Source organism: Nicotiana sylvestris, chromosome 7 (assembly GCF_000393655.2).
Source record: "Nicotiana sylvestris chromosome 7, ASM39365v2, whole genome shotgun sequence".
Lineage (NCBI taxonomy): Eukaryota > Viridiplantae > Streptophyta > Magnoliopsida > Solanales > Solanaceae > Nicotiana > Nicotiana sylvestris.
This window is the reverse complement of record NC_091063.1, coordinates 69,882,568-69,954,656: the sequence shown is the minus strand read 5'-3', so window position 1 is coordinate 69,954,656 and position 72,089 is coordinate 69,882,568. Positions and strand designations below refer to the sequence as shown.

The window sequence follows — 72,089 nt, the reverse complement described above, 5'->3', positions numbered from 1 at the left end:
AAAACATGAGATGGATCGCTAATATACTTCTGGAGCATATAAACATGAAATATCGATGCACACTCGACAAGCTGGGTGGCAAAGCAAGCTCATAAGTCACCTCCCCAATCCTTCGAAGCACCTCAAAAGGCCCAATGACCCGAGGACTCAATTTACCCTTCTTCCCAATCTCATAACTCCCTTCATGGGTGAAACCTTTAGTAGAACCTTCTCCCCAGCCATGTAAGACACATCACGAACCTTCCTGTCAGCATAACTCTTCTGTCTCGATTGCGCTATACGAAGTCGCTCCTGAATCACTCTCACCTTGTCCAAAGCATCTTGCACTAAGCGTGTACCCAAAAGCCTGGCCTCGCCCCGCTCAAACCATCCTACTGGAGATCTAAACTGTCTCCCATACAAAGCCTCATATGGAGCCACCTGAATACTCGACTAATAATTGTTGTTATATGCAAACTCTGCGAGCAGTAGAAACTGATCCCATGAACTCCCAAAATCAATGACACAAGCACACAACATGTCCTCCAATATTTGAATAGTGCGCTCGGACTGCCTGTCCGTCTGAGGGTGAAAAGTTGTGCTCAACTCAACCTGAGTACCCAACTCTCTCTGCACAGTTCTCCAAAACTACAAAGTGAACTGAGTACCTCTATCTGAAATGATGGAAATTGGCACTCCATGCAGGAGAACAATCTCTCGGATATAAATCCGAACTAACTGCTCTGAAGAACAGATAGTACACGCAGGAATGAAGTGCACGGACTTGGTCAGCCGATCCACAATCACCCAAATAGCATCGAACTTCCTCAAAGTCCGTGGGAGTCTAACAACAAAATCCATGGTGATCCGCTCCCACTTCATCTCTGGAATATCTAACCGCTAAAGCAAGTCTCTAACCGCTAAAGCAAGCTATCCGGTCTCTGATGCTCATATTTCATATGCTGACAATTGAGACACCGAGCTACAAATCCCATAATATCCTTCTTTATTATCCTCCACCAATAGTGCTGTCTCAAATCCTGATACATCTTCGCGGCACCCGGATGGATAGAATACCGCGAGCTATGAGCCTCCTCTAGAATCAACTCCCAAAGCCCATCTACATTGGCCACACATATCCATCCCTGCATCATCAATACCCCATCATCACTCATAGTCACATCTCTGGCATCGTCGTGCTGAACTTTGTCCTTGAGGACAAGCAAATGAGGATCATCATAGTGGCATTCTCTGATGCGATCAAACAAGAAAGACCGAGAAACCACACAAGCTAAGACTCGATTAGGCTCCGAAATATCCAACCTCACAAACCGATTGGCCAAGTCCTGAACGTCAATTATAAGAGGTCTCTCCCCAATAGGAATATACGCCAAACTGCCCATACTCGCTGCCTTCCTACTCAAGGCGTCGACCACTACATTGGCCTTCCCCAGATGGTACAGGATGGTGATATCATAATCCTTTAGCAGCTCCAACCATCTCCGCTGCCTCAAATTGAGATCCTTCTGCTTGAACAAATATTGGAGGCTACAATGATCAGTAAACACCTCACAAGACATACCATAGAGATAATGCCTCCAAATCTTCAACACGTGGACAATGACAGCCAACTCCAAATCATGAATAGGGTAGTTCTTCTCATGGGGCTTCAATTGACAAGAAGCATAAGCAATCATTCTACCTTCCTACATCAACACACACCCAATACCAACTCTAGAAGCATCGCAATATACTATATATGAACCTGAAGCAAATGGTAAAACTAACACTGGAGTAGTGGTCAAGGTAGTCTTGAGCTTCTGAAAGCATGCCTCACACTCATCTGACTACCTGAATGGAGCACCCTTTTGGGTCAATTTGGTCAAGGATGATGCAATAGATGAAAATCCCTAAATGAACCGATGGTAATAACCTACCAAACCAAGAAAGTTGTGAATATCTGTGGCTAAGGACGGTCTGGGCCAACTCTAGACTGCCTCTATCTTATTTGGATCGACCTGAATACCCTTGTTGGACACCATGTGCCCCAAGAAAGCCACTGAACTGAGCCAAAACTCACACTTGGAGAACTTTGCATAAAGTTTCTCCTCCCTCAACCGCTGCAACATAACTCTCAAATGCTCAGCGTGTTCCTCCTGACTACGCGAGTACACCAGAATATCATCGATGAAAATAATCACAAACGAGTCGAGATAAGGCCGAAACATGATGTTCATCAAATGTATGAACGCTGCTAGGGCATTGGTCAGCCCAAAAGACATCACAAGGAACTCATAATGACCATATCGGGTCCTAAAAGTCGTCTTAAGAATATCCGAGTCCCTCATCTTCAACTGGTGATATCCTGACCAGAGGTTAATCTTGGAGAACACTCTCACTCCCTGAATCTGGTCAAATAAATCATCAATACGAGGTAAAGGATACTTGTTCTTGATTGTAACTTTGTTCAACTGCTTGTAATCAATGCACATCCTCATCGTGTCATCCTTCTTTTTCAAAAATAGAACAGGCGCACCCCAAGGCAACATACTAGGCCGAATAAACCCCTTACCAAAGAGTTCCTAAAGCTGCTCCTTCAACTCTTTCAATTCCGCCGGTGCCATATAATACGGTGGAATGGGTTGAGTGCCCGGCACCAAATCAATACCAAAGTTTATCCTTGTCCGGTGGCATGACTGGCAGGTCTACAAGAAACACAACCGAAAAGTCTCTCACTACTGGAACAGAATTAACGGTAGGAGTCTCTGCACTAGCATCCCTCACAAAGGCTAAGTATGAAAGACAACCTTTCCCAACCATCCGCTGGGCCTTCAAAAATGATATCACCCTACTGGGGACAAAATTAGTCGAACCTCGCTACTCAATCCGTGGCATACACCCGCATAGCCAACGTCACAGTCTTAGCATGATAGTCCAATATAGCACGACACAAAGATAGCTAATCCATGCCTAATATCACATCAAAGTCCACCATACACAGCAACAAAAGGTCCACTCGGGTCTCCATACCCCTAATAGTCACCACACACGATCGGTATACATGGTCCACAATAATAGTATCGCCTACTAGAGTAGATACACAAACAGATAAAATAAGAGACTCGCAAGGCATATCCAAAATAACGAGAAAAATATGATGACACATATGAAAAAGTGGAACTAGGATCAAATAACACAAATGCATCTCTGTGGCAAACTAAGACAATACTTATAATCACAGCATCTGAAGCAATAACATCTGGTCTTGTTGGGAGTGCATAGAAATGAGCCTGACCACCACCGGATCGACCTCCCTCTCTGGGGCGACCCCTAGCTGACTGACCCCCACCCCTAGCTACCTGAGCAGGTGGTGAAGTAACTGGTGCTAAAGTCGAGGGATGACTCTTCTGCTGAGATGGACTCACAAGAAGACGAGGACACTGCCTCCTTATATACCCAAACTCTCCACACTTATAACAACTCCCTGGTAGGGAGGAGAGGGACTGAAGGGAACTCCTAGCACCGGGATGACTAACAGAAGAACTTGGTATGGAAGAGCCCTAAACTAATGGAGCACGGGATGAACTCTGGGCTGGAAGGGCACTAAGTGATGAATGGCTCTGATGAGAACTGTGATAACCATGGCCTGATGATGCCCCATGATGAACTGGGCAAGCTGATTGAGCATGTCTTAATGGATGGCCTATGCCGTGCTAAAATTGGCCTCTCGAAGGAGCGCTACCAAAACTACCAGATCCCCGAGACCTTTTGGCCTCCTTCTCATCTCGCTCCTGGCGATGAACTGACGCAATCTCTCGAGCAATATCAACAACCTACTCATAAGTAGCACCTGACACCCTCTCTCTGGTCATGACAATACGAAGCTAATATGTGAGGCCATCCACGAACCTCTTGATCCTCTCTCTATCCATAGGAACCCATCAAACAGTATAACGATATAGCTCTAAAAATCTCATCTCATACTGCGTCACAATTATATCATACTGATACAACTGCTCGAACTACCTGTGCATCTCTTCTCTACGGGATTGTGGCACATACTTCTCCAAGAAGAGAGCGGAGAACTGCTGCCAGGTAAGGGGAGCTGCATCAACAGGCCTACGCCTCTCATAAGCCTCCCATCAAGTAAAGGCAGCTCCTCAAAATTGGAAAGTAGTGAACGAGACCCCACTGGTCTCCAAAATACCCCCAGTCTGAAGCACCCTCTGACACTTGTCCAAGAAAGCCTGGGCATCCTCGCCCTATGCACCACTGAAAGTCGGAGGCTGAAGTCTAGCAAACCTCTCCAATCGACGTTGTTCGTCGTCAGGCATAATTGGTACCACATAATCTTGAGCAGGCGCAACCGGATGGGCTGGAGTTGCCCCCCATATCTGAAGTCCCTACACAACCTGCTCGGTTGTGTGAGCGGCAGGAGTCTGGGTGCCTCCCCCGGCTTGAGAAGTAGCTGCAACCATAGTAACTGAGACTGCCTGAGCTAGGCCAGTGCACACTGATAGAATCTGGGCCAGGGCCTCCTAAAGGCCTGGAATAACAATTGACATAGCCTGTTCCTGAGATGGTCCTGCTGAAGCGTCCGCAATTGGACCTGATCATGAATTGGGGTGGTTGGTGGATCTGCAGGTGCTTCCCTAGCTGCTGTGCGGGCTACACCTTGCCCCTACCACGGCCTCGACCGTGACCTCAGCCTTTGGTGGCCCCAACTGGTGGTACTGATGGTTGTTCGTCCTGGCCGGTAGCACATCTCCTCACCATCTGTCAGAGAATAGAATAACAGAAGTTTAGTACTAGAATAAAAAGATTCACATGACAGGAATTTCAAGAATGTGAAGCTTTTCCTAAAGGTGTTGAAGCCTCCCGAGGATAAGTACAGACGTCTTTGTACCGATCCGCGAGACTCTACTAAACTGGCTCATGACCTGTGAGACCTATGTAACCTACGCTCTGATACTAACTTGTCACGACCCCAAAATCACCCCGGTCATGATGGCGCCTATCACAGTACTAGGCCAGCCGAATCAACACTAACAACATAAAGGTCTTTTGTAAATTCATTTTTCTAATCAAATATAGTCTCAAGCCTTTCATTTTAATATAACAAAATAAGCAGAAAAAAAGTACACAAATACATCCACATTGCCCGATCCTGGTGTCACTAGTCATGAGCCACTAAAATACAACCCAATATTGTCTACTTAATACAAGATAAGATTGAAATTTAAAATACTAAGGATAGGAAGGATAAAGGAAGGGTTGTGGACGCCATGCAGCTACCTTGCAATCTCCAAAAAATACTCTAAAGACAAATATGATCTCTTACTTGGAGACTATGGCACCTGGATCTGCACACAAGTTGCAGGGAGTAACGTGAGTACGCCAATTCAGTAAGTGATCAAAGTAAATAAAGGCTAAGTGCAGTGACAACCATTTAAAATCATATACATACTCGAACACAGAATCTCAATAGAACATCAAAGTCAAATTTGTGGTTCAATTTTCGAACCTCTCATAAAAACTCAAATTTCAATGAACGTTATTTAAAGCATTTGTTCCACATTTTTCAACAGAGGCTTAGTATAAAAGAAGAGTGAACAACAGTAATTTCATAAACAAACCCTTCGGGCAAAGTATCACTCATATATATATAGCCCCTCGAGCAAGCCTCTCAGTTACTCGTGACTCAACTATCATCAAACACCAGTCACACTCAGCACTCCCACTCGATAGACATCTCATGATAATAATCACTGTGGTGTGCAGCTCGATCCATAAGTATATATAGTCGATTGCGCTCACTGGGGGTGTGCAGACTCCGGAGGGGCTCCTACAACCCAAACGCTATATCGCTGTGGCATGCAGCTCGATCCAATATATCGCTGCAGTGTGCAGCCCGATCCATGTACATATAAATATCGCTGCAGCTTGCAGCCCGATCCATAAATATATATAATCCTCACCATCATGTCCTTGGCCTCTTTCAGTCATTAACCTCACCGCCACTCGGGCATTTCAGTGAAAATCAAGGAACTCAGCCCAAATAGTTTTTATATATTAAAAGTAGAGTAATGAAACTGAATCAAACAATAAGCATGTAAAAATCATGACTGAGGATATGCTTTCAAATCAAAACAATGTGAGGATAGTAGTAAAATACCCATGAGAGTCCAAACAGTTTCGCACAAGGCCCCAAACATGGCATTCAGCCCAACTTAACAGATTCATTTCTAAAACACGTAGATATCATATACAGTTTGTCAAAATATGCAACTCTACATTTGTCACGGAACGGACCAAGTCACAATCCCTACCGGTGCACGCCCACACGCCTATCACCTAGCATGTGCGTCACCTTATTTATCCAAATAATACGAAATTTCGGGGTTTCATACCCTCATGTCTAGATTTAAAATCATTACTTACCTCGAACCGGTCGAAAATCTACTCTGCAATGCCCTTGCCTCTTAACTTGGCCTCAAATTGTCCCGAATCTATCCAAAATTAGATCATAACATCAATACAAGCCAAAGGGACAAAGCCCACACGAAAATTATTAAATTAAACTCAAAATCTTGAAATTGACCAAACCCGACCCCCGGATCCACATCTCGGAATCCGATAAAAATTACATCACAAGAATCCCTATCCTCCAGCGAGTCTATACATACCAAGATCATCAAAATCGGACCTCAAATGGCCCTTCAAATCTCCAATTTCAAGCCCTAATTTCCCAATTTTTCACCCCTAATCTCTTCAATTTCCATGTTTAATCAACTGAAATTCACCATAGATATGAGTATTAAGTTCAAAAATCTAACCTCAACAAGAATCCCCTTGATTTCCTTTTCAAAATCCTCCAAGATCTTCAATCCCGACTTCAAAAATGGTGGAATGGGCTAAAATTTCGCGAAGGGGAACTTATATACTTTCTGCCCATCGATTTCCACATTTGCGGACAAAATTTCGCACCTACGGGCGACTTCAGTGCCCAAAAATCCACACATGCGGAATTCGCTTAACTCCTTAGAAACCGCACATGCAGTCCCGCACATGCGGTCCAGCCTTCCACTCTTGCGACCAATGTCGCTTATGTGGTTTTCTTTCCGCTTATGTGGCTCGCATTTGCGGTCCCCATCCGCATGTGCGGTTATGACTGAAAATAGCAGCTGAAGCTGCTAAATTGCAAATTCCAATCTTTCCGACAACCTTCCGAATTCATCCAGAGGCCCCCAGGACCTCAACCAAAAATACGACCAAGTCATATACCACCAATCAAACTTATTCCAACCTTCGGAACACACAAAATAACATCGAAACACCAAATCACCCTCAGATTCAAGCCTAAGGATTTCCAAACTTCCGAAATCCGCAACCGATCCAAAAACCTATCAAACCTCATCCAAATAACCTGAAGTTTTGCACACACATCACAAATGACACAACGGACCTACTCCAATTTCTGGAATCCCATTCCGACTCTAATATCACGATTTCCATTGTCGACCGGAAAATGCCATATTTTCAATTTTGTCAATTCAAGCCTCAATCTACCATGGACCTCCAATTTACATTCCGAACACGTTCCTAAGTCCAAAATCACCTAACGAAGCTATACAAACCATCAGAATTCACATCCGAGAACTTCTACACATAAGTCTATATCCGGTTGACTTTTCCAACTTAAGCTTTCAAATAAGAGATTGTGTCTCATTTTACTCCATGACCATTCCGAACACAAAACAACCAATACGATATGATGAAATACAGTTGAACAACACATAAAGAAGCAGAAATGGGGAGAACGGGACTATAACTCATGAAACGATCGGTCGGGTCGTTACATGGTTATGCTTTGGTACCGACACGGTTTCAAAGAGGTTAGATTATACAATTTTTTTTCTTATTATCAAATGCATACAATTTTTGGATTTTCAATTGAAACTACATAATAATTGTACTTGTTATGTGTATAGGAGGAAGACACCTTATTCTTTAAAAGATAACCAGCTCAAGCCATGGTATGATCTTGGAGTGGAGAAAGTTGGTAAAATGAGTGGTTTTATACTTTGGCACATCCCGGGCAAGTCCTCAACAATAGGGTACACACATACCCTGGCAAAATTTAATGATTAGCTATAGTATTGTGTTATTTTAGAATTCTGTAGTTTTTTTGTTTGAAAATTGTTGTTAAATTGTATGAAGCATTGAGAAATGATGAAATCTATTTTTTGCAGCATATTGATGTTATTTTATACTATTTGAGGAAGAGAGAAAAGTATAGCCCTCAAAACAAAACACGATTAACAACCACTAACTGTATGTTCAAGACTAGAATAGAACAAATTTATGAGAAGCATATTAGTGCTCCTGCCAATAAGAAACTTACTGTTGTCATACCCCAGGATGTCGTATCAGAATACATATTGGGTTACAGGTTACTTGCAAATGTATCATGGGATAAAGTTAATTTTGTGATTATGACCATAAATATTGTGGAGAAATTTCATTGGTTGTTGGATGTGTTTGAAATTACCGATAGGGTTCTATATGTTTATGATTTTATGGTCTCTTCACGAAATCACAACCTTGTTGAATTTGTTGTCGACAAGTTTGTTGTTATGATCCCCCTCTACTTGTCATGCATCGGCTTCTATGGCAAGCTTCCAGACATAAACTACAAGAACACAAAGGCTTACATTGAAAAAGGTGTTACTGACCCTCTTAACATTCAATGGTTGGTCGGTGAGATATCCTAGCAAAAAGAGGGATCACCGTATAAAAAAACTGATTTTCCTTCTATCTTATTAACAGATTGTATTTTACATTGAATGCTAATTCTTTTCTCCTATTATTTTTTGCAGTGACTGTGATGTATATGTGGCATCATTTGCAGAATATGTTAGCATTGGAGAGCTAGCAATTTTAAAGGAAGACCTTTCTGATATTGATCAACACCATAGATGCTATAGAGCACTACTTTGGGATTATTTTAGGAAAAAGCAAGAGCTTGGTGCAATTAGTGAAAGTGAGGGAACCAACAGATTTGCAAGAAGAAAAGATGCACCAGCTGTGAACGAGAGAACACAAGTTTGGAAAAAGAAGAATTAGTTGCCTTTTCAGTTGAAAAATTATAATTAAAGTATTTGGTTGTAGTTGGATTGTAGTAAAGTTGTAGACAAAATGTTAACTAAGAAAAAGTCAGCTGTAATTTATTTGTAGCATATTTGTGCTACAGTTGTTTTACCTTTTGTTTTGTTGTTTTGTCCAGAATTTTACTACTTAGAATAGAAAACATATGTGGTTTTTTTTGGTTGAAAGTTGTTAGTACTTGATCTCGATATTGTTACTATATAAATTCTTTATAGTTTAATTACAATTATGTCTACAACTACTATACAAAAATACATACTCCATTTAATTTTAAGCAGTGTTGTTAGGAAAGACTTAAAAGTAATAAATAAACTCAGAATTTGAACAAAACAACTACAAACCAATTACAGTAAGAATTGAAATCTTTTTATCAAATATTTCATTATAGGAGACAGTCTTTATTCAAATTAGCAACATAATTACACCACAATTATAATTCTCTAGAACAAAACAAATACAATTTCATATGTCTTAAAGGACAGATTATCATCAACAATACTGAGGAAAAAAAATCTTATGACTATATCAATTTTTATTTCCTTTTGGGAGTATTCCTATAAGATCTTTTGTTATGCCCTTCTAGTCCGTAGTTGCCACATGAAACCTTGTACTTTTTTGCACTTAATTCATCATATGATTTGTATCTTTGTTTTTTAGGTCTCTCTGCTATCTTTTCCCAGTAGGTGGCATTATATTGTGGCACATTCCATTTATTTTTATCAGGCAGCAGGTCTACTGGTATTTCATAAGTCTGCAAAAGTCTCTCCCTCGTGTAATAAGGAGAACAATAGTTTTCATAAGACTCGTTCCTCTGCCTCAAAGCCGCCAAAGCATGTGCACAAGGATGTTTATCAAACTGAAATTGTCTACAACTACATCTCTTGTTTTGAAGGCAAACAATGAATCGCTTCACACTATCTATCACAGTATGGATGTGATATGTGGAAGCCCTCACCTACAATTTCATAACAAACACACAACAAGTTGTCAACAATAGATACAAAAACAAAATAACTATAATTATACAACAACTTTTCTATAATTAACAGTATATATTTAGTTTGGTGGAATCAATGATATGATATTATTGGATATAACTTACTCTCATCTTCTGCAATAATGTCCTGTTGTCCTCAACTCTTTGTTATATTTTTTTCCAAGGTATGTAAACGTACCCTTTGCATTCAATAACTTTTCATTAGTCTAACGTTCAAGAGGAATCCTCATGTACTCTAATAGTTCTACTACAGGCAGCTCTCTTGCATCTTTTGTTACCGCATTCAATGACTCTACAATATTTGATGCCATCGTCCACGTTCTATTCACCGTAGCATGTACCAGAGACCATCTATGATAGCCAATATCATATAGGTATGATTTAACATGCGTGTCAATCTCTTCAATCTTTGACATTCTTTTATTAAATTCTTCCAGCTTGTATGATCGTGACGTGGAAAAGTACAATTTGCTTAATGTTAGATGACCCTTCTTGAACTTTAACCTTACATTTGTCCAAATATGCCACGTGCAAACATAATTGGCATGCCGGTATAAACAGTAGATATTGCCTTCAGATACTCTCATTCCGGTCTGAAACAATACACATATTTGTTTTTTCACCATATGCATGTTTGAATTGCTCAAAAAACCACCCCCATAATGCATCATTTTCTGAATCAACAATTGCGTATGCCAGTGGTAATATGCTACCTATCACACAGGTGGCAAAAAGAAATTCAACTTCTGTAATAAAACTTGAGAGTATAAAAAATACATACTGAAAAACAACTTTATAACAATATTTCTACAATTAATCTACAATACCTGTTGCATCCATTGTGCTAGTTGCTAGCACGATTCCCCTAATTCAAGAAGGTGTCATCAACTACTACAACTGGCTTACAATACTCGCAACCCTTGATGGACGTACTAAGTGCAACAAATGCGTACAAGAAACAATTATCTTCAGTCTTCTGCAATTTCACTACTGACCCCGAATAAGTCTTCTTTAGAATATACAAATAACTCGGCAATCGGCTATAGGAATCAGCAGGATGACCTCTCAAAAGTTCCAAAGTCTTTTGTAATCATGTGTAATGTAATCATATGTAAGGACCCCTCGAGGGTCGTTGTAAGCGAACACTTATATAAATACGATGATATTTTCTTGATTTCTTCCTTCGACACTTGTTGTATCTCTTTATATTTTTGGCAGCTTCAAGTGCATGATCATGTTTCGTCGCCTATGTTACTGTCCTTGAGCATTCTTCTCGACCTTGGGCTGATGAAACGGCTTCGCGTGCGGTCTTTTGTGATTTCTCGAATCGGACCCGAATTAGGCCAATGACCTTGGGCCGCCGGGACCCTTTCCCTGCGTGAGAGCATGGGTAACATCTCCGGGCCTCATAATGGCCTTCGAGGAGAGATCTGCTTGAGGACTCATGATCTTGGGATGTCGGTGACCTTTTGGAGGCAATCTCCGAATGGAGGCCTAGCCGTGCTTTCATAGTGGTCGCTGATTTCATTGTGTTGGTGGGTCATACCCTTAACAGCTGCTTTATTCGGAGCACGGCAAAGACTGGGCACGGCGATAGATGAGATGTGTGCTTCATAATCATGTAGGAGCTTTTATCAGGGCGAGACGGTCCCGCATTCTTGAGGAGAGTGCATCATCCGAGCCTAGTGTTCCTGGAGTCCTTGATTCTAGAGTAGCGGTTCCTTTAGGCCAGCAAGGGTTGGGCCATCAGGAAGGTGCTTGGTTGTCAAGTAGGTTTATCGGCTTCACCTCGCGGTAAGTTTCAGCAAGATTCCTTTGTATCTCGGGTCTTCCCTTTCTTATAGGGTTTTTCCTCCATAAGGCTCCAATAGACCCAGACTTTGAGTTGTTCCATCAAGGGGCTATACTTTGGAGGGACCTGGAGGAGGGTAGGCCTCTTGGACTTCTTGGTGAGGGGAAATAAGGGTCGAGTCGGTGCACTGGCGGTTCGGAAAATATCGGAGACCGTATTACATAAATCTTTCGGTAAGGCATGAGTCTTCTTGCGGTAAGCGTTTTGTCTTTTTGATCTTAGGAGCAAAGCCGTTCGAGCTAGGAATACCTGAAGTATCAAATGTAAGCTTCGAGCTTCGATCTGAGTGGACATGATTGTGAAGCTGTAGCTTGATTCCTCAAAAGTTATGATTGAGAACAACTGGTGCCCAGATTGGTATAGTACTAAGCTAGTCTGAAGATGATGAAGGAGTGGCGACTTGTCACCGATGATCGATCCGGGTTGGGATAAGCCTTCAAGGGATGCGCTCGTTGTTGATCCTCGGGGCAGGCACTTTAAAGAGACCCATTCCATGGGTTCTGTCCTTTTAGCAGGATTCGTTCGAGCGAAGGTGGTCAGGCGTGATACCTGGTTTGGTCATTGTCGATGCCACAAAGAGCGAGGCTGGGGCCGATAGGCCGTAACCCTTTAGGGGTAGAGTGTAGATTTTTCCACTTTGTATTTTGTTGTATGTAGAGCATGTTTGTAGATGGGAAGCGACCTTTCGCACATATATAAAATGAGAGAAATCTTGAAGTTTTACCTTTTTTGTATCTCTTCCCGTATCGCCTTTGATTCGGCGGGTTGGCTTCCGTGCTTTGGCGGGATCCACGTGGATTCAGAACCAATCAGGCAGGCCTGGGGGATTTTAAGCGCAATCCTTCGCGAGCAGGTGTTGGGGCCCCTATGTGTTGCCCAACTATTTTAGGCTCGATCTCTGAGTCAGGTCTTTATTTGAGCTTGCTTGCCCTTCGATCTTTTGTGCCTGTGTGGGCGGATGGTGATTGTTCTCACTTTTTGCCCTTGGGTATTTTGCTGTTTCTGCTGTTTTGGATCAAGTCTCCGAGTCGCGTTGCGATTCGAGTTTTAACTGGACTTTAAGTTCTTTCCTGCCTACATTGGCGGACAATGGTGGCCTTCATTTTTCGCCCTTGGGTGCCTTGTTATTTCGACTATTTCGGGTCCAGTCTCCGAGTCGTATTGCGATTCGAGCTTTAGTTTGACCTTTAAGTTCTTTCTCGCCTTCGTGGGCAGTCGACGACGGCCTTTTGTGCTTTAGGTTGAAGTGACCTTACAGGCACGTGGCTTGGAGGCTTAATCGGCCGGCGACAGTGGCATTTTATGTCGTGCACTTAGGCATATTGTAGTTTACTTATTTTGGGTCCAGTCTCCAAGTCACGTTGCGGCTCGAGTTCTAATTGACCTTTAAGCTCTTTCTGCCCATATGGGTGGGTGATGGTGACCTCTTGCCCTTCGGGTCGAAGTGACCTCATAAGCGCGTGGCTTGGAGGCTTACTCGGCCGGTGACAGTGGCATTTTATGTCGTGCCCTTAGGCATATTATAGCTTATTCATTTGGGGTCCAGTCTCCGAGTTGAATTGCGACTCGAGCTTTAATTGACCCTCAAATACCTTTGATTTTTAGACCGGCGATAGCGCCTCTTATGCTGTTTCGGTCGTTTAGACCTTTTAATATGTAGCCCAGAGGCTTGCATAGTTAACCTTTTTGGATCCAGTCTCTGAATCGGGGTTATAATTCGAGCTCATTTTAATCCTCAAGTTGTCAATTTTTTAGCTGGTGACAATTGCTATTATGTTGTTTGGTCATAGAAACCTTTTAATATGTGGCCCAGAGGCTTACTTAGTTAACATTTTGGATCCGGTCTCCGAATCGGGTTACGATTTGAGCTCATTTTAATCCTCAAGTGTTCAATTTTTTAGCTGGCGACAATGGCTCTTACGTTGTTTGGTCGTAGAGACCTTTTACATTGTTTGGACCATTCGATCCGGTACATAATTCCCAATTGGGGTTTAGTCTGCTGTTTCCAGGTCCTCCCAAGGGGAAGGTGCCCTTAGAAGCAGATCATCGCTCGTCGTTGGGCTGTACAAGAAGGCCTGCGACCTTATCGGAGTAAAGCAGTTCTTCCTCACCGCGGGATATATAGGCGATGTTTTGAGATTTGATATGTTCCTATCCTTTAGGGGCGCGAGCCCTGGTTCAGCCCTCCGCCGTGTCTTATCAGGCTTGGACGACAATGTGGTTTGCTTACCCTTTGGTCCTTCCAAGGGTGGGGGCATTGATGCCGGCGACGCGCCATATGGTGAAGAATTTCCTCTCGTCGCATATTACTCTCTGTCGACTTATTTTAGTTCTGCCCTTTATGAGGGATTTCACTCTTTTGGCGAAACGGGTCTGACGGTGTCCTTGGTCAGTGAAAAAAGAACAAGGGAGTAAAGCAGTTCTTCCTCACCGCGGGATATATAGGCGATGTTTTGAGATTTGATATGTTCCTATCTTTTAGGGGCGCGAGCCCTGGTTCAGCCCTCCACCGTGTCTTATCATGTTTGGCCTACAATGTGGTTTGCTTACCCTTTGATCCTTCCAAGGGTGGGGGCATTGATGCCGGCGACGCGCCATATGGTGAAGAATTTTCTCTCGTCGCATATTACTCTCAGTCGACTTATTTTAGTTCTGCCCTTTAAGAGGGATTTCACTCTTTTGGAGAAACGGGTCCGATGGTGTCCTTGGGTAGTGTGATGGCGGTCGTATAAATAAGGTGCCCATGCTTTGCGCCTCCTCTGACAGTTAAAGCTCGACATCCTGGCCCGATCTCAGACGGGCTATATTAAGAGAATGGTCTTTCTAGCGATTTATCGTTTGGAATCCGCCAAGGATTCGGGATGCGGGAGCGATTTGGTCCGTTAGTTCGGACCGCCCAGCTGACTTTGGTCTGACATCGTTGTTGTACGTGACTGAACCACCTGAATTCACGAACACATGTTTTATTTAAGATAAATCAAATGAGGGAAATGGTTACCAATGCGTCAATGTGAGGTCAGGACGGAGTCTTAGTGCCCTTTTCCCTGGTTGTAAGGGTGTCTTCCGAAATATTTCCCTGGTTGTAACGTTGTCGTCTGAAATATTTCCCTGGGCCCGTTTTTCCCTGACGGTGAACATTTTCACCTCCCATGTTATGAGTCCTCGGAGGGCGTCGCCGCTCCTTCACTGTCATGGTAATACGTCGTGGCTTGTTCACTTCATCCTTCTCGGCTACCTTCCTTCCTTGGGGCTAGACTCGAACATGACTGCTCGACAGTACTCGGCAGTGGTTTTCATTCGGTAACATAGTTGTCATCTTTCCGAGATGGGGGTCACTCTTGACCCCGTGGCCGCGCGCTCCCTGCGGTTCCCGCGTCGGGTTGTGTTTCTTTTGAAAGGGTCATGGTCGAATAGGCCTGAGTCGCTCAGCGTCCCTGGTTTCGCTTATGGTGATCATGATATTTGGTATAGCAATATTGAGAGCGTACTCTGCTGGGCAGGGCTCCTCTGTTGGCTGTGCCTCGTCAGATCCAGTTCCATTAAAGGTTCCTCGAGGATGTTGCCCTTGAAATATTTCCCTACCGTTGCGAGGTAGGTTACATCTTGTGGTGTTCCTCCCATTCGCGGCACATAGATGGTACCTCCATCTGTTTGGCATTAGTTGTTTTGCTGGGAGCCTACTTGGGTAACCGGGCCCGTAGAGGCTCCTGGACGATTGTCCATGGCTCTGATTCGTGGCCAGTCCTGGGTACGGGTATACGGCCAGGTATCAGCTGGTATCTGACTAAGCATCATTTGAAAAGACCTGGAGTCGTCGGGCATGCCTCGTTTAAACTTCGCTTGAAGACCTGTGTTGCCCAGTTATCCAAAACCGGGGATGATCTCACTCGTCCTATCGGGGAATGAGGCGTGACTTCCTGTGGTGTTTCATTCTCCACAAAAGCACACGTCGATGCCATCAAAGCAGTAGTGAAAGAGGAATCTACTGGTACGGTAAGCGAGTATGTGAGGTCGGGCGCTAGGCTGCGGCACCACGTCATGGTTTCTTTCGAGAGTGTTTCTCCGAAATTCTTCAACAAAACGGGCTCGAACTTATCATCTTGAAGGTCCTGCCTTTATCCGCGCATGTGTAAGCAGTGGTGAGCTCATCGGGACCCGAGGTCCTGTCGCGCCTAGGGAGTTCCGACATTCCGAATTTCCGTGAAACGAGTTTCGGGACCGCTTCCCCTGGGGAGAACTATTGCATGAACCTGACTCGATCCCTTTGGAAAGATCCCCGAGCATCTTCGCTATGGTGGGGTCTGTTATCGATCCGTCGTTGCTTGGTCTTTCGGGTACTCGTTCGGTGCATGGAGCTATTTTCGGCGCTGCTATGCTGGGAGTCTTCGGATGGCTCTGTAGCTGAGCGATAGCCACTGCTGCGCCTGAAACATTTAAAAAATATCGTGAAGGCTAACTTCCTATGTTTCCCGAGCCGGGGTTTGTTGGGCTTCCTACTAGTCGATATAGTGAATGCTCCCATCGGTGTGCGAGGCCTCATCAACTTGTTGTGCGTCTTGCAAACCTGCCCCCGCTAGAATTGGCCCAAATGCGTTATCCAGGTTTTGCGGCGTCGTGCCGGCCATTAGAACAGCCTCGCCGTTTCCGCTGTGATTTTTGGGGTGGTCGTTCTCGACTTTGCTTACTGAGCCAGACATTTTGACTTAAATCAAGAGATCTTGGACAAAAAAGTGTGAAAGATAATGTGCATTTGTGCAATGAAACTAGCAAGAAAATAATCAATATTATTTTTAGCCTCACGGTGGGCGCCAAACTGTTTACCGTGAAAATGGTAACAACAATTAAATTTGTAAATGTGATTCTAAAAATACGTGATCTATTCTCGAGCTAGTTGTTAAAGCAGTTGATGCTAATAATATGGAATCTAATGATGAAAAGCAAGCTAAAACGAGATAGTAATCGAACCGATGGGCCTGTTACCCGGGTGTGGATCTGATTGATTAGGGATCTCGGGGTCGACGACAGGGCAGAGTTTGAGGTATCGAGGATAGTCGGGGATGGGATAACAGTTGAGTATATAATTAAAAAAGGCTCTTTATGTCCACTATTGAGTTGTATAACGAAGAGCAGGTAAGAGAACGATAGATATTAAAGTGACTTCGAGATAATGCTAGGTGATAAACAAAGAACACATAAGAAAGCAATAAAGCTAAATGGCTTCGAGCCAATGAAGGCAAACGAGTTAGAGAGGGGAAAGAGAGAGAAGATATTATTGCATTTGAGTAGAATGGTTGGAGCTCTGCTTTACAGGGTGTTAGTGACTCCCCATTTATAGAAAAGGGGGGAGTCCCAACTTCATACGAGATACGTTGCGTGATAAAAGAAATAGGATGGGACAACCGGCTAACTTTGCGATGTATGCGTGGGTTGATCTCGAGCCACTTGAATAGACCTGATTGAGCCCGGGTGTGTTCCTCGGGAGATCCCTACGTTCATCGGGGCTTTAGTCGACATTATCCTTGGCAGGATACCAGCCGATCTTGAGGGGCGTGACTGGCTCGAGATCCCGGTCTTCTGGGATCATCCCTCGAGGTATTCAGTCGAGGAGAAATCGGCCTCCCAGATTTCACTGTGCACATTGGCCTACTTCAATAACATTTGGCGTATGTTTTATTATGATGATACTCTCATATTTCACAATTGTCGGAGATGTTGGCCTATCAATCAACTTCACTGTTCCTGATACTTCTCCAATTGTATTACAATTGCTTGACAATCATACCATGTTAGACATATGATAATCAGATGAACATGCACTCAATTAAAAGTATCTACAATTCAGACCTCTGTATATTTATGTGTTCAGTATTTGATAGTATACTTGAAGAAACATAACAGTTGAACTACATTTGTTATGTAGTATTATTGTAGATAAGTTGTAGTAAAATTGTAGAATACGTGAAATTGACAAAACATCAGCACTGAAAAAATAGAGCAAACCTGCAATTGTGCTCGAATTAGAGATAATGCATTCCAAATCAAAATCACGCACTATTATACAAAGTGGATACATGCCTAAGTTTTTATTTTCCTTTTTCGTCTCCATATATACTCGAACTCCCATATTGTTCCGAATTTCCATTGGAGGACAACGTTTGTTGATAGTGTATTTAATTTCGATGATTTTTGTAGAGGTATCAATCATTAGATGCTCTGCAATTGCGGAATTCAATTGACTATAATTTGAATCTTCATTAACTACAATTCCATCAACATCAAAAAATTTATATCTCCTAACGCTATCCCAGTGACCATTTAGCTGAAGCATAGTCGCTAATTTTGACATTATGTTGCGAAATTCAATACAATTGTAGCTAATTGTTTGCAATTTTTTTTTTCAAAACCTTCGTTTATGGAAAACTAAAGGAAACAGAGAAAAACAGAGAATAGAACTTGATTATGGTGCGATGATAATCAGAGAAAATTGGCGTAATAGCAGGATTCTATAAATACATTGGCTTGATTAAGGTGCGATGATTGTGTTAGTAAAATCTCTGAAGAAATATACGTGATCCCAAAATTCCGCATCTAAATAAGGAAGACTACCGCAAAAGGATTCTAATTTAAACAAATGTATATATTTTGTAGCTAAAACTTGTTTAGGTTGGGTAAATAACTAAACATGAACATTTTTGGTAATAATTTCAAATAATGTATAGGAACGAAAAAATCCCTAATTTTATTCATTTTCAAATTCCTCATTAAAATTAAAAGTCCCAAATTGCACATTACCACTCCACAAATAAAAAATATAAATCCTTCTGCTACAACCCTCTTCAATAATTACTTGAAAAAGTAGCAGGCATCCGTCAACTCCGACTCGACGATGGCAACTGAGAGTTTGAGACTCTTCTTCAGTTCTTTGACTACTAACACATCCTTAATTTTAATTCTTTTGAGTAAGTTTTTGATAAATTTTAAAGTTTGAATACCCTTTTGATCACTAATCTTTTTTTATAACTAAAATTTTAAAGTTTAAAATAGGCTTAATTCAAACACCTTTCCTTTCTACAGCACCCATTTTGCGAAGAATCTCACTCTGTGTTTAGTGCTTTATTTTTCTTTATAACTTTTTTTTGTATATGCTTTGATGATAAGTTATCGATCATAATCATTAAGTATTTTAAGGAGTTCCACACTGAATTTTATCGCTAGTAATTAGCATATAATGGTTCTCATATAGCCCTCAAATCCTGGATCCGCCTATAAAAATAGTTGAGTTACTCAAGCTCTGCCAAGAAGTCTACAGCTTTATTGGCTACATAGTAGCAGTATGAGAATTTCATCTGTGATTGCAACTTTCTGATCTGGTCAATCATGTCTAGAATACTCCAAAAGGTATTGCGGATTTCGCCGACACGCATTCACTAGTATTTTCGAATATATTTCTATTGCTTACAATGCTAAACACCCATGCACTAGCATCAACATTTAGTAGGCCATCTGAGTTTAACTTGAAAAAAAAAATTTATAAGCAGGTGACAAGATAAATTTAATCATTTTTTCTGTTATCCTCGGTATCACCACTAACTATTATATCCTTCTAGCTCCTCCCATGTAAATTTGAGTCAAGGAAATGTCAAACTAGTGAAATCTTAAATCAGCTTATGTATTTTGTGGATCGATCTCTTTGTTTATATTTGGTCATTAGCATCATTCGTAGCCTCATCTTCCAAACCACCTAACATATAATTAATAATTGGTAATTAAAATTGCATGAGTTGTCGTTGCACACGATACAAGTATGTAAGGTCCACCTCTTGAAATTGCTACTCCACACCTTAAGAATTTCCGCTATTGGGACATTGAACATAACTCGAAGCTAGTAGGAAGCCAAATTGGAAAGTCAGTTTTATTAGTTTTCCATTTATTTCAACTGGCAAAACACGTTGCACTTGTCACAATATCTATTGTTGTGCTCAATTTGTCTATTCTAGGTTCCATTTTTCATAAAGGATATGTTTGGTACAAAGGAAAATACTTTCTATGAAAAATATTTTTCTAGAAAATAAGTAATTTTATCACTTATTTTCTTATGTTTGATTCGTGAGTGAAATTTTTTTTCTGAAAAATATTTTTTAGTGTTAGTTAGTGAGTAGAAAATAGAAAGAGAGAGTGTGTGTGTCTATATATATTTGAAAAATATTTACCTTAGGCAACATTATGAGAGTCTAAATAGGGGAGATGGAGAAGAGAGGGTAGTAGGAGGTAGGGGTGGGGGTTATGGTGGGAGGTAAGCATTGGGGTGTGTTTGGTGGCGGGTATGGGGGTGGAGGGTGGGGTGGTGAAGGTTGGTGGAGGTGAGAAGGTTGAAAAAAAATTTTGAAAAATATTTTCCTTCCTCTTTATAGGGAAACCTCTTTCCGATAATCGAAGAAAAATAACTTTATTAAAAAAGTTAAAATATTTAAGCCAATCAAACATGAAAAAATTAAAAATATTTTTCAGAATTTTTTTTGTTCGTAACAAACATACCCAAAGTCTGTCGACTCTAGCCTCTTCATTTGTGTGTGTGGGGGGGGGGGGGGGTTAAAGGCAGTGTCTTCATTTTGAACATGTAGAAAGCATATATTCTAGTGGGCCAAGGAAAGGCTACTTTAATTGTCCAACCAAAAGGAAGCACTTCCATCTCCTATTTTTTCCAAATAATCTTTTCCTACAAATTGGCTCTAATCTCCGTTAATTTTTCCCATAACATTAGTGTCCCGGCCTCGACCGAGCTACACAACAAATGTATTATCTATTAGCACATTTAACCTTGATGAAATTGCTGAATAATGAGTCATTTATCCGCTGTCATCATAAAAAAGTATAATAAAATGGTAAAGATTTCTTTACCCTTAGTTACATATCTTGAATTCGAACCCTAATAATTGAGTCTCCTTTGAAAGGATGCGCTAATTGCTTACCCGTAAAATACAGTTAAATTTATACGTAATTATAATAAGTGAATTAATTTGATCCCAAGATGATAAATAAATTAGACGAAAATATAAGACTTAGCCTTGAGGTTGAGATAAAACGACAAAAATCGTGATTCTGGGAGCAGGGCTTCCAAGGGCAATACTAACACTATAAACGAGCAAGAAGATAAAAGTATATTTGTATATTAAGCTTTGAATAGAATGTAGTATATATTTGTCAGAAAATATGTGCCCTTACAATGATAATAGGGCTCACTATTTATAGTTGCACCTAGGAAACAAGGTCCTAGGATCAAGATGTTCTTTAATAACAATTATGAGGGCCATTGAAGAATGTGTAATGGTAGGCAGTGAATGCCAAATTCTCTGTAACGGGCGTATACCTAATGCTGTAGAATATTCTCCATTAAATACTACCGGGTGGCCGGGGTTTATCTTGCCATTATGAATATCATTCTCTCCGATAACAAACGAGATCGTTGCCTTCAGACCCAACTGTCTTCTGTCTCTAGCTCCACGTGCCCCTTTCTCATGCGATCATTTAATATGAACATATTTTACTCTATACAGATAGTCCCCTTACTTTCCAGTGACATATTTTTGTGTCATCAGAAAGTTGGTAGAGGTACCTTTTTTGGACGAAAGTTCTCTGACCCTCCCTGAAAAGTTTCAGATGGTTGATTAGACGCACATCTCTCTGCATTTAATGCCCAGAACACGTGTCATCCCACGGTTCAACATCACTTTTACCGGTTATCGAGGTAATTATGGTCACGATTTTAGCCGCCTATTCCTTTACTTATATGCATCAAACTTCTCCATTTACATTTCATAACTTTCCAAACTCTCTCGAACTCTCTTTGCTTAACTCATACTTGTCTTCAACTTTCTCAAATCTTCTTCTCTAGCAAAAATCCTTTTCTCTCTTCGGATAACAATGGCATCTTCTTCAAAAAAACATTAGTTCTTCAAAGAACTAAGGTAAAGCTGATGACGCTCATCCTCCTACAGTAAGCACCATCATCCCAAAGAGTCTTGTCACAACTAAAGACTTCGAACAGAAGTACCCTACCGCTAACCCTCACACGTAGGTTGTTGGTGTGTATCTTTATTCTATAAGCCCTTCTAGTATCCCTGTTGTGAAGTAAGACTGTTATTGTCCTAATTTAAACATCATCGCTCCTGACCTGGCGGAGCGGATAACCTTACCCAAGAAAGGTTTACGTATTTTTATACGTATCCCTTCACTTTGGGGCCATTCTCTTTGAGCGGGGAGCTTGACTCTGTTATCACGGAGTTCTGCATTTGTTACTAGGTATGCCTGACTCAAGTAAGTCATTCTGTGTGGATGACAGTTGCTTGTCTCCATCGTCTATGCCAGGAGACGGTAAAAGAGCTAACCTTGGCTCGATTAGTGGACCTTTATTCCCCCAAGATTTTCTGGGGGGGAGGGGGAATGATAAATTTCAGCAAACGTGGCCACCATACTTTGCTATCCAGCATGGATGATGACAACGATCATGGATGGATGGAACGGTTCGTTGGAATTACCACCAGTGACATCATTCCGGTCACGACTCCATCCTGTCCGTAATTATAGAACTGCAATCGTAATTCACCGTTTGTCTTTTCTTCTATTAAACATTGCCCCATGTCGTTATTGACCTTTTTTCTTTCGCTTATTTCAGCAACTCTGTGGATACCACCTAGGGTTGAAGGCTTGGACCGGTGGGTCTAGAAAACTTTGGACGTCACTACGCCCGAGACCTGCACGTGGAAAGAATTAGCCCTTAATACAGGTGGAAGGCCAAAAATCATAGTAAGTCGAACTTATCTTGTTTTTACCTTTCGTATAAGGATATTGATTAACCTTTTTCTCCTGTTGAATTCAGGTCTACCCCAAGGTTCAGTTGTCGCCCTCAAGGAGGGCGTTTTGGCTAATCATGTTGACGTGGCGAGGCTGCTACAAGAGGTTTTTACCCGAACATGTGTCTCTGGGCCTGCTTTTAATGTAAGTGCTTCTTCTCGGAGTCTCCGACCGGAGAACACGCAACCAAAAAGGAGACGTTCCTCCGCAGCTAGGGGAGAAAATAAGAAGGCAAAGAATGTCGTGCCCGAGTTGTCTTTTTATGTTGTGGCGATAAACCCCGCGCCTGAGCCAACAATAGAAACTGCGATGATCGACGTGATGGAGAATTAGTGAAGAGGGGGCTTCTTTACATAAAAGACGACGACCTTCCTCAGCTCAATAGAATGCTCAATCTATTGAGTGAGGTACACCAACCGAGGATGATGCCTCGACACTTTGGAAGAGTATGTTATGGTGGAAAATACTAACTCTCATTTTCGAATCCCAGTTGTTGTGCCTAGTACCGTGAGTTTTAGTACTGAGTCCCTGCCATATTTGATTTATGAATAACCAACAACCAGCACTGCATTTGCCGCAGCTGCTTTGCCATCAGCTTCATCTCCTTCATCACCAACTCTGCCTTCGCCACCAACAACTACTACATCATCTCAACTGGTCACAGTTTCCCAAAAGGCTGGTATCCCTCTTCGCCAGTCTCTAGTTCATTGGAACCTGGGGAAAAATTATGTTGCCCCCATAGAAGATCCCAAAAAAGGAGGAGTGTTAACATCTCGATTTCTATTGGATGCCATATGTTGTCCTGGCCGGTGGAACTTACAAACTATCTGAAGCCTTTGGCTTTAGAAAAAGAAAGGGATAAAATACAAACTCTCTTGGGAGAGTGTTTGTTAAACAATGCCATGTACAACGCACCATCGGTATAGTCTTTATTTCCTTTGTCATTTCTTCTATCTTTGTTATGGCATGATTTTGAATTTGTATTTTTGTTTCGCAGGCCAACTCCTTGCTTCTGAGGGCCTTCAAAGGTTGATTCGTGATAAAGAAGAACTTACCTTCGAGCGGGATCAACTTTTGGCTGAGAGAGATCAAACTGCTACTCACTTCTCAGAACTAGAAGCAAGAGTTGTTGAGGTCGTTGAGTTGGAGTCTCGGTTACAGCAAAGCGAGTAAGAAGTAGTGACTTTTAGCCAGGAGGCCACCCCATTAAGGGCACAATTTGAGGAATCTAAGGCCAAATGGGTTGAGGTCCATAATGTCGTTCTCGCTGCATCCGATCGCAAGGCTACCACTGCAGAAAGATTGAATAATTTGGAGGCAACCTAGAACTCCAAAACTTGAGAAGTTACTGCCGCCAAGGCAAAGTATGCCCGGTTGGAGGAGAAGCATAAGAGGACCATCGAGTACAATAGATTTTTCAGCTCTACTGTCTACGAGCTTGATGTCAGCCTCCAGGCCACCTGATCCACGCGGGATAACCTTTCTACCAAGGTCAAAAGACTTAAAGAAGAACTCCAGCACCGAGCAACTTCCCTCGTTGTTGAAAAAACATATTCTATGTATAATAGGAGGAGAAAAACCTTGGAAGAGGCCAAAGCTGGTGTCATTGACTTTGATGCCGAAATTGCTAAGGCATGTGAGCGGGAGTCAACTGCCAAAAGGGGTCTTCCTGCCCGACCTGATGCTATCGCCTCTTCTGGTTTCGATTATGAGTCCTCGAGAACTGAAGAAGAAGTGGAAGGTGATGATACTGAAGGCAAAAATGGCGGCATATCCACCCACTTCTCCAGGGGGTGTAGATGTTACTCTTCCTCCGAGTTCTGGAGATGTAGTCGCTTAGTTTTGCTTTCTTTTCTTTTCCATACTTTTGTAATTGTACTACTTGGCGCGTTTTCTATGAATAAAAGTACTTTTTCATTTAAGTATTGTGCAAATTTTTCTATTTGCATACTTTTCGTTTAAGTATTCACGCAACTCTTTGCGTACTTTTCGTTTAAGTATTTGCACTCTTTTAGTTTAAGTATTTGCTCTAGTTTTACTCTTTTGCGTTGAATTGTGCAAGGCTTTGAGTGCATTTTTCCCCGAGAGCATTTGGATTCCGGGCATAAGTTCTTCCGATATTAACCCTTTAATGTGAGGGTTTTATAAGAGAGGGCCCTCTTATGTTTATGGTGCTCTTGAAAGGACGTTTCATGTTCATTACAATAGTAGAATTTGAATTACTTGCTTAACTTTCAAATGATAGAATTAATTCACCGTTCAGATAAGAAACAAGATAGAAATTAAAGGATTTTTCTTTATTCCTTTCACTTTCAAAAAGTACATAAGCATTAGTTGTGCTAAAAATAAATTGTCATTACTTGTGGCTAACTTGTACAATTTGTTTCTACTGGGATGGCCGTCTAATCCCTAGTCTCGATAATACAACTTTATTTTCGGGTTTTGTATTCCGGTCAATGTGGCAGTCATTATTGTCGTATCCTCATATCATCCCCCTAGTGTTCGAATGTGAAGAATGCGAATTTGAACACTGGAAGACTTGTTCGAGATTCTACTAGTGGATATTTAGATAATCTTTAGTTCGGTAACAAGTTTCACTTACCCTTAAGAACTTTATTATCAAGCCAAAGACTATCTAATAAACCCCGGTAGCTTGCACTCATGAACGGTCGGGTAACCCTTGTCTGATAGAAAATTTCACTTCCTGTTAGGAACTTTTGCTACCAAGCCAAAGATTACCTAACCTCTACATAGTGATCCATCGTTTGCGTGGCTTATCATTCTAAGGTCTTATTTCTGCTGACGAAGCTTCCTTCGTATTATGCTTTCCGTTGCTGCCTCGTTAAAAACCTTGTAAGAAAAATCCAATTGGGATAGAAATTAGACAAAGGAAAAAAGAATGCATCACATAATCACTTTAGTGTAGGCGAGGCCCATCAGCAATAGTATTTTTTGAGGTGTGCCACATTCTAGTTGATCGGCAACTTTTCTCCATCTTGGTTTTCCAACTCGTGTGATCCTTTTCTGGTGATGACTGAAACCCGGTAGGGGCCTTCTCATGTCATACCAAACTTCCCTGCATTGAGCTCCTAGGTGTTCGCAGTTACTTTCCTTAAAATCAAGTCTCCTACTTTGAAATAATAGAAGTTGACTCTTCGATTGTAATATCTTTCCATTCTCTGCTTTTAGGCTACCATCCTTATATGCGTTAAGTCCCTTCATTCATTGAGCAACTCAAATTTGGCCAACATTGCTTCGTTGTTTGTTTCTTCATTCCCCCAGAAATATCTCAGGGTAGGATCTCCTACTTCTACCGAGATTTAGAGCTTCTTCACCGTACACAAGAGAGAAATAAGCCCCCCCCCCCCGTGCTTGACTTGGATGTTGTTCGGTAAGCCCATAGTACTCCTAGTAGCTCTTCGGGTCATTTACCTTTGGCTGCTTCAAATCTCTTTTTGAAATTTTGTATATTCACCTTGTTAGTTGATTCTGCTTGGCCGTTTGCACTCGGAAGATAGGGTGATGATGTGGTTCGTTTGATTTTTAAGTCTTCAAGGAACTTTGTGACCTTTGCGCGTATAAATTATGGCCCGTTGTCACTAGCTATCTCTTTTGGTATCCCAAATCTGCAAATTATATTCTTCCACAAGAAATCTACCACTTTCACATTTTCCAATCTTCTGATAAGGACCTACTTCAGCCCACTTAGAAAAATAGTCAGTTAATATCAAAAGAAATCTTACCTTACCGATTGCCGGTGGCAGTGGTCCAACGATATTCATTCCCCACTTCATTAATGGCCATTGAGACACAACTAAGTGTAGTGGCTCTGACGGTTGATGTACCAACGGTGCGTAACATTAACATTTATCACATTTTTGAACATAATCCTTGGCATCTTATTCCATCTGGGGCCAGTAGTATCATGTCCTAATTAATTTTAACACCAAGGAATTCACGCCTGAGTGATATTCGTAGATTCCTTCGTGGACTTCTCGCATAATATAATTAGCTTCGGAAGCTCCCAAACATCGATCCAATGGGCCGTGGAAAGATCTTCTGTATAATTGACCTCCTTTGAAACTATATCGCGTTGCCTTAGTGTGTAACGTCCGAGATGCCTTGGGATCTTCAGGAAACTTTCTGTGCTCGAGATAGTCAATTATCTCATTTCTCCAGTTTCAGAGTAAGTTGGTCGCATTTACCTCGTAATATCTATCTGCGCCCAGTACCGAGTGCATAAGTTGTACGACCGTACCAGAGCCCAATCCTTTCATTTTCGTAGATGAACCTAGATTGGCTAATGCGTCCTCTTTCGCATTCTTTTCCCTCGGGATGTGCGTAATTGACCATTCCCTGAACCGAGCAAGCAAATCCTGGACTTTCACACATACTTTTGCATGCGTTCCTCTTTGGCTTCGAAGATCCCGTAGACCTGATTTACTAAAAATTGGGGGTCGCATTTGATTTTTATGACATCGGAGTCTAGTCCCTAGGCCAGTTCGAGTCCTGCAATTAAAGCTTCATACTCTGCTTCATTGTTAGTTAGAGGAATGGTTCTTATGGCCTGCCTTAGGATTTCTACCGAGGGAGTGGTCAGTACTATGCCAAGCCCGGACCTCTTCACGTTGGAAGCTTCGTCCATGGAGATTTTGATTCTGATACCATCACTGCTTCTTTGGTAGCCAAAGGTAACAATCTCGGACTGAAGTCGGCCACAAAGTCGCCCAAGACCTGTGACTTAATCGTAGTCCTAGGCTTATATTCTATGTCAAATTCACTCATTTAGACGGACCACTTGGCCGGCCTACCCGAAAGTTCAGGTTTATGAATAATATTCCGCAGGGGAAAAGTGGTCACTACTACTATCGGTTGACATTAGAAATAAGGCCTAAGCTTTCGAGCGGCTACTACGAGAGCTATGTCTAATTTATCCAGATGTGGGTAGCGAGTTTCTGCTCCCATTAATATTTTACTAATGTAATAAATAGGAGATTGTGTATCTTTGTCCTCACAGACTAAAATGGAACTTATCGCTACCTCCAAGACCGTTAAGTAGATCAACAGTTGTCCACCTTCCTCCGATTTTGACAGTAATGGAGGACTTGACAAATACCTTTTCAAATCCTTCAAAGCCTGCTGACATTGGGGGTCCATTTGAAGTTCTTCTTTTTTTGAGCAGTGAAAAGAAATCATGGCATTTCTTTGAAGATCGAAAAATGAATCTGCTCAAAACGGAAAGTCTTCCTCTCAACCTTTGAACCTCTTTTATGCTTGACAAATGATCCGGGATATCTTTGATGGCTTTAATTTTATCGGGGTTAACATCGATCCCTTTTTTGTGACAACAAGATTCCTAAGAATTTACTGGAGCTAACCTTGAACGCGCACTTCTCGGGGTTAAGCTTCATGTTAGCTTCCTTAAGATGTCAAAAGTTTCTTGCAAGTGTTTAAGATGATCACCTGCTTTCAAAGACTTAACCAGCATATCATCTATGTAAACTTCCATGGTTTTCCCTATTTATTTCTCGAAAATTTTGTTCACAAGCTGATGCTACGTGGCTTTAGCGTTCTTTAGCCCGGAGGGCATCACATTATAGCAATATGTGCCGAATTCCGCTATGAACGAAGTTTTTTCCTGATCCTCTGGGTTCATCTTGATTTGGTTGTACCCGGAGTAAGCATCGAGAAAACTCATTAACTTGTGCCCGGCGTTGCATCAATCATTTGATCAATGTTTGGCAATGGGAACGAGTCTTTGGGGCACGCCTTATTTAAATCCTTATAGTCTATGCATATGCAAAATTTATTATTCTTCTTTGGAACTACTACTATGTTAGCTAGCTAGTCATGATACTTTACCTCTCGGATTGAACTGATATCAAGCAAGCGAGTTACCTCTTCTTTGGCAAATTTGTTTCTGACCTCGATAATAAGACATTTTTTCTGTCTTACCGGAGGGATGTGGGATCCAGGCTTAGTGTGTGCACGACCACTTCCGAAGGGATACCTGTCATATCAGCATGCGGACACACAAAACAATCGATATTAAATTTAAGAAATTCGATAAATCTAGACCCGAGCTCGGGGTGTAGTCGTGTCCCCAAGTGGAACTTCCTCTCCAAGAACTTTTTGAACAATGTGACTTGTTCAAGCTCTTTCCTTGTGGATTTTATTGCATCCGTTTCTTCTGGTACCTGGAAATATCTTGGTACCTGATAAGATTTTGACAACTCTTCCCCTGGTTGACTTTGCTCGGCTCAGGAGCAGGCGTTGGTTCCTGTAATTGCTATGTTGCATGCTCTTTCCCTTTGCTACTAGAAACTGAGATTGCATTCATCTCTCTTGTTGTCGGTTGGTCACCTCTTATTTGTTTAATTCCCATGGAAGTTGGGATTTTCAACAACTAATGATATGTCGATGGCACAACCTTCATCTTCTTACATTCCGGACTTTAATAGTAGGATGAGTTGTAGTAATCCATATGAGCTTGAAGGGATTAAGACCATTCATGAGGCTATAAAAAATTTACGACTATGTTATTGTAATACCCCATAAGTTTAACAGCATTGATACCGTTATATACATTTGATATGGTATTTATTTTAAGTGAAACATTTTTGTAAAAAGTTTGAAAAATATGATTTTATATAGTTATTAATATTACTACTTCTGGATATGCTTTAAATTATATACGTAATATGGGAAAGTTTATAAATGAGATTTTCTTTATTGTAAAGATAGAAATTATTTTCCTACAAAGAAAAGAAGGTTATCTTTTTGCTAGTTTAAGAATTTAAGCATACGAAAAATTATACTCTTTATATGAGATTAGGAAAATTAGAAGTTGATAAAATGTATGTATTTTTACATGGATGTTTTGATGACATAATAGTGTATGTATTAATTTTATAAGGTGCCATAATTTATTAATATTTTAATAATAGTACATTAGAATGAGGACAAGACTATTTTCGAGGTTATAAGTATTTATGCTTTTTCAAACAAGTGATAAGTAAGTGTTGTAAAGGTCAGAGGGTAAACAAATCGAAGAAAGCAAGTTTCGTTGATGTTTGATATTTTGGGATAAAATACGGTCCAAGCTATAATACCCCATATTTATGAACCAGTGCTATACCACATGATTATGATAGTAAGGTATATGAATTGTATTACTCCCTCCATTTCAGTTTATGTAAACCTATTTTCTTTTTGGTCCGTTCCAAAAAGAATGACCCCTTTCTAACTTTGGAAATAATTTGGTTTAAACTTACAATTCTACCACTAATGAGAAGCTTTTATAATCCCACAAATACTTTGGGTCCCTTTTTGACTTGTTTAGAACCACAAATTCTAAAAGTCTTCATTTTTTCTTAAATTCCGTGCCCAGTCAAACAAGTTCACATAAATTGGAACGGAGTGAGTAGTATTTAAGTGAATCGAGACATAGAAATTATTGTGTGAATAATTGGTTAAATGTTGGTATAAATTCATGAAATATGGAATTTGTTATAAGTGGATAAGTGTCATTTGTATGAATCTACGTGGAATCATGAGGATAAAGGGGGCTCATGACTAATCAACTTTATAAGGATTACGATGGCAGCAAGTAGGGAATTTAATATTGACTAGGTAAGTCTTGGAGCTAGGTGACATGATTAGGGAGTTTTGGTGGCTTAGTCATCAAATTATTGAGGTGGATAAGTAATTAAAATGTTTGATAGGATTGATAAGCCTCCCAACGTGGCATCCAAGGAAGGCCCAATAAATGACTCTTAAGTCATGGAGCAAGACGGCACATTTAGGAAATTGGTGGATAAGTTTGGTGAGAACATCATCCCCCATGCGGCAGCAAGTATGGGTCTTGATCAAGAGAAATGGTGGCTCTTTGGTTTATGAGATTAGGTGACATTTTAGGAAAATTTGTGGGCTGCCACATGGCATGAAGTTGGCTAAGGGTGGCACAAAATGTGCACATGAGTCATAGCACTTGATGTGCTTTGCTTACACGTGAAATGTAAGCCTTAAACTTTCATGTTATTCTTTGGCAATTTGAGAGATAAAAAGAAGATTTCAATCTTTCCTTTTATTATTATGGAGTCCCCTTCCTTTAGAAACATAGAAAAAGCATACATCCATGATACTCCATATGTCCAGCAACATGAAATATGCCATGATCATAAGAAGTGCTTAGTTCTTGTTCAAATATTTAAAGGAGCAAAAATTGTTCTTGGCAAGTTCAAGTAAAAGAGTTTGATAAATTCTTCAAGTAAGATATGTTAAGAATAATTGCTCCTTCCTTTGGCATGATTCAAGTAACGATACGTAAACGCAATGCGATTTCATAAGTGGTTCTACTCTTAGAAATTAAGGATGTCTATGTTATTCATTCCCGTAAAGTGATATTCAAGTATTTCTAAGTATGTTCCTAAGTCTATATTGAGGTATATGATAAAGATGTTAATGTTTATAATATAGTGATACACTCATCTTCATGAATTTACCACCGCGCTAAGGTCGGTTAGGCAATCATACATATTCATTTACCACGATGTTACGGCGGGTTGGGTAGTTATGTATCATTATTTATCAGTGGTTGGGCAGTCATACATTTACCACCGTGCGACGGCCGGTCGGACAATTACTACTTATCAGTTAAGCAGTCATGCATCATACGATATGGATAATAGTCTTAAAGAGAAGCATTATATATAAGTATAGTAAGTATGTATATACAGAGATTCATGTTGATTCTTATATGTCTTTAATTAATGTTAACTTATTGTTATATTTCAGTTTCGCCTTACATACTCAGTACATTATTCGTACTGACGTCCTTTTGTTGGGGATGCTGCATATATGCTTGCAGGTATAAATAATCAGTTTGACGAGCCCTCAGAGTAGACGAGGTTAGTATTGAGCGAATAATCAGTAAGACTCCACCTCATTCAGAGTGCATCCAAGTCTATAAGTCATCGTGTTAGAGTTTTGCTACAGACCTATGGGTAGGGCGGTACGCTGTCCCATTTGATGTCAAATACTCTTAGAGGCTTTATAGAAAGAAGTACATTTTGTACAATATGTTAGAGGCCTTGACGACCTATATGTACTCATGTTTTATGAATGATGGTTCATTGATACAACGCTTGCCTACTTATAGTTATACATTACAAGTTGTGGCCATGTTGACCCATAATAGTTAGAAGAAAAAAAAGTTGCAGAGTGGTTCGCTCGGGCCAGTACGGCACCGGGTTCCAGCTACGCCTCCCAGGTTTGGGGCGTGACACATCTCGTGCAACCATGATTTCCCCAGGATAATATTGTAACCCATATCGCCGACCACCACTTCGAAAAGGGTCATCTTCATCACCCCTCGGTATTTGTGGGCAGCAAGAACTCTCCCCAAGTTGTAACACTTGCCAAATTGAACCCGGCGAGGTGTTTTGTGGCCGGAATGATACTTCTGGTGAGCTTGTCTTGCTCCAATAATCTCCACTGGATAATATTGGCCGACTTCCTAGGTCCACAAGAATATGTTTAATTTTAAAATCTAAGACATTTAGAGAGATTACCAGGGCATCATTATGCGGTAGCAGCAGTCCATCCGCGTCTTTCTCCATGAAAGTAATATCGTCCTCGGTGACTTCCCTAAGTCTGTTATTATGGGTTACCGACACCTTTGTCTTTTTTTCCGCCAAAAATATCACACCATTTATCTCGTTCCCCCCAAAAATCATGTTGATTGTCAAACGTAGAGGATCTTCTCCTGCTTTCGAAGGCTCCACGTTATTGCGATTGCGGGCATGATTGTTTTTAGCCCGATCACTCAAAAATTCCTTGAGATGGCCATTTTTCAGCAATGTCGCCACCTCTTCGCATAGATGCCGGCAGTCCCCAATCCAGTGACCGTTTGTCCCATAGTATTCGTACCATAAATTAGGATCCCTTTGACTGGGATCAGATCTAATTGACTTTGGGAATCATGCTTCTTTAATGTTCCCCATAGCCGACACCAGCTCCACTACACTGACATTAAAGTTGTATTTGGAAGGCCTATGGTAGGAAGAATCTCGAGAACCAGATGTCTCCTTATTCTGCAATGACCTGTTATTTTGGCCGTGATCAACTCTCCTATTGGTAGAGAATCTATTCGTCGACCGGAAAACTTCGCCGCGTCCTTCGGCCCGTTCGTAGGGCAAAAACTGACCCCTTGAAGACCGTCGATCTGTGTCGAAATCATCTTTTGATTTCTCTTTATTCTTCTCCCAGTCCCGAGCTAATCATCCTCAATTCTTGTATTTGACTCGTACCGATTGTGAACATTTGCCCAAGTTGTTGCTTGGAACTCGAGCAAACTTTCTTTTAATTTCCGGAAGCATCGGAACTTCTCGGATTCAAACCTTTTGTGAATGCTTCAGCTACCCATTCGCCTGGTACGACTGGTATCAGTATTCTTTCTTTTTGGAATCTGGCCACAAACTCCCGTAACAATTCAGACTCTCCTTGTGTAATCCTGAATATATCGGCCTTTCGGGCCTGTACCTTTCTGGCCCCGGTATGGCCTTGATGAAAAGAGTCCGCGAGCATCTCAAAGAAGTTTATGGAGTGCTCGGGCAAAAATGAATACCATGTCAAGGCTCCCTTCGTAAAAGTCTCCCCGAATTTCTTCAATAAGACTAACTCAATCTTGTGGGGAGCAAAATCGTTCCCCTTCACCGTCGTTGTATAGGTGGTGATGTGCTCATGAGGATCTGAAGTCCCATCATTCTTTGGCATGTCTGGCATTTTAGACCGTTCCCCCCGACCCCATCAAAGTCGACCTCGCCCCTCGGGGTATTGTTGTCGACCCTCTACGTTGTTTGATTTGCGGGAGCATCGGGAGGAACTGGACCTCGTCTATCCGTGTTGTTGGAAGCACCCGACAAAACCTACTTCAGCTCTATCATGACCTGATCCTATCATGTGAGATGGCCTATAATGGCCTCTTGTTGCTCTTTCAAGATATTTACTGTTTCAACGACGTGCTCGTCTTCAGCATCATCAGGAGCCGCCTCTCGATCAAGTTGAGAATATCGTCCGCCGTGGACCAGTGTGGCCTCATCCCCCTCATTGCGGGTATCATTGATTGAATCCTCGTGCTGAGGCTGATTTCCTTGGGCCTTAATGTTGTGTGCGGTGTTGACACCGTTATCTGCTCTATGATTTTTTGCTAAGAACAAAAGATCAAACATGTTAGTAATAGATGCAAAGATCAACTCAATTACACAATTGTCTAAGTCCCACGGTGGACGCCATACTATTTATCCATAAAACGATACTGTTGAATTTATACGTGATTTATAGACAAGAAAATTAATTTGATCCCAATTGATAAAAAAAATTAGACGAAAATATAAGACTTAGCCTTGGGGTTGAGATAAAGCAGCAGAAATCGTGATTCCGAGAGCAAGGCTTCTGGGGGCAATAATAATAATATAAACGAGCAAAAGATAAAAGTATATTAAACTTTGAACAAAGTGTAGTATATATTTGTCAGAAAATTCGTGCCCCTCACCATGATAATAGGACTCACTATTTATAGTTGCAACTAGGGAACAAGGTCCTAGAATTAAGCTCCTCTTTAATGACAATTATGAGGGCCATCAAAGAATGTGTAACGGTAGGCAGCGAATGCCATATTCTCTATAGTGCACCATATACTTAATGCTATAGAATATTCTCCAATAAGTGCTACCGAGTGACAGACATTTATCTCGCCATCATGAATATCATTCTCTCCGATAACAAACGAGATCATTGCCTTCGGGCCCGACTGTCTTCTGTCTCCGGCTCCACGCGTCGCTTTCTCATGTGATTAGTTAATATGAATATATTTTACCCTATACACTAATTACATATTTTTATTAATTAGATGATAATAAATTGAATCAAGAAAATAATTTGTAAGATACAAAAAAATACCATTGAATGTAAATCAAGATTTTATGTTGATAAATTATTTAAATATAGCTAAAAAAAGATTTTTAGGAAAGAAAGGAGAAAAGTGAATTGATGTTCGAGGCGCGAGGGGTATTAGATGCAAAGTACAACAACAACAACAATGACGATCCAATATAATCTCATAAGTGGGGTCTGGGGAAGGTAATATGTACGCAGACCTTACCCCTACCCCGAAGGGTAGAGAGACTGTTTCCAGAAGAGCCTCGGCTAAAAAAAAGCAACAGAAACCGATATATTAGTACCGTAAAAATGCAAAGTAGTGTTCTCTAATTCTGGCGTGAAAACGGGGACAAAAGCTTAGTAGGTCTTTGGAGACACCTAACCAGTACATAACAAAAAAGCCCAAAAACTCCATAGTCCATAGTCCCTAGTCCATAGCCTGGTTTCTTCATTTGGGAGAAAGGCGGTTGCTGAACATTTGAGCAAAGAATCCACGCATTCTTGTTTTTCTTGTTGTTGTAATATTCATTCATCTCTTCATACTCTTGCCCTCGCTGATTTTAACAGAAGAATAGAACCCTATGGAGGTCCTCCGATCGAACCTTGGCCGGGTTCGGATTCCAGAGCCAACAAATCGTATCTACAAGCACGAGTGCTGCATTTCTTTCGATAATCCGGTAAAATCCTTAATTCCAATATTCAATTATCATCTCGCTCTTTTTTTACTTCACATCGTTTGCTGGAAGTTGTTATGGTTATATAGTTAAGATTGTAATTATTGGCCTTGTGCCATTTTTAATAAGGTCAGTGCATGTTAGTCCTGTAGGGTTAACGAGTTTCTTCTAGGGTTTATGGTTCACTCTGATTTGGTTAGAAGCCTGCAGTTGATTAGTACTTCGAGTCAGTGGCCGAGCCAGGAATTTATGCAAGGGGATTAAAAAAAAAGTACTAGAACTGTCATACTTAGAGTTTGAACTTGTGACCTAAAGCGACTTTTGAACTCCTTTGCAACTACACTATAGTTTATATGTAAACAAAAGAAATTCATTTTTGCCCTATTTATGCAGTATAATATTCTGACGAAGGGGATTCAGTTGAAGCCCTTGGCTCTACATAGCTCTGCTACTGCCGGGAGTTATTTGTTTTCCTAAAGCTGCTATGAAGTTGTAGGAACAGGGTCAAAATAGAGCGGAATGGATATAGAGTATTCATTTAGCCATTACCAGCTAGTTTAGGATTGGCGCATGGTAGTAGTTGTTGTATAGCCTCTATGAAATGCCATAATGGTGCTGACTTATTAGTTTGATCTTTTACGTCCGTATTCGATAATGCTCAATTAGGAAATATATCTTCACTTATGAAGCAGTTTCTATTTATTTAGTTACGGTTGTAAATGTTTCATTGCTGTTTTTTTCCAGAAATCCGAGGGTGGGCTGTTTGTTGATATGAATGCTTTTCTTGCATTTGGAAAGGATTATGTTGGTTGGAACTATGAGAAGACTGGGAACTCAGTTTATCTGCATATAAAGCAGACAAAGAAGACAGAAGATGCCGAAGATAGACCTTCCAAAAAACCCACTCTCTTGGCTATAGGTATTTAAACTGTTAAGCATTTCACATGTAGTATACTAGTTTGAATGCACTTTAGCGTACAACTATACAAGTTTTCAAATCTAGGGCAAAATAGAAAAAAAAGAATAAAGAACTGTATAAGTTCCCATTTTCTGATTTTTATCAGAGTTTAGCCTATCACAACTAATTTGGGATTGAAGCATAGTTGATTGATTGATTGACTTGGCTTATGCATTTTCCTTCTAGGTATCGACGGAGGGTTTGATAATAGTGAACCCCAGTACGAAGAAGCGTATGAAATAGTTATATTGCCTGATTATGTTACTCTTCCTTTCCCATCAGTGGAATTGCCTGAAAAGGTACATATTTCTTTTTATATCTTTCCACAGTTTTCTTTTTGTTTGCAGTAAAATGAACACATCTATATATTGCTTACATTCATCCCAAACTTGCAGGTAAGATTGGCAGTTGATGCTGTTTTACTAGCTGAAGGTGCTGAGAGAAAAGAGCAACTGGCGTCTTGGACTGCTGATAAGAAGCTTGTCAGTAAATATGCCACGGATCTGCTACAGCTTGACAATGGAGTTGTTGTTCCACCAGTGGGCTGGAAATGTGCCAAGTGTGATAAAACTGAAAATCTTTGGCTGAATCTAACTGATGGAACTATCCTATGTGGTAGGAAAAATTGGGATGGAACTGGTGGTAATGACCATGCTGTTAACCATTACAGAGAAACTGGTTACCCACTTGCTGTAAAGCTTGGGACGATAACTGCTGATTTGGAGGGGGCAGGTAATGCCATCTTATAAGTTGTGTATCCTCATGATCAGAGCTGTTTATGGAATTGCTGCGTGGCTCTTTTTTCAGTTTTGGTTGACTGGACCTGCTGCTTAGCTCTTCTTTTGTTTTGGCTAACTTGATTTGTTGCTTAACTCTTCTTTTTGTTTTGGTTGACTGGAGTTTCTGGGTAGCTGTTCTTTTTGTTTTGGTTGATCTTGAGAACGACATCAATTCTATCTGGCCTCTTTTTTTTACTTGGGTGTTCCCAGTTCAACTATAAGCACCGCAATTATTTTAACTGCAGATCTGCTTGGTTTATGATTTGTGGAATGTAACTTATGGTTGTTTGGACAACAAAGCTAGTCCTTTTTTTTAATTTCTTTCTTGAAGTCGTCATTCAAAGAGAGCTTTCCAAGACTTAAATTGCTCTCCCAGTATGACAATGCCTGTGTATAGTCATATCTCTCTAGTAAGCCTATGGTCAAATGAAAGCATTAGTTATTGGTTTGAACTGAACAACTTGCTTAACTGTTTAAATTTCATCATTCTGGATGTTATTTGGTTTTGATTTTATTTTAGTGACTTCATTGGTGTAAGGTGGAGGTTCGCAGAATATGTGCACTTACGAACCACCCCCACCCCTCAAAAACAAAACAGAAAAAGGAAAGAAAGAAAGAAAGAAAGAGCTAATGAACAAACTACTTTCTTATCGTGGAATTGGTATTAAGTGCTTTGTACATGTTCTTTAGACGTGCTATGCAGGAGTTAAGATCCTGATAATGGAATAGGGCCCTGTAACTAGACTTTGCTAGACTGGTTGCTACATTGATGCTATTGCCTTGTTTGTAACATGTTAAAGTGCCTTTTTGTCTTTCATTGATTACTAATTGGTTGCAAACTTTGGCAGCTCAGATGTTTTCTCCTATCCAGAGGATGAAAGCGTTGTTGACCCACTTTTAGCTCAACATCTGGCACATTTTGGTATTGACTTCTCATCCTTGCAAAAGGTTAGCAGCTGTATAGATGAACGTTGTGTATTTTACTCATGTAAGAAGTATGAATGATGTGCATGGCTAAAATCTAACAAAATGTTATGTGTTCGGTTCTTGATTCAGCTATATTTCTTATGCAAAATGATGGCTAGTCATAAGGGAGGAAGGACATGTGGCTGAACAAAGTAATTCTCTTTTGAAAGAGTAGAACTTGAAGCTTTTAAAGATCTTAATGGCATGTGGGGTGTTTGATCATTACTCAATTTTAATATTGTATAGAAATATAATTTATTCGAAATCAGTTCCTGAAAACAAAAAAACTTAGGGTCTCAATGAGTTTGATATCCAGAAATTGTCAGGTCACAGTTGGAGAGGAAAAATTTTCAAGGTAACAACAACAACAACAATAACCACATGCCTAGTATAATCCCACATAGTGGGTCTGGGGAGGGTAGTGTGTACACAGACCTTACTCCTACCTTGTGGAGATAGAGAGGTTGTTTCCAATGGACCCTCGGCTCAGGGAAGCATATGCACCACATTAATGAAAAGAAAAACGGGAAGGAACAACACCGAGAAGCCATGTAAAAGCAGTATAAATAATAAGAAGATAGTAAGATGACCAAAATGCAAGAAACGACAGGTAGTCATAGAAACCTACTACCAGCAAAAAGCAGAGTACGTACTAATGCTACCGATATTAACAATCTAGCCTACCTAACCTACTACCCTAATCCTCAACCTCCACATCTTCTTTCATGTCCTCGGTCAGCTGTAGTTGCGCCATGTCTTGCCTAATGATCTCTCCTCAATTCTGGCCTACCTCTACCTCTCCTTGGGCCCTCCATTGTCAACCCCTCACACCTCCTTACCGTGGCATCTGTACTTCTCCTCCTCATATGTCCAAACCATCTAAGTCTCGCTTCTCGCATCTTGTCCTAATGGGGCCACACCCACCTTGTCCAGAATAACTTCATTCCTAATCCTATCTAACCTATCCATCTCAACATTCTCATCTCTGTTACCTTCATCTTCTGGACATGGGAGCTCTTGGCTGTCCAACACTCAGCCTTATACAACATAGTCGGTCTGACCACCGCTCTATAAAACATACCTTTAAGTTTTGACGGCACCTTCATGGTAGGGGACATTTTTAATATTGGGTCATATTCTTTTGCATGGAATATCTAAGAAAAATGTTAAGAATGTGTTGTCACATGCAATAGATATGCATGGGTTAACTAATGCTTGAGGGACACAGAAGAGTACAAGAAGCCTTTGCATAGGTGAAAATGGGGGAGTGGAGGGTTCTTTTTGGTAGGCGAGGGAACTTAAAAGGAGGTTCTCTGATGTATATGTCGAAAGGTATGGTTTTAAAATGGCGTTAGTGTGAGATTTGGGGGTTAACATGAAAGGTTTCTGGAAGAAGCTGAGTCATGTCACAAATCTTTGTTTTCAAGTAGTTCTATTCTACCAGTGACACTATTACATATCCTGAGTACATGTCAGCTTCAGGTCTTTGTGGCTAAGAAAGGGAGACAAGGAGTTCAAATCCTTTTGACATATTTGTGTCCAATTGAGAAATTATGCTTTCTAATTTTGAGGACTATGAGATTGGAACTTAGAATGAAGAAAAATAGACTCATGTGCAACAAGTGCGATACTCCCTCCGTCCCAATTTATGTGACGGCGTTAGGATTTCGTGAGTCTAAAGAATTATACTTTGACCTTAATTCTTTTATATACCTTTTAAATATTTTGAATTATTAATTGTTGTGACTTATATACTTTTTTACGTAGTTTCCGAATATGTAAATTTTACTTCGAGAAACTTGAAAATTTTATGTCCAAATGCACGGTCAAAATTAAGAAGTTTGAATCTTGAAAAGCGGAAAGTGTCACGTAAATTGGGGCAGGCGGAGTATTTCTGTGGGTGTTTATCAACCTGTAGATATGTGACAATACATTTGACATATTCAAAAAAGCTGTATGACAATACGTTTGGTGTCCACACTTCGTGGATGGATAGTTTTTAGTGATTAATAAATGGAATCATCCAGCATTATAGTATGTTAGAGGAGTAAAGATGTATACAGATATGACAGGTCAATAGACTAAAGATTGGGAAATGTTCCATAATAATGGGCCTTAGAGTTGGTTCAATTCTGTTTAGTCTTTCAGCTGGAGTTGCTCATTTGCAGCCCTATTTTAAGCATGATGCCAGCTAAGAAAATGATATTCTTTCCTATATGATTACTTCTCTAACCTATTAAATCTTACTTCGATTTCTTCCCATTATTTGGAGTCATATTCTGTAAGTACAACTAGAAATTATCCTTTAACTGGTTACATACTTTGTGATCATTTTCATTTGAGGCGATTGAGCAATCACTTGTTAATTATTATCTACATAAAACTGATACTAATAAGTTACTAATCCCATCATTACATCTCTTCCTATTATTACGACTAATTCTTTTTGTTTTTCCCAGACTGAAATGACGACTGCTGAGAGAGAGCTAGACCAAAATATTAATTTTGATTGGAACCGGATTCAAGAAACGGGTGAGGATGTTGAACCACTTTTTGGACCTGGTTACACTGGATTAGTCAATCTTGGTAACAGGTGCGGCTAGCCTTAGTAGTGCTGCTTGGCCAACGTTGCATGTCTTATATTCATTTTAAGAAAGAAACGTATGAAACTGTCTGGTCTCATATATCTTTCTTGCAGTTGCTACTTGGCTGCTACAATGCAGGTTGTGTTCTCGATGCGTTCCTTTTGTTTAAAGTAAGATAAATGTTATTTGTGGCAAATGTCTTTGATGTTCATTTATTGAAGGAAAATGTCATTTATGTTAAAGTGGTTTTGGGATTTCCTTCTTTTCTACATCTTCCCATCTGATGCCATATCTTCTATCAGATACTATTCAGATCAAAGTCTGAAAGCAGCTTTCAGTATGGCTCCTGCTGATCCAACTGTAGATCTTAACATGCAGCTGTGAGTAGCTTGGATCTATTCATTTTTCCAGTTTACCATTACCATTACGTCTCAACTAGCTATTGCATTTGTTGTGCACTCTACTGCTCTACAAAAATCTGCATAGCAGCAAAGCATGTCTTGCTGGATACTGAGTTCTACTTACGTTTCTCATTGTTACAGGATGGTAGTCACTGCACACACTTTATGCATTTTCAAACTGAATTCCTCCGTTGGCACTCCTAATTAACAATTTTGAGAAGATATTCATATTCTGCAAAGCATATTTGCTTGAATTGTTGATACCAATGAGACATTGTTACGGGCAAGTCTAATGAACAAGGAGTAATATGAAAAATGAATTTATGTAAAGATTAGCACCAACATTGCATTCCTTCATATGTGACGGAGGGAGTTTTTCTTTCTTTTCGGGGTCTTTTCGTGGGGAGAGGGGTATCCAGCAGGGTTTGTTCAGACCTGTAACTGCAAATTAGGCTGTACTGTGACGATGACTAGAGTTCTGCAGTTAGCTGAATTTTCTGGTCGCATAAACACTGATTCCTAATTGAGGATTCATATTGCTTACACAATAAATTCGGAATTGAGGTGTAGTAGTAGTATAAATACTGATCCCTGTAACAGAGCCTTTTCCATGCTTCAATTTGCATATTTGGTAAGATTTTGTTCATGAAAGCTGTTATGAACTTGTTGTGTGCTCTTAACTTGTTGATAGCTGACCTGTATTCTGGCAGAACGAAACTGGCTCATGGCTTGCTTTCTGGTAAATATTCGGCTCCTGTTCTGGAGGTATGTGTGTGAGTACTTCATTCCTTTTTGTATTGTCTTTTTTCTTAGTAGCTAATAGTTAATCCATGGTGATTCAGAAGGATGATACTACAAGTGCTGCAAGCTCACCGGTAAAATCTCATATGAACTTGTTATATTTTATGATTGCATCTACATGGTTGACTCTTAAGAGTAGTCCATATTATTTATTTTGTTAATATTATGATAGAAATTTGCTGCCGATGCAGCAATAAGATGTATTTTCCTTGAAGATTGATGACAATGCCTTAAAATGAATGTTGGTTACAAACCTTCGTCCAGAACTTGTGATATCCGGTTTATTGACTTACTTTTTTTTAGTAAATTTCCCAAAACAGTTGTTAAAGCTTCCAATTTTTCATTTGTTGTGCATTAACAAATCATGCTCATTACTTAGGGGTAGTGCACTTGAATGCCGAGGGTCTATTGGAAACAACCTCTCTACTCTAGGGTAGGGATAAGGTCTGCGTACACACTACCCTCCCCAGACCCCACTTGTGGGATTATACTGGGTTGTTGTTGTTGTTGTTGTTGTATTTCAGGTGTGAGGCGTGTTTTAGATACCTCTTATATATTGTTCATAACATTAACTCATGAGTTTTTTCTTTCGTCTTTTCTGTTTTCACCATATCATTTCACCCGTATCTATATCTTCCCTCTCTTATTAATCATTTGTTTGCTCTCTTCACTTATTAGAAACAGGAGGGTATCCGTCCCAGAATGTTCAAGTCAGTAATAGCTGCTAGCCACCCTGAATTTTCAACTATGAGACAACAGGTACGCCGGCATTCTTGGGAACTTCTACAACCAGAAGATTGTTTTTAATTTTTGATTATTAGGTTAAAGCGTGATAACACCTCAGCACTAAAAGAAGTCCGGCAATCTCTCGGTATTGCGTCACGCTGAAAAATTTCATTTGAGCTCTTTCCAGCCAGCTGATAAAATATGTGGCTTGTTTGATGCTTTCATCGGCGCTTGTGGCTTTCTTATCATTTTGTCTGCAACCAAGGTGGTCAGAACTGTTGTGTATGCTCATGTTGGCTTCATGGTCCCTTCCCTTCATTTCCCTTGAGACCTAGTCGGTTTTGTCTTTTTGTTTTGCAATTCTATTCATTCTGGTTTGTTGCCATTACCATGGCTATCACTATTCTTATTGTTTACTAATAGCAACTTATATCTAGGATGCCTTAGAGTTCTTCCTGCATTTTATTGATCAAGTTGAACGGATGAACTCTGGGAAACCTGATTTTGATCCGTCAAGAAGCTTCAAGTTTGGTATTGAAGAACGCCTCCAATGTCCCTCAGGCAAAGTTGCTTACAACAGGAGGAATGATTATATTCTCTCTCTTAATATCCCTTTGGAAAAGGCCATCAATAAAAGTGAATTTTCTGTCTTGTTTATTGCTCTCTCTTCCTGCTCTTAGTTTACATTTGTTTGTTATGAAATTCCGGAAGAGCTTGATATCCATTACTGGCTCTATTCTTATATTTCATTTGGTGTGAAATTCCAGAAGAGTTAGCAGAATTCCAAAATTTGAAGAGTAAGAAAGCTGCAGAAGGAAAAGAACTGTGAGTCTTGACTAGTTGATCCATGCTTGCCTTTCATATAATACTTCTGCTAAATGTGTGGTTTCTGCAGGTCTGCTGACGAAATTGTCCGCCCGAGGGTGTCATTGAAGGATTGCTTAGATTGTTTTTCAGCTCCTGAGGAGGTCCATGAGTTTTACAGCACAGCTTTAAAGGCTAGGACAACGGCTATAAAGTAAACTTGCTATTCTCCCCTTAAATTTTGTTTCTCCAATTTTCATCTCCCTCTGCTTGCGGCTTCTCAGATGTAGTTTAGCTTGACTTCTTTTGTTGTTTGCCTAGTATCTTATCTTTTGGCTTTGTCACAACATGCACAGTTTCCTCTAGAGATTATAGGTGCCTTGTAAGAAATTAATGCCCAGTGACTGGCACCTTTATCTATTTATTTGAGCATCCTACCTGATGATTCTACTTTTTATCCTTTTTAACTTTGTTTATAAATAGAACTGCAGGTTTGACTTCTTTTCCAGATTATCTGGTTTTGCACATGCGAAAATTTGTTATGGAGGAAGGCTGGGTGCCAAAGAAGCTTGGTATGTCATTGTTTCTTTAGCGGAATACTTCTAACGAGCCCATTGTTTGATCTTGTTAAATTGCTTATTTTTTTTTATTTTTTTTTTGGTGATGGACTTTTTAGATGTCTACATAGATGTCCCTGAAACCATTGACATAAGTGGCATGCGAAGTAATGGTATTCAACCAGGAGAAGAGCTATTACCTGACAGTGGTTTGTATCTCCTTGTTTTTTACTAATCTCTTAGTGATCTTGGAAAAATGTCTTTCATTTATGCCCAATAATGTTTTGTGAATAGGAATAATATGAGCATGTCTATCTTTTTATCTCATAGGACTTCTTTTCTGCCTTGCCTCCCTTTTGTAGCTTCTCAATTTTTTTCAAGAATTTTTTGCACTTCAATCCTCTCACTTATTGAAGAGATAAATCTTCAAAAATGTGGGAATCTGCACTGCATCGCTCGTATACTTCAATGATGAGGTCTTTGCTTTCTGTTAGAGGAAGTGTGGCAAAGACCTTTGGAACTAAAAGTGATTGCATTACCGATCAAAAAACAAAGTAATTTCTTGCAATCTTTCTCGTCAAAAATATTGGTAGTCTTTAGGGCGTGGAACGATGCACAACTTTTGGGTGCCCCCCCCCCCCCCTTTTTTTTTTTGTAAGACAAGGTTGGTGTCTGGGATCAGTCTCATTCATTTTGAGTATTTTATTCTAAGTTTTTAATTCTATTCTTTTATCTGCACATTGCTAAGTTATTGGGTAGTTGTTGTTGTTGTTGTAAGTTATTATTGACCTAGTAAGGGAACAAAATTTTCTTGCTCCTTTTTAGCTTGCAATGTTTTCTCTGGATCAATTGGTGGATTGCTTGTTCAGTTGATGTGTCTGTTGAGAAACCAAAGAACATTGCTTAGTTTTATTTAGTTCGTTCCATGATCCCTGTAGGCTGTAACATGATTTGGGTATCTCTATTGATTGGGCACTGAAATGATGAACCCGATGTCCATGTATTTTAAATGTGTTTTATTATGTCTTAGTTCAATTTTTTTCCATAAAGTTTTTGCTGAATGTTTTTAAGCAGTAAACCTCAGTTGCTCCATTATTGGTAGTGTTACGTTCTCTGGTCTGATAGTGTTATTTTATTGCGTGCTAGTTATTTTATACGGGTGGGAGTAGCAACAGGAGATAGCTACCTATGTGTAGAGAGAAGCCAATATTGACCTGACAGTACATACCTCAGATATCTATATTTCATGAAATAGAATTCGGGTCACCATTTACTCTAATTCCTGCTCTAGATAATTAGTTGCTTCTAGTAGGCCCTTTGGTGTTTCTCATTCTTCCAGCTTGTGATTGTTTTAATTCCTGGGAGATTTTCAAGATGGGGGATGCCGGGATGGTTATGTTAACAGCTTTTTAGTGCATCTCTTTCAGTCTTTTGTATATGATCATCGCATAATTGTCTTTAGAAGTTTTTGGCTGTGATAACTACTTGTATGTCAATTCTATGGCTGGCTTCTCTCATGTGTTTATAAGTTCTAAATTGCTCATTATTTTTCATTACTGGTCCATAAACCAGATGCTGGGGATGGTGAGCAATCAACAAAGCTTCTGGCTAATGAGGATATTGTTGCACAACTTGTTTCAATGGGATTTAATCTTCTTCATTGTCAGAAGGCTGCAATTAATACTTCCAATAGTGGAGTAGAGGCAGCAATGAATTGGTTACTTGAGAACATGAATGATTCAGGTGTTTTTTGATATTTCCTCTGAGCAGAAGTTCATCAAGTCTTTGCAATTATTAGAAGCATGATGTTGATGTGTAATTTCTTCCCAGATATTGATGCTCCTATATCACAAAACGTGCAAAATCCTGATATCGATCAATCAAAAATTGATACGCTGGTTTCCTTTGGTTTTGAGGAGAAACTTGCTTGTAGGGCTCTGAAGGCATCGGTAAATTTCTCATTTGCACGGGTTTTTTGAGCTTGCTCCTTGTTATTTACTGCCTATGACATGGTTCATGTTTTGCCCTTTCTCTGTTCTTGTCTGTTCATAGGGTGGTGATGTTGAAAGAGCTACTGAATGGATTTTTAGCAATCCTAGTGCTTCTGCTGCATCAGACATGGATGCTGCAACTAGTGGTGGAGCTGCAGTTGATCCCTTGCTGCCTGATGGAGGAGGAAGTTAGTTCCCTATCTCGGTTCTACTTGTTGATTTACAGCTTTCATGCTTTTACTTGGATCTGATATATTCTTAACAAATGCACGAGACAAGGATCATTAGCCCGTTTATTAAGTGGTGTAGTAGGTGAAGATCCTCTTAGTTTATTGAATGAGACAATTTTTAGCTATAAAATTCCTGCTTAATCTGGTCTTGGATTTTCTATCAGGGAATATGCTAGTTCTACTGCTTAAAACTTTTCCACTTAACTTCCAATTACTGAATCCACCTGGGTTTAATCATCTTGGTCATGGTTTCTTTTTCTTCATTTGGTAGCTCTCCTTCCTCCCCCTTCACAGGGGCAACAATGATTTCTCACTTTTCACCCCTTCGTGTCACAAACCTTCAGCTACTGGGTGGAGGGAAAGTTGCTCTTCTACTAAAGCTCCACCCCTTGGTTTCTCACTTTGTGGTGGTCTGAGAATTGTCAGAAAAGATGCTATATGCTTTTCTTGATCTAAACTTTTATTTTCTTATTTGGAGACACAGGTTTCTTTCACTAAATTATGTTGCTATCAAGGGCTGCAAATTAGATTTCACAACATAGTAAATTTATTTATGGGCCCTGTTTCTTTGGTTTTGCAATGTCGATAAATGACTACTTGCAAATTCTCTTTAGGATGATAGAAGTTCCTAATTCTCTTTCAAAAGGTTCTTACGCATAAATCCAATAGCATTGTATTGTGTATTTCGTTCAATACAAATCACTATCCTTGATGGTGACATTTAGGTTTACTTTTAGATAATTTTATGCTGCTTGGCCTGACCAAGTTTATTTTGGATAATAAACAGGATACAGGCTCCTAGGATTCGTGAGCCACATTGGCACATCTACACAGTGTGGTCATTATGTTGCTCATATTCACAAAGATGGCAGGTGGGTGATTTTCAATGATGAAAAAGTTGGGGTCTCAAAAAATCCCCCGCTGGACATGGGATACCTCTACTTTTTTGAAAGACTTGAGAGTTGAACAATGGACACCCGAGAGCTAGATAAAATGTCGGGATACGCATGCAGGACCAAGCAACTTCTGGAATCATAGCTTGCTATTGTCATATGTTATGCTGGTTGAATACATACTACAAGTGTCTCATAACATACTTCACATGCCTAAATCTTAGGGAAATTCAAATCTCAAGTAGAAGAGTGTAACTTCTTCAGGACCTGGATTTGGATAGATCTATCTTCCATGTATGTAGGGGTCGTTTTGTTCTACTGGTTCTTATGGATTCATCTTTTTGCTTCCTCCGTTACTTTTCTGATTTCTCTCTCTGAAGCTTTTACTGTTGTGTTTTGGTTTTTTATTTAAATGGTGGTAGTTGATTGTTCAGCAGGCACTACGTGAGGTGTCTAATAGATAACATAAAGTCAGAAACCATCCTCATGAGGTGTCTAATAGGTAACAGAAACAGCTTCAGCCTTAGTTTAGGTGTCTAAATGAAAAAATGTGGCTAACTTTGTGGGGCTGTCTATGTATTTGGTTTATATTACTCAATTTCCATACCGACCACTTTTCCTTCAATTTATTTTTCTATTGGTCAAGTTGTAAGGTAACAGAGTATTTGTAATGTTTATAAACACAAGTAGCACCACATTTTTGACTGACGTCTCCACCTTAAACTCTAGGCCAAGTTTAGGAACCAATAGCCCTTCAAATGCAAATGCAGAATTACAAATTGCCATTTTGTATTTTTAGTTTGTTTGCAACTATAAGACGCGAAATGGCTTTTCCAGCTAAAAGCTGTTCTCAGAACTCAAAAAGATACTTATAAATAGTAGCAGGGAGTGGGGATAGAAAAAAGTGCCGGTAAATTTTGGTTAGTTATTCGCCTTAGTGGTAATTGGTAAGTAATCATACAAAACCAACCGCAAAAACTTCTCTTGCTTCTTTGTCACAAGAACAGCTAGGAAGTTACCATTTGAGGAGACAAACAAGAGATTTAGTGAAACAAAACTCAGAAATATTTACTGTCTAAATATGCTGTAAAAAGAGACATTTTTTGTGAAATTGTAGAATAATGTTCGTATTGGATTTTTGAAGTACGGATCTACTAACTGTATAATCTGTGTTTTAGGTTCTGCAACACTTGATACTTATTTTTCGTTAACAGTTTTTTAATGGCTTGTGCAGTTGTTATGATTGAATAAGGAAACTTAAAAAAAAAGGAGTGGGTTTCCATTTAGCAGCAGTACAGAGCGTCGTCTAGTACAATTGAATGATAGGTGCATATGGATTGTAGAGTCAAGTACAATCTTAGGATAGTTAAAATTGGAAAGTGCAATAGATTCAAATCCAAATGTACTACTCCAACTCGTAACGTACTTCAACTACTAAATTAATAGGTTGGACTAAGATAAAAAGGAAGTGAAATGGCTGGACACAAAATAATGTGAAATAAGAGTTTTCCCAGGAAAAAAGAAAAGAAAAATGAGAAAGCAATAGTAGTAGCAAATGCAGAGTGCTTAGAAACATCATTGAGTGCAGCGTTGATGACAATTTATGTGAAGTCTTTAATTTGGCATTTGGACTTTGCCACTTTTTCCAATTCCTTTTCCTCAATCATGTTTTTACTTCTCTGAAGGAACAATTTTACAAATAGTTAAATGATTTATTGCAAATCGTACAGGTTTGTTGTCTCCTCTCTACTCCTCATAATTTTTCGAAAACTATGCTATATATAACTCACTCTGTCAGTAAGGTGAAGGAGGATGTAGTAAATAGTCTTTTCGCCTAACTTCGAAAATCAGTTTATTTTGAGAAATATTTTTTCTTAAAAGTATTTTTTTTAGCTCCCGTTCGATCATATATTTTGCCAATTTTTTTTGACAAATACCTGCATTTTTATAGATTTTATCTGTATTTTGACAATTTTCAAATTCCAAAATCAGCTCAAGAGCTGTTTTTGACCTAAAATATTACCATTTGGTTTTAAAAAAAATTTCAAAACTTGCCCTAAACTTTTGTATTTTATATATAAAAAACACTTTCTGTTATTATGACCCAATTAATTTATATCTACTTACTTTTCCCTCATTAAACTCACGCGGCTTTACCCTTCTCTATAAACAGAAGAAAACCTTCGCTAAAGTTGTTGTGTCAATCTGTGGCAATCCACCGCAAAGATAAAATTTGAAGGTAATTTGCTAAAATTTGTATAAATTTTCTTTAGATTTGTTTCACTTGTTTGTATGAATAATTTTCTTTAGATTTGTTTCGCTTATTTTGTATGAATTTTCTTCAGAGTTGTTGGGTATTTTTTAAAGTTTTTAAAACTTATGGGTATAAGTCACATTTCATGTTTTTCAAAAATAAGTGAAATATGTTTTGAAAAATTATATCCAAACAGATTTTATTCTTCAAACCAAACTTCACCCAAATCAGATTTTTTAAAACAAATTTGGGAATCTATGACCAAACGCTAGCTTAGTGAGAAGCAGTTTGTGGTTGGTAAATTAATTTGAAAAGCACCTTTGAGCAACAATTAGTATTTTGGCCAAACTTCTAAAAACTGTTTCTAAGTGTATTTTTCTCAAAAGTGCTTCTAGGGAAAAACTATTTTTTTCTGTTTCTCCAAAATTACTTCCGCTTCTACTCAAAAGCATTTTTTTTTTCTTCTAAAAATTTAGCGAAACACTTCAATTTTGAAAAAAAATATACTATTTTTGTTATAGAACTGAAAGAACTGAATAAAATGGCTTACGTGAGACTTGGTAACTCTAAGTTTGCTTAACAAATCTAAATGGAAATGGCCAAACCCCTAATTATAATATGCCAGTGCGCACCGAACTGCTGTGCATACAGTAAAAATAATTTTTTTTATATGTAAATTGTTCAGTCTCTTTGATATAAGAAAAACTTTTAGTATACGATATGGGTGGTTATAAATTGTTTTAGGTGTGATTGGTTAGTTTTGGAGTCTATAATTAATGGCTAAAGATTGGTAAGTTAGAACTTTTTTTGGGACATTTATGTAAAATTTTCCATTTTAAATTGGTTGGTATTTCGTTCTGTGGAGTGTGGACAAATTCAATATTGATCATATTAGAAACGTTATTAGGTAAACCTACAATTAAGAGAAACATTGATGAAAATAATAGGGGTATACAAAGAAAATCGCTAAATCACACCAAATCGATAATTCGAGTCAAACCGAAAAAAGAAATCGATTGTGGTTTGATGTTGGAAAAAAATCTGATCATAATTGGGTTGGTTTGATTTTAACTAAAAAAAGGTCAAACCAAAACCAAACCAACCCGACATTATATTTATACATTTTTTAAAAACATTTTATACATATAAATATTTATTGTAACATAATTTATACATATTTCTTAAACTTGTTCACAATTTTATCTTTAAACATATTATTTAAAGTCTGGACTTAACATTGAATGGACCAATAAATTTTATAGCCCACAAGTAGTAAGTCAAGTAAAATTCAAATGAACACTAATGCTAATAAAAGAAATTCAATTTAACACTAGGAATGATAATAATATTGGATACCTATTTAGTTTTGTATTGGTTTATAATAAAAATGCATAACCTAATTTATCTTTTTCTTTACTGCTTAGTTGTGTAACTAATAATACTTATTTTTAGCATGACCTATATAGTATTTTTAGATTATGTTAATTTTTTATTATGACTTATTAATGTAATATTTTCTTTATGCGATTTTATTATCTTTGTTATTGAATATTTTAGTACAATGCCATGACACACCTCATATAATTGTGTTTTTTCCGGAAAACACATTATACTGTTTATCCTAATAGGGAAAGAAATATTTAGAGCACAAGTTACATATTTTGTGCTATAAAGACTTTACCCAAAAATAATCCAAAAATCCAAAAAAAAATCGAAAATCCGAAAAAAATCGAAAACCCGAAAAAAATCGAGATTGAAAAACTCGACTTTATTAATTTGGTTTGGTTTATAGATTTAAAAATCCGATACCATTAATTTAGTTTGATAATTAAAAAGTTCAAACCAACCAATTTATATACATCCCTAGATGAAATATACTGATGTAAGGACCCAAAGCGAAAAATGTCTAGACATGAAGCATCTTGGCATATACAAGAAAGTTTCCACACAAAGAAGTCTCTGTTTTCTTAAAAAAGAAAAAAGAAAAAGAGAAAAGAATACGCTATGCGGCAAAGATTACTTTTACCAGGCTCAAACCGAGATCTCTTATCAAGAGAAGAACAGTTCCATCCACTGCACCGCATCCTTTGATGGTATATCTGTTAAAATATGATAAGCCCTGCTCAACAAAGTAAAGAGAATATAAGTAATTAGTACTATAGATATGAAAATATCAATTTTCTTCAATTATTTGAGAGTCAAAACTATATCAATTTAATCATTATAAGAAAGGATCGGTCATCTGGAATTGCTAATATCACAAACTATTGTATAACCCTTGATATTATATTATATTTAATGATTCGTAATTTGAAGAATTATTAGATCGGTGTACTATCAATAAAGTACACCAAATACCTGACTATTCAACTCAACTGCTAACTCTGTCTACTATCCTCATTTCAAACCACAACTCCCCATTTTGTTATCCAACGTTTGGTACGAGGGACGATAAAGAATAGTAGTAATTAATTTCTAAGACTAAATTTAAGAAGAATTTATTTCTATGTTGGTTGGTAGAAAGCTGCGGTATAACTAATTTTGGGATAGTTCTTCCGAGATTGTAGTGTTTTTTAATCCATGTGGAAAGGTAGAATAACTAATTTCGAGATAACTAATCTCGGGATAATTAATCATGGGATAAATTCTTTCCACCCAAACGATCTCTAAGTTGTTTAGGGATTATAACTCTAATAAATATTTATCTCATTTTAAATTTTAATGTTAAAAACTAAAAATTAATATAATTATATTATATTTAATTATGGTGAAATAATAGATAGAAGTATAAAAAATACATGTTTTCCATAAATTAGTTTGATGCAAACAAAAATGCTAAATAAATTTTTACTCTAATTCCACTTGCTATGTTAATTGCATCCTCAGTTTATAATCCGTTATTTAATGGATCTTTTTTTTCTGTCAACATTTTCTTCCACGCGTTTTCTCCTTACAGTCGTCCATATACAAAGGAGATGTCAACCAAACAAGGAAAAATAGCACTATATAGTCATTTTAAAATAATATTCCCTTTGTTTCATATTATACGAGATATTTTGACTTGACACAGACTTTTAAAAAAAAGAAGACTTTTGAAATTTGTGATCTTAAAAACTTAAGGGGTAAAAAGTTTGTGGGGCCATGACACTTGTGTGGTTATAAAAACTTCTCATTAATGATATAAGTGGGTAAAATGAAGAGTTTAAAATTGAATTATTTCCAAATTTAAAAATATATCATTTGTTTTGGAACAAACTAAAAAGGAAAGTACCTCATTTAATATGAAACAGAGGGAGTAGCTAATATATATAAAATAAGCACTTATATATATTTTATATAAAATAAGCACATTTTATACTCCCTCCGTTTTAATTTATGTGAACCTATTTCCTTTTTAAGTCGTGCAAAAAAGAATGCACTCTTTATGTATTGGAAAATAAGTTACCTTTATTCAATGATTTATAACCACACAAATTATTTGTGGCTCATTTTACACCACAAATTTAAAAGTCTTCTCTCTTTTCTTAAACTTCATGTCCAGCCAAATAAATTCCCATAAATTAAAAGGGAGGGAGTATATTTTTGCAGCTATCAAATTTGCCCACCAAACAACCCATAATATATAGTCCAAAATCCATGGGCCAACCTAACCAGCAAACTTACTTGGCAAAAGAATTCTGCCAGCATAGCTGCCGGTCGTTTTTAAAGCCTTTTTTTAACGAGCACTTTATATTAATTACTTTATGGAAGTAAATCCAAAACAAAACAGTGGGTGTTGCCTAAACTATAGGCAAATCCGCCTCTAGTTTTATTCCTTCATTTTGTTTGCCTCTCCTCTCTCTCTCTATATATATATACACAACCTAAGATGTTGCATCCTCAAACCCACCAACCAAATTAAAAAGAGTTACATAATTTCCCTCCTGAGCAATAGTTGAAATTAAGAAGAAGATGAGTGCAACAGCCGCAGCAGCAAAGGGATCGGCATGGATTGTAGCAGCAAGTATTGGAGCTGTAGAAGCATTAAAAGATCAAGGTTTTGCTCGATGGAATTACGCTTTGAGGTCACTGCACCACTATGCTAAGACTAATTTACCTGCGTCCAATACATCGGCTCGCACATTCTCGACAGTTTCGGCGGCCTCTGCGGCGGTCATCTCCGGCGAGAAGTTTAGGAAAACTGAAGAGTCGTTGAACAAAGTCATGGGTTTGAGCTGTTGGGGTCCCACTACTGTCAGATTTTAGTGTAATTATCTACTTAATAGAAAAAAATATGTTTTCTCTAAAATCAGTACAGCTCCCCTTAATTTGTGTCTTGTTCGACGTTGTAGCATTGATCTATAAGTGAAGAGAACATAATCTTATGCCAGTTAACCAAATTGGAATAAGGAGTCGATTTAATGTTTGATTATTACTTATAGCACCAATGCGCTATGCCTTTTTTCTTTAATAAATAAAAGGAGTTTATAAAGGACAAATCTCAAGTGTATACAGCCCATAAGTGACCTTTTTTCACCTAATAAATATTTTGGGAAGGGAAGCATGCGGTCGGTAGAGTTGGTTAGGTGAGTGACTTTCATGTGAGAGATTTGGGATCAATATCTTTCTCAGTTAAAGTTTGTCATATAGGTTTGGTAAAATTGGTTAGGTGAGTGACTTTTGATAGGACATGTTTGGTAAAATTGGTTAGGTGAGTGACTTTTGATAGGACCAAACCTATTATTGTATGTGAAAGTAGACAAAACAAAAGAAAAAAAAATCAAAAAGAGATGAAAATATGATGTAAGCGCTTACATCGACATTTTTGTGATGTAAACGCTTACCTCAACATTCCTATGATGTAAGCGCTTACATCGACATTCTTATGATGTAAGCGCTTACCTCGTCAGAGCATTCAAATGCCTATAAATAAGGGTCTACATTTTCATTTGTAGAGCAATTCAAAACTTCTTCTTTTTCTCTTCAATTAATAAAGAATTATTCTTTGTGTGGCCGTGAAGTAAGCAAAAATTGCTGAACCACGTAAATCTTGTCTTGTCTTGTGCAATTTATTGTTTCTCTCCTAAATATCATTTTCCTTCTATTATCTTGATACGCTTACTCAACAACTGGTATCAGAGCATAGACAGTGTAATTATGATAGAAAAGTACAATATTGGTGCAGGTACTATTCACAAGAATAGTACGACACTATTGATCATCGTTACTATTCACAAGTACTATTCACATAAATTGTTTTTGTAAAAAATGGCATCGGGAGAAGGGAAGGTTAAGATTGACAAGTTTAATGGCAAAGATTTTGGATTCTGGAAAATGCAAATAGAGGATTATTTGTACCAAAAAAATTTACACTTACCTCTGACCGAGGTGAAACCGGAGACTATGGCCAAAGCAGATTGGGATCTATTAGATCGCCAAGCTCTTGGTGTGATTCGTTTGACACTAGCACGAAATGTGGCGTTTAACATCATTAACGAGAAGACCACAACATGCCTGATGAAGGCATTATCAAATATGTACGAGAAACCATCTGCTTCAAATAAAGTCTATTTGATGTGTCGATTGTTCAACTTAAAGATGACAGAAGGTGGATCAGTCACGGAGCATATCAATCAATGAGTTTAATATAATATTAACTCAGTTGAGTTCTGTTAATATAACAATAGATGACGAAATCAGGGCATTGATTCTACTATCATCTCTACCGGAGAGTTGGTCTGCAACAGTAACTGCAGTTAGCAGTTCATCAGGAAGTACCAAACTCAAATTGAGTGATATTAGAGACTTGGTTCTAAGCGAAGATATTCGCCGAAGAGAATCAAGTGATTCCCCAGGATCTACTTTTAATACCGAAAGCAGGGGAGAATCAACCAAAGAGGACAGAGTTACGGTCGTGGCAGATCAAAGTCAAGGAGAAGAGGACAATCCAAAAATCGCAAGGACATTACTTGTTGGAATTGCGATAAAAAAGGTCACTATAGTAGTCAATGTAGAGAACCAAAGAAGAAGAAGGAAGAAAATTCAGCAAATGTAATTGCTGAACAAGTCGGTGATGCACTAATTTGTTGTGCAGACAGTCCAGTCGAATCTTGGATTCTGGACTCAGGTGCATCCTTTCACTCTACATCATGCAAAGAATTATTGCATAATTATATTGCTGGAAAATTTGGGAAAGTTTATCTAGCAGACGGCGAACCTCTCGACATTGCCGGAAAAGGTGAAGTTCATATAAAGACTTCACAAGGCACGCTATGGAAATTGTAAAATGTACGACATGTTCCTGGCCTCAAGAAAAATCTGATATCTATGGGTTAGATTGACGATGAAGGATATATAACAACATTCGGCAACAGATCGTGAAAGATAACCAAAGGGAATTTGGTTGTGGCACGAGGCTTCAAAAGGGGAACACTGTATGCAACTGCAATAGAAAGAGATACTATAGCAATAGTTGATCATGGTCGTGATACAACATTGTGGCACCGGAGGCTCGGGCATATGAGTGAGAAGGGAATGAAGCTTTTGACATCCAAAAAGAAGTTGTCAAACCTAAAACATGTTGAACTAGGTTTGTGCGAAGATTGCATTTACGGGAAACAAAAGAGAATTAGTTTCTCAAAGGTGGGAAGGACGCCAAAGAAAGAGAAGCTAGAACTAGTGCATACAAATGTGTGGGGACTAGCTCCTGTAACTTCTCTAGGAGGCTCACACTATTATGTCACCTTCATTAATGATTCCACAAGAAAGGTATGGGTTTATTTTCTGAAAAATAAATCTGATGTGTTTGTTACCTTTAAAAGATGGAAAGCTGAAGTTGAAAGTCAGACAAGTCTAAAGTTAAAATGTCTGAAGTCTGACAATAGAGGAGAGTATGATAGCTAAGAGTTCAAAGCATTTTGCTCGGAGAATGGGATCAGAATGATCAAGACAATTCCTGGAACACCGGAACAAAATGGTGTTACTGAGAGGATGAACAGAACCCTAAATGAATGAGCCAAAAGTATGAGAATACATTCTGGATTGCCGAAGTATTTTTGGGCTGAGGCTGTTAACACGGCCGCTTACCTCATAAATAGAGGACCCTCTGTACCGCTAAATTTTGAAATTCTTGAGGAGGTATGGACAGGAAAGGAGGTAACTCTCTCACATCTGAAATTTTTTGGTTGTGTTGCTTATGTGCATGTAAACTCTAATGATAGAGATAAGCTTGATCCTAAAGCAAAGAAATGTTTCTTTATTGGCTATGGTGATGATAATTTTGGTTATCGGTTTTGGGATGATCAGAATAGAAAGATCCTAAGACACAGGAATGTCACATTTAATGAAAATGTGATGTACAAGGACAAGCTTGAAGTAGAACCAACCAACACCAGCAAACAGATGTCTGAAACATTGAGTTAGAAGAAATCTCAGAAAATGAAGTGGCTAGAGGGATTACAACTGATTCTGAAATTGAAGATGAAGAACTAGAAGCCGAATTTGAAGAAGAACTAGAAGCCGAACCTGAATCAAAACTAGAACCGGAACCAGAGATGGAATCAAATGCAGAACCAAATCTGGAATCAGGACCTGAATCAAATTTGGATTCTGTTACTCATGAACCTACATTGAGGAGATCTAAAAGAGTCACGAATGCTCCAGATAGGTTAACTCTCTCTCTTCACTATTTACTTCTTACTGATGTTGGGGAACCAGAGCATTTTGTTGAAGCAATGCAGGTGATGGACTCTGATAAGTGGAAGCTAGCCATGAAAGAAGAGATGAATTCTCTTCAAAAGAATAAAACATGGATACTTACGGAGTTACCAAAAGGAAAGAAGGCATTGCAAAACAAGTGGGTGTACAGAGTCAAGGAAGATCATGATGGTAAGAAGAGATACAAAGCACGGTTAGTAGTAAAAGGCTTTCAGCAGAAGGAAGGAATTGACTACACCGAGATCTTCTCTCCTGTAGTCAAATTAACTACTATCAGGTTGGTGCTAAATATCGTAGCTGCAGAAAATTTGCATTTGGAGCAGCTAGATGTTAAAACTGCTTTCTTGCATGGTGAACTTGAAGAAGACATCTACATGAAACAACCTGAAGGTTTTTAAGTTTCTGGTAAAGAAAACCTTGTGTGTAAGTTGAGGAAGAGTTTGTATGGTTTGAAACAAGCTCCCCGACAATGGTACAAGAAATTTGATGGATTCATGCATAAAAATGGTTTCACACGATGTGAGATGGACCATTGCTGTTATATCAAAAATCTTGATGAATCCTATATTATTTTACTGTTGTACGTTGATGATATGCTAATTGCAGGATCTAGCATAAATGAGATCAATTTGGTTAAGCAACAACTGGCAGAGGAGTTTGAAATGAAAGACTTAGGACCAGCTAAGCAAATGCTTGGGATGAGGATTAGCAGAAACAGGTCGGAAGGAACCTTAAAATTGTCTCAAGAAAAGTACATACAGAAGGTACTAAGCAGGTTCAATCTTCATGATGCAAAAACCAGAAGCACTCCACTCGGAAGCCATCTAAATATGTCAAAGGACCAATCACCTAAGACATACAAAGAAAGGAAGTACATGTCCAAAGTTCCGTATGCTTCATCAGTAGGAAGTTTGATGTATGCTATGGTTTGCACTGGACCTGACATAGCCCATGCTGTTGGAGTTGTCAGTAGATACATGTCAGATCAAGGAAAGGAGCATTGGGAAGGTGTAAAATGGATATTACGATATCTCAAAGGCACCTCAGGTATGACACTTTGCTTTAAAAAAAGAAATAATATCTTACAAGGTTTTGCTGATGCAAATTTAGGCGGCGATCTGGATAGTCGAAAAAGTACCACGGGCTACGTGTTCACCTTGGGTGGTACTGCTGTTAGTTGGATGTCCAGACTTCAGAAAAGTGTTGCTCTATCTACCACTGAAGCAGAGTACATGGCAATCTCAGAAGCTGGAAAAGTGATGATTTGGCTCAAGAATTTTCTTAAAGAGCTAGGTAAAGAGTAGGACAATTGTGAGCTTTTCAGCGATAGCTAGAGTGCAATTCATCTTGCCAAGAATCCAGTGTTTCATGCAAGATCAAAGCATATCCAGTTGAGGTATCATCATATCTGAGAGTTGATAAATGAAGGAACTCTTTCCCTAAAGAAGATACTAGGATCAAAGAACCCGTCAGACATGTTGACCAAAGTTGTCGATGTTGACAAACTGAGGCTGTGCACTGCCTCAGTTAGCCTTCAAGACTGATAGAGTGAAGGCGCCACCAGAGAATAGTAAATCTTTCTTTATTTTCTTTCTTGATGTAACATAGGTTTGAGGGGGAGATTGATAGGACCAAACCTATTGTTGTATGTGAAAGTAAACAAAACAAAAGAAAGAAAAATAAAAAATAGATGAAAATATGATGTAAGCGCTTACATCGACATTCTTGTGATGTAAGCGCTTACCTCAACATTCTTATGATGTAAGCACTTACATCGACATTCTTATGATGTAAGCGCTTACCTTGGCAGGACATTCAAATGCCTATAAATAAGTGTCTACATTTTCATTTGTAGAACATCCCAAAACTTCTTCTTTTTCTCTTCAATTAATAAAGAGCTATTCTTTGTGTGGCCGTGGAGTAAGCAAAAATTGTTGAACCACGTAAATCTTGTCTTGTCTTGTGCAATTTATTGTTTCTCTCCTAAATATCCTTTTCCTTCTATTATCTTAACACGCTTACTCAACAACTTTCACGTGAGAGACTTGAGATCGATATCTTTCTCAGTTAAAGTTTGTCATATCAAGTTTGGTAAAGTTAGTTAGGTGAGTGACTTTCATGTGTGAGAGACTTGGATTGATTCTTCTCGCCAATATTTTTGTCACTTAAAGTTTGTCATATCAGATTTCCTTATGTGGTTTACATTTCCAATGTAGCAGTTTATGTAGTGTGGATTTTCTTGGAAAGTTTCTGGAAAAAATAAAAATTTGGGAAGGTAGAAAGAGGTACCACCTGCCATGACAACAATTTGGTGATGGTGGTATTTTTTTACTTTTTAATTTTTTATGAAACAAATTTGTTCCTACATTAGATCAAATAGTTCAAATATGTCATCCGATAGTAGTTTGGGTCAAGTTTTATCTCTGGTCATTATCAAATTGAGGGAAATTTGCCAGAAAATTATAACTTTCACTTATTATATATTTTTGGAGTCCAAGTGTTTTTCTTTTTTCCTGAGTGTTTAACCAAAAAACAGGTATTTTGGTCCAAGCCTATTTTTAAAAGTACTCAGACTACTGATAATCAAGAAATTTAATATTCTCACAGTGATAAGAAAGGAAATTAGAATATGAAATAGCAAAGTAATCAATAGAAAGCAAAAGAAAGTGATTGTATCCCAATAATAATCAGAGCGTGTCTGTACAAATGATATCTCTTTCCCTTATATAGGAATCTGTAAGTACAACGTCTTTCCCCTTCTATGACCGAGTCATTATGAGTATTAATGACATTAATGAGACGTTATAATTGGTAATCGTAACTGTTCATGAAGATTCTGTAACATTTGAGATCATTCACGCTCATTAATTGATGATTCATGAACCTTTCCTTTTTACTGTCTTGATTTATTCCGCCGGTGCCTCTTCATGTAATCATTTAAACTTGAGCGACCGTACATTTTCCTCTCGTGGGTGATCTGCTCGTATCTATTACGACTCGTACCTCTTTTAGTGAATCTCTCCAACTATCGCTTTCTTAATGATCCACGTATTTTGTCATATTAGCCACTCATATAAATTCACGTGTAATATTTATTTTTATCAATACAGATAGTCCTCCTACTTGCCGAATATTCTGCAATTGAATATTTGGGAAGTGGTATGTATTTATGGCGGAAATTTTTGCCGTTGTTTCCCATGTATCATTATGTCTTCTCCAAAACAAACGTATCGTAAGTCACTTCCATTTAATGCATGTGCCACAGGTCCTTCATTAACTGGGTCTGCGACTCTTCAGTGATTTCTCGGACTTTTTTGCGGCTGCATCAATCATGAAGTGATTGTTTCATTAAGATGTTTCCATCATGACCCCCTTTAAATGACAGTTGATTCTTCATATAAATACCACCTTTGCCTTTTCTCTTACGAAAAACTTTCTACAGAGTTATTTTTTTACAATAGTTCTCGTTCTTCATCACATATTACTTTCTCATACAACTATGTCTTCTTCAAATCCTGATCCTCGTAAAGTTGTTATAGTGGATGAACTTCCCCTTTCGTTTGCTCCTACTAGAAGTAGAAGAGGTGGCATGTTACGTAGTTTATGATATGTTTCTATCCGTGGTTCTTCTTCTCAACCCAGTGTTACTCTCTCTTCGTCTTCTAGAACTAGGGCTTCTTCTTCTCATAGATCTTCTACTAGAAGTAGGGAATCTAGTGATCCTCTTCGAGAGCCCACTGTTGATGAGATTGTCCCCACTAAACTTTCCTTCTTTACTAATAGAGAATCGATTAGAAATCAAGTTACTTCCATGACTTCTCATGATCGTGCTGATATTTACCCTTCCCAGATTACTGAGGGGTTGATTTCTCTTGTGCGAAGAGACTGTCATTGGAAATATGATTTCCCCATTTTAGTCCTTAATGCAAATCAAAGGACCACTTAATTCAAAGCTGGTTATTCTTTTGTGTATACATGTCCCTTTACGTTGGGTTTTAGACCACCTATTGACTCCATCATCATAGAGTTATGTCGTTTCTTCAAGGTTTGTCTAGGAAAAGTTGGTCTTATTGTATGGAGGGTCGTGGCATGCCTTAGATACTTGTCAAACTTGGCTGCTTTACCCTTCACCTTTTTATCATCTGATGACAAAGATCATAGTTGGTATGCCCGATTCGTTGCTGCTCCCACAAGTGGGTTAGTGGGAGAAGAGAACATGCCTTTCCCAGAAAAGTGAAACTTTGCACGTAAGTTTCTTTTCATATTTTCTATTTCTGTTTTTTTGGTGAAGAACCTGCAATCTCATAGCTGTTTTATTTTTCTATTTCAGCAACCATGGAAGATGTTGAGGAAGTCCCAGATTTCCGTGGTTGGGTAGAAAAATTATTAACCATTGCTCCTATGGAAGAAAGGTGCTAAAAATACCTTTCTAACAGGTTTGGATGGAAAGTTAAGACTCATGGTATCTTTCTCCTCCACGTTCTACCTTGATTTCATACTTACACTGACACTTATTAACCCTTTTCTTTATTAGGGTTTCCCATTCGGGGTGTGAGTGCCGCATCGATTTCTTCTTCGAGACTCTCTCTGTCAATGGCTCAAGAGATAATCTTGAGTTCTTCATCAAAAAGAAAAGCTGAAAGAGCACACAGTTCTGAGAGTGAAGAGGAGCGAGATGAAGTCTCGTTGGTTTGTAAGCCTCGAGCTAGGAGACGTGTCGTTTTAGATGATGAAACTACTCCTCCTCCCAATTCTGTTCCCGCGCACGAACATGATGGTGTTGCCTTAGTGAGTTCTGATGATGAGATGCCTGCCACATCCCGTGGCTCTACAGAACAACTTTTTTCTCGTGGGTTTGATGAAGATTTCGGCTTTGTCTCTGAGGAAACGCCTCTTGCTTCTTTTCCCTTGTCTATTTCAATTGATCCTCAGTTCCCCGCACCTTTTACTACTTTCACTGCTCCGCCCATGGCTATTTTGACTCCCTCGACTGTTCCTACTGTTAAAACTTCTCATGCTGAAGTCGGTTCCTCTAGTAGGGCAACGAATAAAGTTACCATCGCTGATGTATGGCTGAAACCATTGATTGGACCAGTTGAGAAGTCAAAATTAGAGAGTCACAGTTCTTTAACGTGGATGAATGATATCGTACATTCATCTTTAAAGGTATAAGCCTTAGTGTTTTATTTTGCACGTGATTTCTTTTTCATTGGTATCATATTTTTCTTTTCTTTGTGTAGATCAACCTCATTGGCACAGAGATGATGAAAAGGATCATCCATACAGCATAGTTAATGAACGATTATCACATCGAAGCAGACATCTGGAAAGAGCAGTTCGATGGCCTTCAACTTGTAAAAGAAAAATTAGAAGAAGAAAAGTGTACCTTGCAGCAACAAGTAAAAGTAATGGCAGCAGAGTTGGCAGTTGAGAAACCCTCATCTAATTAGGCAAGCAAAGATAAAAACCTTATCGAGTCTTCATTTGCTGAACAACTTTCTAAAACCACTGAAGAAATTAGGGGTCTTAAGGAATTACTGAACCAGAAAGAAGTTTATGCTGGGGAGCTTGTTCAAATGCTCACCCAAGATCAAGAAGATCTCCGAGTATCTTCTAACAGAGTTCAATTTTTAGAGAGTTCACTTGACCCCTTACAGGCTTTTTATGATGCTGCCTTGAATGAGAAGGAAGAGCTAAGAAGTGAGATTGAGCAGTGGGAAAGAGATTATGAATCCCTTGAAGATAAGGCTGCTATTGAAGTTAGTTGGGATTTCTTGAACACATGCCATGACACTTTAATGGAGGCAAGCTGGGAAGGCTTTGACTTAGATACTGAGATTACAAAGATTAAAGAAACTATTGAGAAAACCCAACAGAATCAGGGCTTTTCTTCACCTGCGGTTGATATTCCTGAGGGTGATGAAGTTACTCCTAGTGAAGCTACTGTTCAATCTCCTTCCACTCAAGTTGTTCCTCCTGCTACTGATGATGTCATTCTTCATCCTACTAGTTCAGATTCTGCCCCACACTGAAAGTTTGAAATGTTTGAAGTGTTGTTCATCTTTTTTATTAGTGGAATGTTTAGAAGTTTACCCTGGTCCTATTTGGGGGTTTAGTAAAGTTTTACCCCTAGTCCGTTTTGGGGTTTTATTATCAAGTAATCAGGTTGGAACTAAGTTTTATACTTAGTTTTAACCAAGTTTATAATATTATAAAGTTTTTATCTAACTCTTATAATACCTTTATTTTGAGTTTCTGTTCTACTCTCTTAGTGGTTTACTCTTGTCTTATATTTATAAGTTTGGGCTTTATCTTCCACCTATTTTAATGTTTGAGTTTTTGTTTTACCCTTTGTTATTTTAACTTTGCATTAAAAATGCTTCATTGCTTCGTGACTCTTTTGAATAAGCATGAATTATAAAAGAGGGCCCTTTTATATACGATACTTAATGAAGAAGACGTCTCAATTTCATATTAGTGTAAACATACAAAAGAAGAAGTAGGAACATACATATTTCTTAGAATAACTTGAAGAAGTTTTATATTCTTGAACTTTCAAACTGTATACTTTATATGTATTCGAGTAACATCTACAACTCTTTCATAACTGTTTTTTTCATAACACATTTTACAAAATTGAAAGGTATATCTTGCAAGCCACGTCTAAATATTGCCTTTAACCTAGATACTCATAAGATTTTGTAATTTACATCTGCGAGTGTATACTTCATCATAGGTTTTTGAATCAGGCTTGAATTTTTGGCTCTTGATTTGCTTGCTCTTAACTTTCGATTTGTTGGGTAGATTTCCTCAGGCTTGACTTGAATTCTAACTTTTCTAGTCTTCTTTTCCTTCTATATATATATAGTCCCCTAAGTATTAGAGCTTTGAAGGATGAAATCTCAAGCACTTGATTATTCCTTCCATGTGGTCCATTTCCTGAAAAGAAAAAACGTACGGGACTCGGAGGTATAATTTTAGATGATGATTGCTTAACCCTTTTTATTTCCATCAGTTAGGTTGTAACCCAGACCGAGGATAATTTTGCATCTCTCGTGTCTTTTAGGTCTAAGATCATCATTTGGTGTGGGCTAATTTTTTGCCTATCATCTAAAATGGTTAGTACAATTAAAAGAATAAATTTAAACCTTGCATTAACAATACCTGACATGGGTTTTTTCCTTTCAGAAGTAATACTTCTTCAAATGAACTGCATTCCAATTTGATGGGAGCACTTTGCCGTCCATTGTTTCTAACTCATATGCACCATTTCCTGCAATACCTCGAATCTTGTAAGGTCCTTCCCAATTCGGACTCAACTTTCCTGCATTGGCTGCTTTCGTTGATTGAATTTTTTTTTGAGTAAGAAGTCCCCAATCTTGAAGTACCTAAGATGAGCTTTTCTATTGTAATGTCGTTCAATAATTTGCTTCTGCACTGCCATCCTTATCAAGGCTGTTTCTCTCCTTTCTTCAAGCAAATCAAGATTTATTCGCATGTCTTCCTCATTTGACTTTTCAGTTGCTTGGGTGTATCTCGTACTTGGGTTCACCTATTTCAATTGGAATTAAGGCTTCAGCACCATACACAAGTGAGAACGGAGTCTCTCCCTTACCTATTTTTGCTGTTGTGCGGTAAACCCATAAGACTCCTGGTAACACTTCTGGCCACTTACCTTTTGACTCTTCTAATATTTTTTTTAGGTTATTAATAATAACCTTGTTTGTTGATTCAGCTTGTCCATTGGCCACCGGATGATAAGGTGTTGAAGTTATCCTTTAAGTCTGCCAATCCTGAAAAAATTCTGTGATTTTCGCACCTATGAATTGGGGGCCGTTATCACACACGATTTCTTTTGGAACTCCAAACCGGCATGTGATGTTTCACCAAATGAAATCCCTGACTTCTTTTTCCCGTACCTGTTTGAAGGTACCTACTTCTACCCACTTGGTAAAATAATCAGTTAGTACTAGTAAAAATTGTACCTTTCCTTTAGCTTGCGGTAATGGACCCACGATATCCCTTCCCCACTTCATAAAGGGCCATGGTGCAATAACTGGATGTAATAACTCCGTTGGGCGATGCATGTTATTAGCATATCTTTGGAATTTGTCACATTTGGCCACATAACTTTTTGCATCTTCTTCCATTTTAGGCAATAATACTCTGATCTAATTAGTGTTTTTACTAAGGATCTTCCTCCTGCGCGATTTTCATAGTGTACCTCATGCACTTCTCTCATTACATACTATGTTTGAGAAGGCCCAAGACATCTTGCTTGGGGTCCACCAAACATTCTTCGATGTAAGTTGCCTCGGACAAAACAATAACGAGTAGTTTTTCGACAAAGAGCCTGAGCCTTTTTCTTATCTTCTAGTAGGATCCCGTACTGCAAAAAATTGACCATCTCGTTTCTCCAATTCCAAGTCAAATTATTGAAATTTACCTCGTTTTTATCTTGATCGAGTCCCGAATGAAACAAATGTATTACGGAGGCATTTTCTTCATTTGTCACTTCTGCAGTGGATGCAAGATTGGCCAACGCGTCTGCTTCGACATTTTCTTCCCTGGGTATTTGCACGATTTTCCAAGATTGGAATTCTCTGATCTAATCTCGTGCCTTTTTCAAATATTGTTGCATCCTCGCCTCTCTTGCTATATAAGTCCCCTACATTTGATTAACCTCAAGCTGCGAGTCACTCTTAATTACAACCTAGTCTATTCCGAGCTCTCATGCCAATTTTAAACCTACTATTACAGCTTCATATTCTGCTTCATTGTTAGTAATGGGATGACACTTTATGGCTTGCCTTATAGTTTGTCCCAAACGAGGGATTAAAAAAATGCCTAAACCTGCTCCTTTAACATTTGAGGAGACATCAGTAAATAAGATCCAAGTACCTGGATTAGACCCGTTGAATACATGCAGTTTTTTTCTGCTTCTGTTACCATCCCTGGGCTGAAGTATGCCACGAAATCTGCTAAAACCTGTGATTTTATCGAAGTTCTAGGTTGATATGTGATATCATATTCACATAGTTCTATAGCCCACTTGGCTAATCTACCTGATAATTCTTGTTTATGCAATATATTTTGTAAGGGGTAAGCGGTCACTACAGAGATAGGGTGACATTAAAAATAAGGCCTCAACTTTCTAGATGCCATTATTAATGCTAAAGCAAGTTTTTCTAAATGAGGATATCGAGTTTCAGCATCCAATAAGGACTTGCTAACATAATAAATTGGAAATTATTTACCTTTGTCTTCCCGAACTAATACTGCACTTACCTCCACTTCTGAGACAATGAGATAGATGAGTAGCCTTTCTCCGTCCTTTGGTTTAGCCAGTAACGTTGGATTTGACAAGTATGCTTTTAGATTTTTGAGTGCTTGTTGGCATTCTTCAGTCCACTCAAATTGGCTTTGCTTTTTCAATACTGAAAAGAACTTAAAACTTTTCTCCAAAGATTTAGAAATAAATCTCCCTAATGCTGCTATCCTACCTATCAACCTCTGCACCTCTTTTTTTCTCATGAGTATATCCAGTATCTCTTCGATGGCTTTAACTTGTACTGGATTTACTTCAATTCCTCGGTTCAAAATAAGGAAACCTAAAAATTTACCTGAAGACACGCCAAATGCACACTTCTCGGGATTTAACTTCATATTGAATTTTTGGAGAATCTAAAACATATCTGACAAATGTTGGATATGATCCCCCACATGTTGTGACTTGACTACCAGATCATCGATATAAAACTCCATGGTATTTTCTAGATGTTCTTGAAATATCTTCATTACTAACCTCTGGTATGAGGTTACCAACATTCTTTAGGCCGAAAGGCATGACTTTATAACAGTAAGTCCCTCTATCTGTAATAAAAGAAGTTTTTTCCTCATCTGAAGGATCCATTTTTATTTGATTATATCCTGAATAGGCATCTAAAAAATTCAACAATTCATGTTCTGCAGTAGCATCAATTAGTTGCTCTATGTGTGGTAACAGAAAAAAATCTTTAGGGCAAGCTTTATTGAAGTCAGTATAGTCTACGCAAACTCACCACTTACCATTCTTTCTGGGTACCACTACAATATTAGCTAGCCAATTAGGATATTTTACCTTACGGATAGACCCGATTTTTAAAAGCTTTTGTACCTCATCTTGAATCACCTGGTTTTTGAAGGATCCTTGCTTCCTTTTCTTCTGTTTGATAGGTAGATACGTTGTATCTTCATTCAGCTTATGGGTCATCACATCCGATGGTATACCTCTCATATCTGAATACGAGCAAGCAAAGCAATCTGCGTTAGCTTTTAAGAATACAATGAACTTACCTTTCATCTCTGGATCAGGTTGGTTCTTATGTAAACTTTTTTGGCCGACCAATGTATAAATAGAACCACCTCTTCGAGTTCCTCAATTGTTGTTTTAATGTTTTCATTCTCTTCTGGATCTTGAATAGTATCAGGCCTTGAGTCTACATCTGTTTGTCCATCTCTAGTTGAGGTTTGTGTTGTTAGATCCTCAACTGAATTATGTAATTGCTATTTTTCGTCTGCAACATCATTTTTTATGTAACGACCCGACCGGTCGTTTTGAGCTCTAGTGCATCGTTCAGCAGTTTGAGGCCATGAACATCTTGACTTCAGGTATTATGACTTGTACGCATGGTCGGAATTGAATTTTGGGAAGTTTGGAGTTGATTTGGAAAGAGAATCCTCATTTTGGAAGCTTTAAGTTGAAAGAATTGACTAAGATTGGATTTTTGAGTAAACGACCTCAGAATCGAGATTTGAAGGTTCCAGCAGGTTTGTATGATGATTTTAGACTTGGGCGTATGTCCGGATCGGGTTATGGAAGACCCCGGAATGTTTCAGCACCTATTGTGGAAGTTAGCATTTTTGGAAGAATTTTATAAATTTGGGTTGAATTGCATTTCAATGCTATCGATGTATGTTTGGGATTCTGAGTCTGGAAATAGCTCTGTATGGTGATTCTGGTATTGGTAGCACGGTCGGAAGTGAATTCGGAGGTCCGTAGGTCATTTGGATAAAGATAGAAATTTGAAGGTTTTGAGAAGTTTGACCGGAAGTGAACTTTTTGATATCGGGGTTGCATTCCAATTTCAAAAGTTGGAGTAGGTATGTAATGTAGAATATGACTTCTGTGCAAAATTTGAGGTCAATCGGACGTGATTTGATAAGTTTAAACATCGAAAGTAGAAGTTTGAAATCTTAAAATTCATTAAGCTTGAATTGGAGTGCGATTCATGGTTTTAGCATTGTTTGATGTGATTTGAGGCTTCGAGCAAGTCCGTGTTGTGTTTTTAGACTTGTGCGGGTGTTTGGTTTGGAGCCCTGGGGGCTCGGGTGAGATTCGGGATAGCTTCTGATTTGCTAAGAAATGAGATTGTTGGTACTGGTATGACCGCATTTGCAGTGTTTTGGTGGCAAATGCGAACATCGCATTTGTGAGATGGAGCTCGCATTTGCGAGCCTAGGTTGCTGTGGGAAAGGTTCGCATTTGCGAACTAAGGGCAGGTTTTGTGAGGCTGTCATCTTCGCATTTGCGAAGAATCTGGTCGCAAATGCGACCTGGGCAGGGATGGCTTGGCTTCGCATTTGTGATGCATTTGTCGCAAATGCGGCCATCGCATTTGCGAGCCGGATGTCGCAAATGCAACATATGCGACTGGAACCCAGGGCTTTTTATCCCGAGACTTAGCCCATTTCCCTCATTTCACACTTAGTCTTAGGCGATTTTTGAGAGCATTTGAGAAGGGGTTCCATCATCACCAAAGAGGTAAGTGATTTCTTCTAGTTATAGGTTAAATGCAAAGATTATATATGGATTTAAACATGTAAAATTGTGGAAATTTTGGGATTTTGAAGAAGAACCTAGGGATTGAGATTTTTGGAATTTTACCACGATTTTGGGCATGGAATTGAGAATAAATTATATATTTGAGTTCGTGAGGTCATGGGTAGACTTTATCTTTGAAAATTTTTGAAGTCCGGGCACGTAGGCTCGAGGGTAATTTTGCAAACTTTTTAATCGGGGTTAGGAATTGCTATAAATTGGATTATAATGAGTGATTGAACACCTATTAATGGGTTTGCATAATTATTGGCTAGTTTTGGAGAATTTTTGCATCGAATTGAGTCTTCGGAAGGGCATGGAATGCCGGTTATGGAACTTCGCAGCGAGGTGAGTCTCCTTTCTAACCTTGTAAGAGAGAATTATCCCCATAGATGAGTTAATTGGTTATGTGCTCCTATTTGTGGGGGCTACATACGCACGAGGTGACGAGAGTCCGTGTGTAGCTACTATTACGCTTAAGTTCGGGTAGTTTAGGTCCCAAAAGCATGCTTTACTTGTAATATTTTGGTGACAAATTTAAAAATGCTTAAAACATATCGGACATGTAACTGAATTTCTAAAAGGCTAGATATCATTTCTTGACTTTCAATAGAGAAACTTGCCTTTTCCTAAATAATTGCTCCTTGATGAATTATTAATTTGACTGTTGAATGTGTTAATCTATTATGGAACGGGCCGAACACCTCAGTAGATTAGATAGATGCATCTATGGTTCGCGCCATTCGACCCTCTGGCAGTGCACAATTTAAATATTGTTAGATCGGGCCGTACGACCTCGGCATGATTTGCGCATGCTTGTATTGCTTGCCTTGAGATTCATAGATGTTGATATTTATTCCCCCTAGCCTAAGATAAATGTATAAATGATGAAATAAATTTGGAAATTTCCTATTAATAAAAGAATTGATCACTTGCTTCATGTTATTAAATTACAACCATTCTTATGATAATCCTAGATTTACTATGTTATTGGTATATTATTGTTGGACCACTAGCAAGTGTCAAAATCGACCTCGCGTCCCTACTTCTTCAAGATTAGGCGGGATACTTACTGGGTACACGTTGTTTTTGTACTCATACTACACTTGCTATGCATTTTTGTTGCACAGGTTCATGTGTGTTTAGTGGCCTAGTTTGGCACAATGACATGGTTGATACGGAGACTTATGTGAGCTGCATTTATCGAGACGACCCGCAACCAGCAAAGTTTCCTTCAGAGTATTGTACTGTATTTTTATTTCTGTCCAATTTGTATTCCGGACAATTACTGTATTTTATTTCATTCCCCAGTAAATGCTCATGCAATTGTGACACCAGGTTCTGGGATGATATGGAGTATTTTGCATTAACTTCTTAACAATTATATTTAATTTGAAATGGTTATCTTTTACTAGTAAAATTAAAGGAAAATCATAGTTTGTAAAATTATTAAAACGAGAATTTAATTAAGTATTTTGGGTTGGCTTGCCTGACAGCGGTGTCCGGCGCCATCATGACCCTTAGTGAATTTTGGGACATGTCATTTTAGCTTGAATCCACCACTGAATTAATGCTTCGAGAAGCCTGTTGATCACCACAGATTTGTCTTATTCCCCATTGCGAAGGGAACTTAATAACCTGATGTAAAGTAGACGGAACAACATCCATCTCGTGAATCCAAGGTCTGTCAGGAATCATATTGTATGCCATGTTCAAATCTATCACTTGAAATTTTGTATCTTTGACTACCCCTTATGCGAATGTGGTAAGCACTATCTCGCCTTTTGTAAAAACGCTCGAATTGTTAAATCCAAATAAGGTACGTGCTTTGAGTATCAATTTGTCATCAGCTTGCATCTCATTCATCACTCTTAAAAGAATAATATTTACAGAGCTACCTGGATTAATCAAAACTCGTTTCACATTAGTATTATGTACAAGTAAAAATATTACCAGTGCATCATTGTGTGAGATCAACATGCCATCCGTGTCTGCATCATCAAATATTATGTTGTCTTCTTTCCAAAACATGGCGTACTCGCTTTCCGTGGGTAACTATGATTTTTGACACCTTTTTCGCAGCTGTATATGTTACACTGTTGACCTCCTCTACTCTGCTTATCACGTTAACCGTTCGTTTTGGTGACGGAGGTTTTGGTGGCTCTTGTCTATTCTTCATATATGCTTGCTTACCCTTCTCACTAAACAAATCAGTTAAATAGCCTTGTTTTAATAAGTGCTCTACCTCACCTTGTAGCAATCTGCAATCTGCTGTTTTATGATCGTGATCATTATGAAACTCGCACTAGAAATCTGGGTTTCTTCTATTGGGGTTCGATCTCATTTCTTTTAGCCATCGCACCTTATCTCCCATGCTTCTTAAAATAGCTACCAACTCAGATGTGCTAACATTAAAACTGTAACCACCAATCTTTACTTTTGTGCTTCTGTCGCTATCCCGCGTATCTCGCTCCTTTCCAAACTTGGATGACGAACTTGCGTCTCTGTCCCTTGATCTAGAACCGTACCTCGGGTTCTCCTGTTTAGATCGTAAATCCCTTCATGACGGTCCCATGTAAGGCTCGTACCTGTTCTTACCACTTCATTTTTTGAATTCTGGTCGCCTCGAACTTACTATTTCATCTCCCCGTGACTGAGTGATAGTATCTTCTTCTATTCGCAGCTTTGTGCTATACTTGTTGTAAATATCATTCCATGTTGTTGCAGGGAATTCTCGTAAACTGTCTTTGAGTCTCCTCGTGGCTTCTGAGCTTTTTTCATTTACGTTGCTTGCAAATGCCATAGCCGCCCAATTATTAGGTACACGTGGTAACATCATCCTTTCACGTTGGAATCTATCCACAAATTCCCTGAGTAGCTCCGTATCTCCTTGTTTTAATTTGAAGTTGTCTTCCATCCTCTTTTCGATATTTTGAGCTCCCGAGTGTGCTTTTATAAATGAATCTGCAAGCTCAGCGAAAGAATCAATTGAATTTTCAGGTAAAAGAGAATACCATGTTAGTGCTCCTTTTATGAGTATTTGACTAATTTTTTTGACCAGCACTAATTCAATCTCTTGCATGGTCAGGTCTTTGCCTTTCACGCCAGTTGTAAATGCAGTTACATGA

At 38.8% G+C, this 72,089-nt stretch overlaps 2 protein-coding genes and 1 long non-coding RNA gene across 3 annotated transcripts; 2 read left to right on the top strand and 1 right to left on the bottom strand.

The window, feature by feature from the left end:
- Window positions 1-9,679: 9,679 nt before the first annotated feature.
- LOC138873285 (uncharacterized) lies at window positions 9,680-10,560 on the bottom strand. Its single transcript, XM_070151731.1, has 2 exons — window positions 10,423-10,560; window positions 9,680-10,102 (listed from the first exon to the last, which is right to left on the bottom strand). The coding sequence occupies exons 1-2, from the start codon at window positions 10,558-10,560 to the stop codon at window positions 9,680-9,682; spliced, it is 561 nt and encodes a 186-aa protein (XP_070007832.1).
- A 24,592-nt stretch (window positions 10,561-35,152) lies between these two features.
- On the top strand, window positions 35,153-47,503 carry LOC104214203 (ubiquitin carboxyl-terminal hydrolase 14-like). The gene is made up of 20 exons (XM_009763846.2): window positions 35,153-35,464; window positions 36,206-36,380; window positions 36,606-36,718; window positions 36,815-37,151; window positions 38,052-38,146; window positions 40,624-40,757; window positions 40,863-40,919; window positions 41,052-41,129; window positions 41,861-41,915; window positions 41,993-42,025; window positions 42,630-42,710; window positions 43,115-43,313; window positions 43,445-43,502; window positions 43,573-43,695; window positions 43,965-44,053; window positions 44,158-44,247; window positions 45,611-45,781; window positions 45,869-45,987; window positions 46,091-46,217; window positions 47,047-47,503. Exons 1-20 carry the CDS (start codon window positions 35,369-35,371, stop codon window positions 47,223-47,225), a joined length of 2,409 nt encoding a protein of 802 aa, XP_009762148.1. The 5' UTR covers window positions 35,153-35,368; the 3' UTR covers window positions 47,226-47,503.
- Window positions 47,504-48,662: 1,159 nt separating this feature from the next.
- LOC138872620 (uncharacterized) lies at window positions 48,663-53,884 on the top strand. The gene is made up of 2 exons (XR_011401093.1): window positions 48,663-48,882; window positions 49,326-53,884. It is a non-coding gene; the product is annotated as an uncharacterized lncRNA (long non-coding RNA).
- The last annotated feature ends 18,205 nt before the right edge of the window (window positions 53,885-72,089 follow it).

Coding starts and splice junctions, on each gene's coding strand:
- LOC138873285 (XM_070151731.1), bottom strand. CDS start 10,560: ATGTCAAAGATTGAAGAGATTGACACGCATGTTAAATCATACCTATAT. Junction 10,103..10,422: donor TTGTAGAGTCATTGAATGCG/GTAACAAAAGAT, acceptor ATGAAATTGTAG/GTGAGGGCTTCCACATATCA.
- LOC104214203 (XM_009763846.2), top strand. CDS start 35,369: ATGGAGGTCCTCCGATCGAACCTTGGCCGGGTTCGGATTCCAGAGCCA. Junction 40,758..40,862: donor TTAGTCAATCTTGGTAACAG/GTGCGGCTAGCC, acceptor TCTTTCTTGCAG/TTGCTACTTGGCTGCTACAA. Junction 45,782..45,868: donor TGAGAACATGAATGATTCAG/GTGTTTTTTGAT, acceptor ATTTCTTCCCAG/ATATTGATGCTCCTATATCA.